Source organism: Pyrus communis, chromosome 11 (assembly GCF_041283825.1).
Source record: "Pyrus communis isolate YQ-2024b chromosome 11, ASM4128382v1, whole genome shotgun sequence".
Lineage (NCBI taxonomy): Eukaryota > Viridiplantae > Streptophyta > Magnoliopsida > Rosales > Rosaceae > Pyrus > Pyrus communis.
The window spans coordinates 12,308,440-12,380,528 of NC_142575.1; the positions used below are offsets into that span (position 1 = coordinate 12,308,440).

Genomic DNA, 72,089 nt, shown 5'->3' on the forward strand with positions numbered 1-72,089 from the left:
GGTAAGCAATTTTCGATTACATCGCCTGATCGCAGGATACGTGTATTTTGGTTTAGCACAGGAAAACTACGACGAGTTTATGATGAAACTCTCGAGGTAACATCAGTTTTTTACCTGAACATTTTTTTGTATGTATGTTAATCTCTAATGTTTTTAAGAATCTTTGTTTTTTTAACACTCCTATTGATCATCTTGCACTGATTAGGTGGCCCAAGATCTCCAGAGAAGTGATGTGCCTTTGTACCAGCTGGAAGCTATCGACTTTGGGCGAAGAATGGCTGTTGAGAGGGAAATTGAGAAAACAGAATCTGCCCCACAGCCGAATGCAGTTTTTGATGAAAGCTCAAATTTTCTCATATATGCAACTCTCCTTGGAATAAAAGTAATATAATAGAGTTGGACTGTCCTCTCCCCCTTCCCATTACTTCTCTTGAGTAAAGAAGGAAACTATTTGTTCTGTTTTAATTTTGTTTTTCTATTTCAGGTGGTAAATTTACACACTAATAAAGTTTCCCGAATTCTCGGAAAAGTGGAGAATAATGATAGGTTTTTGAGAATTGCCTTATACCAAGGTGACAGAAGCAGTAAAAAAGTTAGAAAAATTCCTGCTGCTGCAGCAAATGTTAATGAAAGCAAAGAGCCTTTGACAGATCCTACTCTCATATGTTGTGCTTTCAAAAAACACAGAATCTATCTATTCAGGTACTAAAATACTTCAGACAACCTCGAAAACACCTGTCTGTTATTGTTTTTTCTTCTTTTAAGCTTATGCTTTTGGTTCATTACTACATGGCTAATGATGATTGGATGCCCAAGTCATTGCATGCTGATATTTTTCTGGCCCAGATTTGTACTTGGAGGAGATCTTGATATTTTTCTCACCCACTAGTGTGACTACTTTATATTCTGGTGTTTTGGAACTGTGATTCTGCATTTTTAATTTGATCTGACTTCCTTGTGCTCTGTTCAGTCAGCGAGAACCAGAAGAGCCTGAAGATGCAACTAAGGGAAGAGATATATTCAACGAAAAGCCTCCTGCTGATGAACTCTTGGCTGCATCAGAGATTGGTAAATCAGCTACAACATCTCTACCTGACAATGTGGTAAGTTTGTTTTTCCTTGTATCTTGGATGTGATGGTCTTCTCCTCCATTTTACTTGTACTTTTCTTAAATTTTCAATAATAACCCTTGATTTTCTTGTATCTTGGTATGCTATCATTCTCAAATTACAAAAGAAAAATAAAAGAAAGAGAAAGAAAAAGGAGAAGATGATATCAGACTTGTTTGGTTTTAATTTTATTTTTAGACCTACAATAAGGAATTGACAAATACATTTTAAAAAGGGAACTGCTAGTGGAACTCCAAAAATCTAATTGTGCACTTCTCACAAGTGTATTTTTCTTTCTAAATATTGAAAGTTTGGAGTGCCAATTACAATTCCCTTTAAAATTACAATTCCCCGGCTAGCACTCAAATTAAACTCTCTTATTGACAATTGTAGTAAAGATGTAAGTAGGGATCGTTCTAGGCCGGTGATTAGGAGGGATGCTAATCTACACAATTTAAACTCTAAAACACTAAACTAGACTCAAAAACAGAAAACTAGACTCTAACAACTCAAAATAAGCTAAACTGACTCAAACACACAAACTAAGTTAAATTGACTCAAAACAGAAACTAAGGATTACTTTGGATGAATTCTAACTTAACTTTGACTCAAAACACTAAAAGAAACAAATTAAAACAGGTTCTAACTAGTAAACACGAAATATTAAAGGGGGGATTGGTTTTGACGAAATTAAAGTAAAAGCAAACAGATTTAAAGACTCTAAACAACTTTGGACGAAATTGGGTGTTTTAATGGATGAATGGCTAGCTAGAGGGATTTATGTGTCGGTGGTGTGAATTATGGTGTAAATATATGGGATGTGGTGTTTTAGTGGTGCGGCTTTGTGGGCCATGCCTACCATTCATTCATGTTTATATATATTTTTTTATTTTTGAAATACTTTCCTCCTTCAAAAAAGGAGTTTTTGATTGTCTTCATGAGAAAAGGCGTTTATTTTCAAGGTGAAATTCTTGTTATCCATTCCAACATACGTTTTTCTTTTAGCTAATAGTTATGGTTTAATTTCTTATATTTTCTCATCTGGAAATTATTTGATAATTGGATGAATCAATACCCAAATTATTAATGTATGGAAATTTTTATGTCGTGTTATCTTTTCTAGATATCGTCATCTGAGCAAAAGGTATATAATTTCACCGCCTTTTGACTTAAATCCAGTGGTTCTGGTTTGTTTTCTGGTATAGATCTTTGGATGTGTAACTTCACTGTCTTTTGACTTAAATCCACTAGTTCTGGTTTGTTTTCTGGTTTGTTTTCTGGTTTAGATCTTTGGATGTGCATCTTCTTAATTGTGCGGCCTGTTTCTCATGAAGATGTATGGGTTCAGCATTGCTTTGTTTTCATACATCATGTTCTCTTTAGCTGTATTCTTCGGGATATGTTACAGCATTAGGTGTCTAATATTCTATTTTCTTCTTCCTCAGATTTTGCGTACTACAATGGGTGACATACACATGAAATTGTATCCAGAGGAATGCCCAAAAACTGTGGAGAACTTCACAACACACTGCCGAAATGGCTATTATGATAACCTCATATTTCATAGAGTCATCAAAGGCTTCATGATACAAACAGGAGATCCTTTAGGAGATGGTACTGGTGGGCAGTCTATTTGGGGACGGGAGTTTGAGGATGAATTTCATAAAAGGTAAAGATTTAATTTCATGGACCGAGGTAGGTTGCAAAGAAGTCAAAGTTTCTACTTTGTCTGTTTGCTCTTGCAATTTTTTGTATTGTCATAATTCTTTGGTTTAAGCATTCAATGATGTAAATTTTCTTTCCTTGCAGTTTACGACATGACAGGCCTTTCACTGTATCAATGGCAAATGCGGGCGAAAACACAAATGGATCTCAGTTCTTTATCACCACAGTTGCTACTCCTTGGCTTGATAACAAGCACACAGTTTTTGGCAGAGTTATCAAGGGGATGGATGTCGTGCAGGTACGATTGAGCCTTGGTTTTTATGTTTATCATCTGCATGTGGTCTTTCTTTTTTCTTCTCCTTGAGATGGGGAGAGGGAGAGTCATCACCTGCCTGTGCAGTCTTCACGAAGAGTAGTGGAAGGAGGGAGAGTGGAGAGGAAGAGATTTTAAATTGCCTGAAAATTAGTCATTGATTTGGGACGAAAATGTTCTTTGCCAAAAGCCATTTTGTTTTTCTTGCAAACTTGGAAATTATCCTATGATGACGGGAATTTATGTATACCTTTTACTCGTGAATCACAGCTAGTAGTATGAGGTCCCCCAGTGTGACTGGTTAATTAACGTCTGACACCCATCTTATTGTATGCAGGCTATAGAAAAAGTGAAGACAGACAGGGGAGAAAGGCCCCAAGTAGACGTGAAAATTCTGAATGTTACTGTCCCCAAGCCTTAAGATTCTCCCTTTCGACGATGCTTTCCAAATATGGTTGGTGATCGTTTTGGTGGAACCTTGACTGCAAAAGATTGCATTCAGGTAATTTGTTTATGCCGTTTAATGTAGGGTAGATTCACTTGTTTTACTTGCGCGCTTCATGCTTGATGCAGATTACTTAGCAAGATGTTACTTGTTCAGGGTAAAAAAAGAAACGATGTTGCCATGGTAATTTGTTTATGCCGTTTAACCGTTATTTATGTAATGATTTTAACCAGTGGAGTTCCATGGCCGTATGTTGCTAATTTCCTTCAACTCAAATACCTTTGACAAACAAACTTCGTTCACTAATGTTTTTAAAGTTTAAGCTGTAACCGAGGCAAAGTATAATTCAAACCTTTAGTTACGGTTTCCGATATATAGTAATGACAGATACATTCTTTCATATGTAATTACGTTCAAATTTTAGTACATTATTTGCACATATTTTCCTAGATATCTCATAATTCGGAAGTAACAAGGAATGCAACATCCCATTATAACAGGACAAAAAATATCATCGTAGATAGTGAATTAGGAAGCTCAAGTGCTAAGGTAACAATGACTACACCAACATATTTGAGATTAGGTACTGAACGATTTGGAATATCTTTCCATAGGATTTTTACGCATGGTTAATGGTTGTAGCCGAATTGGTTTTGGGTTTGCTTGCAAACACTCATAACTAATTGAGGCGCTCGCTGTATTTGCAAATGGTGCTGCAGACGATGAGAGACATAAGACTAAAGAAGCAATGAACACTGCATAACCATTGTGGTGTCCATTGCTCATGGTGTGTATTTTCAAATTCAAGCTAAAGTGGTTACAAATGAATTTCTTGGATTAAGCAATGAATAAATGGAGTATGATATATACAAGCTACTCAAGGAGGATATAGGGCTAAATTTAGGAGCGTAAGGCCATCTCCAACCGCAGGGTCCAGAGGGCCAGAGGCCTGAAAATAGTCCAAAAACCGCTTCCAACCGAGGGTTAGGTCAGAGGGCTTTGGAATCTGAAAGGGCCCCACGGAATCGGAGAAGGCTGGAGGGTTTCTGGAAATCCAATACAACTATATAATTGGACATCATGGTTTTTGGTAGATATGTATGATAATTTAGCCTCTCCAGAACTCAACGAGTTTCACCGTTACTTCGCATTGTCGATCGTAATTTTAACTTCAAATTTGGCCGTTACAGAATCGTCATAGTTTGTCTTCATTTTCTGCTATTGAATGAAATAATGGCTGAGTCAAAAATCGAAGCAAGGAGGGGCCTCTAGGCCATATGAGAAATAAAATATAATATAAAAAATGGGAGAAAAATTTAGGGATAATTCTAGTTCTAGTATAGGAATGGAATATTGTAAACAAAGGCGAGTAGCGGAGTAACGAAAAAAAATATTTAATATTTGAGAGAATTATATTATAAGCACCAAACTTGTTTACAAGTTTTGCAAAAAGAAAATTGGAGTTGAACAAACATCAATCATCGTTCCTCAACCAAAAGCACACAAAATAAAGCTAAAGCTAACAACCACAAGCAAAAGCATACAAAATAAAGAAAATGCAAGAGAGGCCCAGGCCTATTCCTCGTTCTCATGTAATATGTATTTCATTCCAACGTATTTTTAGGTTGAGTTGTTTGTGATATGTAGTCTCGTTTTAGGAGAGTTTTGTGTTGTTGCTCTAAGCGTGTTCCAAGTGTGTGTGTGGGGGTTTTGTTTTTTGATATTTTTGTTTTTGTTGCAGTCATATTTAAAATAGGAATGTGATTATGTAAATTCTAGGAGATATGGGAAAATATCTTATATTCCTATTAGGACTAGATTACCAATTAAATGTTGTAATCCTAGAGGGAAAGATTTTTACCTATCTTACTACTATAAATAAAGGCACAATGGGGTGAATCAAACACACCTCACAATTAAGTCAATCTCTCTTCTCTCTTATAGTAGCCGGCTCCCCTCTCTCTCTCTAAACCCTAGATCGTTCAATCAAATAAGCGTACAACTCATTATCAGCACGTTCTTACCAGAAGTTGAGGAATTGACGCATCGTAGGAGGAGGCTATCATCCACCAAATTCAAAGGCTTATTCGTTTTTTTGCTAATCAGGTACGCTTAAAATAAAAGAAGATATTTGAAACGTCCACAAAGCATGAAAGCATTCCCCATGATGCATGAACCCCTCTATGTTTATATTTTCCTTTCGATATATATATATATATTGTATATGTTTATATATTTGTCAATATATATATATATATATATATATATATATATATATATTTGTTTCATGCATCGCACAATTAAATTGTTATGTGGAATTTGTGAGTCAAACTATACAAAATAAATTAGAAGCATATTTAGGGTTTTTGCTAAACCCTAAGGGATTTTGGAAAAAAAAGGGGGATTGGACATGGTGCGGCATACCATCGCACCATCACTGTGGAAGCAGCCACCAGGCCTCGGCCTGGCACTCACCTCGGTAGGACCTGAAGTCCCATGCCCATCTTGTTGCATTGGCCCGCAGACATGACACCAGCCTTTTTGAGGCTGGGCCTTCACTTGAACCCACATGCTAGCCCATGGGGTTGGGTTTTTGTCCTCCTGTGCATCACCCACAAGGCTAGTTCCTACTGGGCCTTGTCCCGTGCACCCTCCTTCACCCCAAACGAAAACCCAGCTACGGCTGGGGGATTTCTTCCACCCCGTGGCATGCAGCCATGACCCGAGGTCCTTTCTTTTTTGGGCCTTGCCTTATACTTAAGGCACCCAACTCGTGCACTTACCCACGGCACCAAGCCCAAATTATTTTGGGGCTATATTTTCGATCCAATAATATTATTTTAATATTATCTAACTTCTATAATCGACCCCGTATGGCCTGATTTATTGAATTAATTAAAAGTGACCTGCAGTCCATTAATTTGATAATGAATCCAAAATTATTGACTTGAAGATCACTTTTGGACATTAACGATTCAATAATTTATTTTTATACTTTGAACCGTCACATACTTTCGTAGTAACAAAGCTCTCACACTTGAGTTCCCGAAGAACCTCAAATCCACTATATTCAAATTAGTATATTGCATTATGTGTTTCTTGCAGGAACCTCTCATTATGAACTAATTGTTCATAAAACTAAATTGAACCTGTAATTTCAAATTTAGTGCCTTTGAAACCCGAAGTTTTCATTCAAAACATACCACATGAAACCTATAGTTTTCATGCATAAATTAAACCAATACATGTTTATAGAACCTGTATGTTCTATGATATATGTCTATGGCTTACCATATGACTACTTACGTTTTTCCCTTTGTTTTAGGGACATGTTGAACTTGAACAAGCTCGATTTCTCCGCTCTAGAAGTCTCTAGAAGAAACTATCTAAAATGGGTTCAAGACGTGAAGCTCCATTTAACTGCAAAGGGCATTAAAGCCATCATCGAGGCACCTATCGCCGACAAACTTGTTGACGAAGCTCAAAAGGCTACTGCAATGATCTTCATTCGAAGACACATCCATGATGCATTGCAAACTGAGTATCTCACTGAGGATGACCCATGCACCCTCTGGCTTGCTCTGGCTGACCGTTTCAATCACCAGAAAGACATATACTTGCCTGAAGGAAGACATGACTGGTAGCATCTTCACTTCCAGGACTTTAAGTCTGTGAATGAATACAACTCTAAAGTTTGTAGAATCTGTTCTTTGTTGAAATTCTGCAAAGTGGAACTAATCGAATTAGATCTCCTGGAGAATACCTAATCGACCTTCCATGCCACCAATATTGTCTTGCAGCAACAATATAGGGCACATAAATTCACCAAGTTTTCGGATTTGATCTCTGTTTTACTTCTTGCTGAAAAGCAGAACCAGCTTCTGATGAAGAATCATCAAGCTCGACCCACTAGCTCAAACATCGCGCCTAAAGCGCATGCAACCTATTTTAGCAGCCATCAACAACGAAAGAATCGTCATGGCCGTGGCAGTGGGCGACAAGTCCAACCATGTGCCCAAGGTCAACAAAGTGCAGTACCTAAGGGAAGAAATGTGATCCAACAACGTCCACCAGTCACCTCTAAGGTCCCAAACTTCAAGAATAAGGGCAAAGCTCTCGTTCAGCCCGCTTCTACTGAATTAGACATGTGTTATCGCTATGGATCAAGGGATCATTAGTCACGCGTATGCCGAGCTTCCGTTGAGGCTATTGCCAAGTATCATTCCCGTCGTGAGTCTAACTTTGCACATGTGGATCATCCAGAAAATGCAACTACATCAATAGAGATATCAGATTTTCAGGAGGCGTCAACACCTATGGATGAATAAATTAGACATGTTTTTAGGGTGTTTACCCCTAGTGGCCGAACCTACTAGGAGTGGCCGGCCTTACCCCCCTATTTTGGTAGGTTTATGGTTTAATTTTGAACAATTTTCCTAAGTATTTGGAATAATTTGTTTGGTTTTGGTTTGTTTTGAATTATGGATTGTTATTTGAATGGATATTATTCTCTCGAAGTGCTTAATTGAATGAATGGACTTATATCTATGCATGTGACCAATTCAATCAACTTATTTCTAGGTATGTCTAGTAGGGAAGTTAGTTGTTTGGCAAATAGTGCAACCATGCACACCATCTTGCGTGAAAAACACTATTTTACTAACTTCATACCCAAGAAAGCTTATTTGACAACTCTCTCAGGCTCATCCAACCTGATTGAAGGATATAGAAAGACACGTATCATGTTGTCCAATGGTATAATTCTGACCATTAAGGAGGCACTCTCCACGTTCCGGAAGAACGTTGTTGAGTTTCAGAGATATCAATATCATCTTGAAACCACTGAAGATCATGGTTCTGAATTTCTTTGTATCACTTCGTATGAATATGGCCAGAAGCATATTCACGAGAAGTTCGAATGCTTGCCGAATAGGTTGTACATCACAACCATTCGTGGCATAAAAGCCCACAGTGTGGCCGGCCCTATGCTTGAGTTCCAGGACACTTTTTTGCTTTGGCATGACCGTTTGGGACATCCTGGACATGACATGATGCGTCGTATCCTCAAATCTTCACACGGGCATAAGTTACATCCCTATGTTGGACTTCCACCATGCGTGTTCTTTAGGGAAGTTAAATACTTAACCCTCATATACAAAGATTATTCACAACCCCCCTAAATTTCTTCAGAGGATTCAAGAGGACATTTGTGGACCTATCCAACCAACTTGCGGACCATTTAGATACTTACGGTGTTAGTTGATGCATCGACACGATGATCACATGTTTGCTTGTTGTCCACACGCAATGCCGCATTTGCTTAACTCCTAGCTCAAATCATTAAGCTAAGGGCTCACCACCCTGATTATCCGATCAAGTCGATTCGACTGGATAATGCTGGAGAGTTTACGTCACAGATTTTTGACGATTATTGCATGTCAGTAGGGATTGATGTGGAACATCTTGTGCCTCATGTTCACACCCAAAACGGCCTGGCAGAAGCTTTCATAAAGCGCTTTGAATTGATAGCTTGAACTTTGGTTATGAGAACCAAACTGCCGGTATTTGCCTGGGGCTATGCAATATTTCATGCAGCTATGTTAGTCCGCCTGAGGCCCACCGCTACCCAACCACATTCACCGTTACAGTTGGTCACTGGATACAAGTCTGACATCTCGCATTTAAGGGTGTTTGGGTGCGCCATTTATATGCTAATAGAGCCGCTGCTACGTACCAAAACGGGTCCTCAGAGAAAAATGGGAATCTATGTCGGTTATGATTCGCCATCAATTGTTCGATACTTAGAACCCTTGACAAGAGATCTCTTTACCATACGTTTTGCAGATTGTCACTTTGATGAGACAGTTTTCCTACCGTTAGGGGGTGATAAGCATGCTAACGTTCCCGTAGAACGTCGCGAATTGTCGTGGTATGCTCCCACTATGTCTCATTTAGATCCCCGCAGTGCCCAGTCTGAAACTGAGGTGCGACAAATTATAGATCTTCAGAGCATTGCTCAAAGCATGTTGGATGCTTTTAATGATCTAGCAAAGGTGACAAGATCACATATACTTGCTGCAAATACACATGCAAGGATAAATGTACCCTGCGTACGTCAACAACCCACCCGGGAAGGCTGGACCGTCCCCGAAGGAGGGGAAGCCGCACCCTCCACGTGGCAAGGTACATTGGCGACTAACCAATCACCTGCTCTGACCCTGAAGCGTGGCAGACCCCTTGGTTTAAAGGATTCACAACCCCAGAAGAGGAAAATGGCACCAATTAGTAACCCTAGTTTGAATCTGACCATCACTCACTCATCTGTTCCAACACATGAGGTTATTTTAGATTACGATGAGGCTTCAAATGAAACATGTTGGCTACCCAAGAATCGTGAGATATCGGTCCACTACACAGTATTGGATGAGGTTTGGAATAGGAATGAGATGATCGTCAATGATGCATTCTCGCACTTAGTAGCTACTGACATCATGCTTAATGATGACATTGAACCACGTTCTGTAGATGAATGCCAACGTAAAACCAATTGGTCAAACTGGAAACAAGCAATCCAGGTTGAACTCAATTCACTCACGAAATGTAAGGTATTTGGACCTATCGTTCTTACACCACCACGCGTGAAGCCTGTTGGCTACAAGTGGGTTTTCGTGAGGAAGCGTAATGAGAAGAATGAAATAGTGCGATATAAAGCATGCCTCGTAGCACAAGGCTTATCTCAGCGCCCTGGGATTGATTACAAGGACACGTATTTCCCCGTAATAGATGTTATAACGTTCCGTTACCTAATCAGTTTAGTAGTTTCCGAAAAACTGAATATGGAGCTTATGGATGTGGTAACCGCGTATCTCTATGGGAATCTAGATACGGAAATATACATGAAAGTTCCAGAAGGACTTCCATTGACTGGCTCAAATAGTTCTAGACCACGGAACACTCTCTCAATTAGGTTGAGGAGGTCACTTTACGGATTGAAACAATTCGGCAGATGTGGTATAACCGTCTGAGTGAATATTTGACAAGTCAGGGTTATGTGAACAACAAACCATGCCCATATGTGTTCATAAAGAAGTCACATTCCATATTTGCAATCGTTGCAGTTTATGTCGATGACATGAATCTCATTGGGACTCCTGCAGAGTTTGAGGAAATTGCTGCACACTTGAAATCAGAATTTAAGATGAAGGATCTTGGGAAAACTCGATATTGCCTCGGCCTAGAGATCGAGCATTGTTCGGATGAAATCCTACTACATCAATCGAACTACACCCAAAAGGTGTTGCGTCGTTTTAATGTGGATAAAACGAAGCCTTCGAGTACACCTATGATCGTTCGGACTCTAAATACTTAACAAGATCCCTTCCGTCCAAAGGAGGATGTGGAAAAGATTTTGGAACCCAAAGTTCCTTACCTAAGTGCAATTGGGGCTTTAATGTACTTGGCTCAGTGCACTAGACCTGACATCTCCTTCGCTGTGAATTTATTGGCAAGATACAGCAATGCGCCCACACGCAGGCACTGGAATGGTGTTAAAGACATTTTCCGCTACCTCAAAGGTACAACGGATTTGGGCTTGTTCTATACCCGCGAATCTCCAAATGTTGCCGCCCCTTATGGTACTCGGATTGATTCTGGCCTTGTTGGTTACGCAGATGCTGGGTACACCGAGTTATGTCTTTACCGTTGGAGACACCGCTATATCTTGGAGGTCTACCAAGCAAACACTAGTTACAACTTCGTCTAACCGTGATGAGATTCTCGCCCTACATGAAGCATCGCTTGAGTGTTTTTGGCTGAGAGAAGTTATGGGACACATTCGAAGCACTAGTGGTCTTACATCAGTCATTGACCTTCCTACGACTATCTTTGAAGACTATGTAGCATGTATTAAGCAGTTGAAGAAAGGATACATCAAGGGAGACAACACCAAGCACATAGCGCCGAAGTTCTTTTACTCACACCAACAACAGCAGCATCAAAACATTGAAGTCAAGCAAATCTATTCCCAGGACAACCTAGCTGATCTCTTCACCAAATCGTTGGCCAAATCTACTTTTCAGAAGCTTGTCCAAGAAATCAGTATGCGTAAATTATCTAAGTTGAATCGCTTATAATTCTCTTATTTAGAAGTTATGTCTAACTCAGGGGGAGTATCTAGAAGCATACTCACATGATCTTAATGTACTATTTTTCCTACAGTTAGGAGCATTTTTCCCACTTGGTTTTTGCTACCTAACGAGGTTTTAATAAGGCTCCCATCCTGGTATGATCATACTCCGTTGAGTTCTCTACCTTCGTCCAGTTTAACATTTGTTTAAAGACATTATGCATACTTCTCACTTTTCTCCTTAGTCTATGGGTTTTCCCCATGCCTTGGGTTTTACCATAGCGAGGTTTTGTAAGTTTTACTACAAATGCATACTTCACTTAAATTTGAGACTCGCGATCACCCGTTGTGCCGATGACTTCATCAACTATTCTACCTTATCTGCTGAAGATCTGATGCGATGGTTTGTTGAATATTTACACACTCAAGGGGGAGTGTTGTAGTCATATTTAGAATAGGAATGTGATTGTGTAAATCCTAGGAGATATGGGAAAATATCTTATATTCTTATTAGGACTAGATTACCTATTAAATGTTGTAAAGGGAAAGGTTTTTACCTATCCTACTACTATAAATAAAGACACAATGAGGTGAATCAAACACACCTCACAATTAAATCAATCCTTCTTCTCTCTTATTGTAGCCGGCTCCCCTCTCTCTCTCTCTAAACCCTAGATCGTTTGATCAAATAGGCCTACAACAGTTCTTTTTTTTTTTTTTTTTTTTTTTTTTTTTTTTTTTAAATATATGGGATGTTATGCCGATTTGTAATTGATCTATATTAATGATCGTTGTCCTTTTGGTGGCTGAATTGGGGTTTTTATTATGGTAGGGTGTGCGTTATTTTCTCTTGATCATGTCAGCTCTTGGTCACTAAAGATTCTTTACCCGTATTTAGAGTCATGCATGTGAGTCTTGTAATCTTCTCTTTTCAATAACATTATATATTGTCTTCTAAAAATAAAGAACAGCTGCGTGTAAAATTCCGTATTAGTCATTCATGGCCTATTTCTACATGTTTAAAAATATTTGGGGTTCAAGTGTTGACTATTATATTTTCAATTATGTTTGGTAGAAAGCTGAACCAGAAGCTCATACAAATTGAATAGGCTCCAAGGAAAATGAAAAACGATGCTTAAAATTACACCGGTTATTTATCTTTTTTTTTTATTTAAATTTTTATGAAACAGAAACATTCCATTCATCAACTATACAAAGAACATCATCAACATAAAAATACAATTCATGAATACAACCACAACAGGAAGACAACACAAAATTTCAATCACATCCAACCACATAGAAGGATAACGCTCATCATGACAAATCTTGCTTCACATTCTAATGAACTTGCTCATGAGGACGCTCATTTGCAAAGAAACCCTGCTATCAGACACAGAAAAAGGTCTTCATTATCCTTTGTCAGATGAACAGACCACAAAACCAGAAACTTAAAAAAAAAACACAACACAACCTAACGGTGTGAGTCCCCTCAAGCCACCACAATGGTACCACCAGTGAGAGAGATTGCACCACGCTTCGATGATCCTGCAATCTAGCTATTTGAGTCAAATTTGAAATTTATTCCCATCAAGTGGACAAAACTTCACTACACAAGAAGCTAATTAACTGGTGCTTCATACCAAATTAAATTTTGAACCAAAACGAGATATATATATATATATGTGTGTGTGTGTGTGTGTGTGTGTGTGTGTGTGTGTGTGTGTGTGTGTGTGTTTTATATATATATTTGAAACAGATTTCGTATCTGATATATTCCTAAAGATATATTCCTAAAAAACAAAAAAACAAAAAAATTCCGAGACTTTTATACCATTCAATTTTCTGGATAATATTTCAAGGAATTTTATTAAAGGAAACCTATATTAGTCTTGCCAGAATTAGTTTCTTCTCCCCCCCCCCCCCCCCCCCTAATACAAACTCCATTATTAAAGAAACAGAAAATGACATGCAGTGGAATATATGATCGTAAAACCGAAGGAACCAAAAGGGAAAGCATTAGAAGTACTCGAGCAAAAACACAAACTGAGCTCCATTATTTATAAGTGGTCACACAAACCATTTGCAGCGGTCATACGGCTGCCCATTTGATGACAATATATTCTGAAAGTTCTGAAATAAACTGCACGTCTATAAAAACACCACAATTGCAATTTTAATTGTAAAAGATATATCGATGGCTCAAATTGCCAAGATTTACGCCCAAGCAGAGATAAAATCCTCGCCAGATAAGTTTCATGGCTTCTTCAAGAACAACACCACCTCTTTCCCGCAGATGTTCCCTCAAATCTTCAAGAGCGTTGAAGTAGTAGGAGGAGGTGCGCTCAGAGCCGGTGCCGTCTTTTCTTGCAAATACGACCTTGGTAAGAGACTTATTATGTTTAACCAACAATTTAAATCATTTCTTTTTGGGTTCTTTAGTATATATATGTATGTATGTACGTATGTATATGTATGTACATTGTAAATATATACACACACACATATACATACATACTATACGAGTGAACCTAGAGATCGAGGAGAGAACTGAACACATGACCTTGAGTAGAGAGGGAACCTATCTATCATATTATAGTTTGTTTTAAATTTTTTAGCTTATATTAACGTGTGTCATGTTCTTGCTCAAAATGACATGGCAGACATGCACCTCTCTCATATTGGTTCGAGTTTCGTCTATGAGATTTGAATCTCAACCAAGTAGACAGTAATACCAGCATCACTATACAAAATGATCATTTTCGATGATAAACATTTATAATCAAATTTACATCGTGCAGGAGAGGGTCCAGTTACAGCAAAAATTAAGATTCCAGCGGTAGATGATGAGAATACATCAATCAACTTTGTTTTCCTTGAAGGAGATGTTTTGAAGCTGTATAAGACTTTCAAGGCAAAACTTGAGATTAGCAAAGCAGGAAATGGTGGCAGCACAGTAAAATGGACTTTGGAAGTTGAGAAGGCAAATGCAAATGCACCCGAGCCGAAGCTCTATGCGGATTATGCAATTAAAGTGTCCAAGGGCATTGATGCTTACCTCGGCAGGGCTTAATTCAATGCCTTTTCTGTAATACATGCAAACTCTAATATGTGCGACACGAAGTTATTGAGTGCTACAGAGACATTATATTGTCAACTAAATTACAATAATAAGAAACAATTTTTCTCAATCAACATGTTTGTAGTTTCATTGGTTAGGGTTTTGTTCAACAATGGAGGGTGAGAGGGTTTTGATAGTTGAGAAGATAAATAATACGCTAAAAGTGATTTGAGGTGTATTTAGAATTTTTATTTTATTTTTAAAAAACCTAATAAGGTCAAAATTGTCATTGCATAGTGGAGTAAATAAGTCATTTAATATTAAATTTTAATGTGGGGTGCATTCAATATTTTGTGGGGTGCTAATATAAAAAGTCTTTATTATAAACATGAGTGTATAAAAGGAAAAAATTGGTTGTCCACTACTTTTTTTTGTAATAATGTTGAAGAGGTTTTAAGTTCAAATCTCATCACTCTATTTGATATAGGAAGACAATTTAGAGAAATCGAATGGTGCAATGAAACATTTTAGAGCTTGTATCAGAAATGATGTCAAGTTTTAATTAAAGCACGTATAACATACTTTCATCTTAAAGTCAATGCATGGTAAAGTGAATGTATTATAAAAAATTCAAATTAAAAAGGAACATACATCGGTCGATATTTATTATTCATACTAGTAATTATATTTTCCTTTCTTATTTTCACCATTCATTCATTTTTTTTTTCGTTTTTATAAATAGTAATAACAGAGACATAATTTTGTACATAAGTACTTTCAAAATTTAATACATTATTCGAGTATATTTTTTTAGATATTTAATAATTGAAAAGTAACAAAGAATGCAACATCCATGCTTAATATGACCATAAAGTTTGTCGTAGATACTAAAATATGACGTTGAACTTTAGGCTCCCCATATCCCTATGCTGTACCAAAAATAATATTGTTTGACAGGCTCTATCAAATCCCTCTTGATTAAATGTTAATGAAGCTACGCCTATCTTTTGTATTCGTTACTGCTAATTCAAGAGTGACTCGAGCAAGCTCTTCGTAATCATACACCGACTATGATCGAGGATTTTGCATTCTTGAAAAGCATGTCATGAGTAAAAGGAGCTAGTCTTAGAAGATTATCTAATTATTTTGGAATATTGTCTAAAGAATGGTCATAAAACAAAGCGGGCTTCAAGATAGACATAGGTATATAGAAGAAAAAAAATTGGATGTTCAGGAGTACTTTACTTTCTAATGTTTGAAGACGTTTCAAATTCAAATCTCCCTACCTCTTTGATAAAGAAACACAAGTTGCATGAATCGAGTGGTGAATGAAACAACTTGGAGCATGTATTCGACTATTCGGACAGATAACGATGATGTCAACTATTAATTAAAATACTTATAGCATAATTTCATGTTGATTAAAGTCACCAAATGTATTATAAGAAATTCAAGTTAAAGAGGAACAAAAATGAGATTGTAAAAGGTCGATATTTGTTATTCATATCAGTTTTTTTTGTTTTAGAAAAACTAATGAAAATGGTTTCAAAACTTTGAATTTTAACAAAAAATCATCCTATAACTTTATTTAATGATAAGAACAAAAAAAAAAAAAAATCCTAACTACGCGCGTGCAATTGCACAGCATTTTTTGCCCAGATTTTGTTTGGTTTGGTTTGTTGGTGCTTTTTCCCAGCTTATGTATTTGCTTCTATGGAGTTTTATATCCATTTAAAATGTACGCTGCAACTTTTTTTTTTTAAAAAAAAATATTTATGTGGAGTGATTGATGGCAGGAGAAAGGGGATTCATAAAAAAAAAAACTTGCAGGATAAGGGGTTTTTTTTGGAAGAAAATAAAAAGGGTAAATTACACTTTACCACTTTAGGTTTGGGGTCAATTTCAATTCCTTACAACATCTTTAAAACATTTCACTTTCATACCTCAAGTACTATTTTATTTCAATATAATACCTCCGTTACATTTTCTATCCATTGATCCGTTAAGTGCTGATGTGGCTGCCACATTTATACCACGTGGCTGCCAAATGTCTGTCACGTGGAAATTTTTTTTTGTAAAAAAAACCTTAATCTTCTAAATTAAAAAAAAAACAAAAAACAAAAAACAAAAGCTAAACCCCCCTATCCACCCAACCTGCAACCCATAAAAAGAAGAAGAGGAAAGGAAAATAAAGAAAGAAAAAAAAACCCATCTTCATCTTCCCCGACTCCCATTCCTTGCAACCCACCCCTTTCTTCCCCCTCCCGTCTTCCCCAAACCCATCGTGCACCCATCCTCCACCTCCTCCTCCGCACCCATTATCTGCAACCCAGAAAAGAAAAGAAAAAAAAAACCCATCTTCCTTTCCCTGCAACCCATATCTCGTCTTCCCCAATAAGGAGTGGGGTGTGTAGAGGAGGGAAGAGGATGCGTGCGAGGGTAGGTGCGCAGGGTTATATTATTATTATTTTTTTCTTCTTTCTGGGTTGGGCTCGGGTTTGGAGGGGAAAGATGGGTGCGGACGGATGAAAGACGATGAGGCTCCGACCGGGGGGGGGGTTGGGGGTGGGGTGATGGGATCTAGATTTTCTAACTTTTATTTATTTTTTTAAATTTAGAAGATTAAGGTTTTTTTTTTTTAAATAAGTTAAAAAAAAAAAAATTGCCACGTGGCGCACATTTGGCAGCCACGTGGCATAAATGTGATAGCTATGTCAGCACTTAACGGATCAATGGATGGAAAATGTAACGGAGGTATTATATTGAAATAAAATAGTGCTTGAGGTATGAAAGTGAAATGTTTTAAAGATATTGTAAGGAATTGAAATTAACATCAAACCTGAGGTGGTAAAGTATAATTTATCCAAATAAAAAAGCATCTCAGAGAGAACTTGTGGAGTTCAATAACATAACATAAGGAACTCCAAAAAATACTTTGAGTTGTGAACCATATGAATTCTCAATTGCCTCTAGTTCTAATTTGTTCTTTGTTTGATTAGAAAATATAAAAAAATTGAAAGAGTTCAATATAAAACATTGGACCAAGAAAGAGACTATTTATGAAACTGGATAAAAAAAGAGACACTATTTATAAAACTATATCAACTACTACACACCATTTATAAAACGAGACCAAGAACTAGACTCTATTTATGAAACATGACCAAGAACTAGGCATTATATATGAAAGTGGACCAAGAACTAGGCACTTTTATGAAACTGGATCAAGAATGAGACACTATTTATGAAATTGTAGCAATTACTGTACACTATTTACGAATTAGGACCCAATAACTAAGCACTGTTTACAAAAGTGAACCGAAAACTAGACACTATTTATGAATCTGGACAATAAATAGTATAGTACCGTTTAATTTCATAAATAATATAATACCACAGTTTCATAAATAGTATAGTACCGTTAAATTTCATAAACAATGTACTATTGTTTCATAAATAGTATCTGTGATGGACGCGCGCATCCAAGTACGTCAAGTTTTTTATTTTTTAATATTAAAATTGTGTTATTTTCATTAAAATTTAAGTTCTTTTGTTCTCTTTATTAAAAGTTAAGGGGTTTTCATTAAAATTTAAGTCTTTTTTCATTAAATAAAGTTATAGCATGATTTTTTTTATTAAGAAATTGTTATTGGCACTCCAAATTTCTCATTCTACACTCCAAACTTTCTATATTTAGAAAGAAAAATACACTTGTGAGGAGTAGAATGAGATTTTTAGAGTGCCATTAACACTTCCCTTTTATTAAATTAAACTTAACCCAAGCCCTTTTCATGAAAACTCCTTTTTTTTTTTTATCCTCCAATTTTCTACCATTTTTATATATAGTAATCATAGATAATTCTTTGGTACGTAAGTACTTTCAAATTTTAAACATAATTCGCATACCTTTTCCTAGATATACAATGAGCAAAAGGTTCGTCATAGATACTGACAGAAGGAGCTGAACTTCAACAGAGGCCAATGCTTTTTCGCATCGAAAAAAAGTCGTCTTGGGCCTGTGTGAGGTTTTCGGAGGCTGATTGGCACACCGCTTTATAGCTCTGATGCCATTAACATTGTTGTTGGTATTGTTGCGCGCATTTTCAAAAGAAGCTTTGCTTTGTGCTGCATTTGCTACTGCTAATTTGAGAACGGCTATACCAGGATCTTTGAGACTATATGCTGATCGAATTGGAATATCTTTCCAAAGACTTTTTACGCATTGCATAAAGTTTTAGGCGAATTGGTTTCGGGTTTGGTTGCAAACAATCCTAACTAATTGAGACGCCCTTGCATTTGCAAATGGTGCTGGTGACAACAAAAGACATAAGAGCAAGGAAGCGATGAGCATTCAATAGTTGATTGACGAGGCCATTTCCGCTGCTTTATGTCTATTCCACACACGTCTGCGTAGTTGCATAATGTACATTGTTGTGTGACTAATATCGGAACCAAACACAGACGTCCGAACAGTAATGTGTTCAAAGGCATACTTTTAGCTTCGCAGGACTTAAATCAACGTCTTTCCGTAGCATCTGCAAATCCTAACGTTTTGTTCAAGGACAAGTAGAGCATCAGTTGAATTCGAAATTTCGAACTCCATCAACCTGATTTACAGCCCTAATGGAACCTGATACGTTACGTGATCAATTCAAGGTCTCCCCTTTGATGCTAAAAACCCAAAGTTACTTTCACCAATGTGAATCTAATGGTTAAATGGCTTTTCATAGATATTTCCAATCAAATATAAGTAAATGAGCATTTCAAAAAGTTGATTTTTGGTTCACGGGCATACATAATGAAGAGGGATTTAGTCCAGCTCCAAGTTGCATGAAGTAGGAAAGTTCGATGAATTTCGCTACGTAAGAATCTAACGAAGCAAAGCAACAGGATATAAGAGGCATGGTAACGCAAAATTTAAACGAACCAGACCCGCATTAAACCACGAGCAAGCAATCTTAAGTCGACTCAAATAGATGGAAATAATATATAAAGCAAATTTCTTCCATCACTTGCATATCGAAACAAAATTTTTGAGATCTGGAACCATATCCAACTACAAATAGAAACTTAAAAACACAGCATTGGTCTGAAAGTAATACTGAACATGTCATGTCTTGATACAGGAAACGCACCAAAAGTAAGTCCCTCAGTCGAAAAGGCTGAAACCCATATCCTGCAAAAATAAAATTTAAAAAAAACGATTTTAGAAGTTATTAAACAATCACAATAAAATCAGAACAGCCCAGCATACAAATAAAGCAAACTAGATATTATCAACAGCTGCATTTGACAATATATACTTACATCGTCTGATTCTTCCTTTTCTTCCACCTTCTCCTCCTTCTTCTGCTCAGCAGCGGCAGGAGCAGCAGCCCCACCACCACCGGCGGCTGCAGGTGCGGAATAAGCAACTGCACCACCACCAGATGGAACAGATGCCAACTTCTCCCTTCCAGATGCAATTAGCTCGGTGATATCTTTTCCCTTGACTTCGGACAATAGCAACTCAATCTTGTCATTGTCAGCCTCGGCTCCAACTGTAACCAAACAAATAATTAAGTTACATTTCAAAGTGCAAAACGTTGCTGCACAAATAATAATATACCACTTTTTTCAAACACCAGTACCAAGGGCAACCTAAGCATCTTCTCCGTGCAAACAGTACCTAGTCTAGGATAATTTACTACTAATGACACATCTCACATATGAAGGTTCTTTCTAACTTTCATCATCCCGGATAACATAATGACTGAATTCCAATAACAAAACCACTTCCATTTCAATACAGAAATTCAACCACGCGCATGGATATAGGTTGCAAGACTGATTATCAAAATTCCATCTCAAGTTAAAAATTAATAAGAACTAATAGACGAAATGAGCATTACGCAACCGAAATCTCCACAATTTTGTTTTTAACAGATAAACTAAATGAATAACTCTTTCGTCCAAGAGTGGTTGGGTGCAAGACTGGAACCCTTGCTAATGGTGTAGGGGTTAAGAGTTCAAAACCGTAGAGCTGGAAAGCCGCAACATCAAAATCGATAGTCAAAATTCAAGCTAAGAGGACTAACATGACTAGGAAACCTGTATATAAAAGACTACACATACTAATGATCAGCATACGTACAACAAATAGAAAAATTATCACAAATAAATTTAAATTATCTAAACCAAGCAAAACCCACAAACGGAATTCCCAATTTAACACAAACAATACAGTGAAAATAATAACAATCTTAACATGAATCGCACGCCGTTGCAGCAACAAAGAATTTTTTTTTAATATAAAAGTTACCTGATCCAAGAATGTCCTTCAAGTCAGCAGCTGAGGGGCTCGTCTTCCCTCCCAAAACAGCGAGCAAGTATGCAGCAACAACCTTCATCTCTACCCATCCAAACAACATCACAAGCTATCAGACACACATACATATATATATATACACACATGTACATACATACAGATACATAATATACATGAGAATCGGATTCAATTTGCTCTACTGATAATAAATTAATAGAAGGAGTACTGTAGAAGATGGATGGAGGTATGTCGAGGAGAAGTTACCGTATTACGTAGGTGAACAAATAGAGCTTCGTAGCAGAGCTTCAATGGCGGCCGAATAGGGTTTGCGGAGAAATAAGAGCACGCTAGATTTAGGTTAAACTCTTGTGAATCAATTTATACAATCAGAATTGTTTTTATTTGAAGGCTTCACTGATCTAGCCCACAACTGGCATAGGCCCAACTTTTAAGTGTGGAAAGACGTGGGCCGAAACGTGCTTCTTTATGCCTAATGTTTAAAGCTTTCTTGGCGGTGTTGGTTTAAGGGTATGTTTGGAAGTGGATTTAAAAAAACTGAAAACGAACATAAAGCGCTTTTGATATTATTTGGAAAAGAAAAAACAAAAACTGATTTTTGGTTAAAAAACGCTTGAATACTTTTTGATTAACAATGGGTTAACTATATTCTCATGAATCGAAACTTAAACTTCTCACTTACAAATGAAAATGAATACTGCTAGATTGTAATATTAAATGACACACTTCAAACCCGTTAAAAGTTAATGACTTTTTTAAGTACTATCATATTTTAAAGACATTTTAAAGTCACATTTAAATACCATTAGACTTCTATTAACAAACATCTCCAAAGGAGATGTCAAATACTCCAACTAGAACTAAAACACATCAAGTGTTTTCTAAGGGAGATGTCATTACACCAAGTAGAAGAGTACGGCAAGGGGTCCCTCTTTCTCCATTTCTTGGAAAGGGAACCTCTCTGGATCCCTTCCACCAAATCCACCAAATCAGGGGATTTGGGCCATTGAAATTTGATTCAACGACTACAAACAGGGGCCCCCTTTAAAAGTTATAATAACTTTAGTCGTTGGATCAAATTTCAATGGCTTGGATCCCCTGATTTGGTGGATTTGGTGGAAGGGATCCGGAGATGATCCCTTTCCCCATTTCTTTTCTTGATTTGTGTCGAGGGTTTTTCCTCACTTTTACGAAAAGAGGAGCGAGACGGAAGGCTACGGGGGCTCAAAGTAGCAGAACATGCTGAGCTCTTATCCCATGTGTTCTTTGCGGATGATTTCATACTAGTTTTTCAAGCAACGGAGGCGGAGGTAGTATGTGTTAACAACTTACTCCAATGTTATGTGGAAAGGTCGGGTTAATTTATAAACTTGGAGAAAAGTTCTGTTCATTTCAGATCAAATTGCCCATAAAACATGAAGGTCGGGTTGGCGGAGGTGTCATATATCAAACACTATGAAGGTTTTGGAAAGTACTTGAGTATCCAAGCTAACTTCGGTGCTTAATTGGAACAGACCAATTTCCAGATTTGTCTATCATCGTTGGTATAACCATAGAAAATATCATTAAAAAAGTGTGTACGTATCCCTTCAACATTCTATCCTAAAACCCTTATTTTCATTTACTGTATTGTATGGTTGATTGCATCATCTTTTGATCCACTTGCCCATGAGGGAGTATTCCGGTTACGGCTAGGAAGTTTGCCTATTCGACTATAAGAAGAGGGAGAATAAGCTTCGTAGTGGCATTCCTCCAACAAGCTACCGAACTCGAGAAGAAAAAAAAGGTATTTGAAGAGGTAAGAAATAAAGTGGACGAACGAGTGAATGGGTGGGCGGAGCAATTTCATTCGGTTGTTGGAAATGAAGTTCTAATCAAAAGTGTAGCCTCGGCCTTGCCAAATTATGCAATGTCATGTTTCCAGCTTCCAATTCAATTGGCGAAAGAGATGGAACATTGATTGCAAGATTTTGGTGGAGTGATCACAAAACAAAGAAGGGTGTATGTTGGATGGCATGGAACAAAATGTCGAAGGGAAAAACATAAGGAGGGCTCGGTTTCGAAGGAAATAATTTCTTTCAACCTTGCAATGCTTGCTAAAGTTGGGTGGAGAATTATTTGTGATCCGGAATCTATCCTAGCAAAAATTCTTAAAGCTAAATACTATCTTTTTTTCTTCGTTTTTGGAGGCACCGATGGGACGAAGAACTTCATGGGGCTGGAAAGGGATTTTACAAGGGAGAAAAATCCTAAAAGCTAGAATCCAATGTAGAATGGGTGATGGACAAAATATTCAAATTAGGGTGGACCCATGGTTGCCCACTCCTCGAACATATCTATCCCCTTTAGCTGCATAAGGAGATGGCACCAGAGAAGGTTATGGAGTTAATGGATGAGAGTGGTGGATTGTGGAACAAAGATCTTATTGAAGAAGCCCACATCATTTTGAGTATGCCACTAAGCAAATCTGGGTGCACCAATAAATTAATTTGGCATTACATAAAGAATGGGTTGTATACAGTTAAGTCGGGGTATTTAATTGCTTAAGACCTAAGTCAGAATGGAGAGCTCGGTTGTAAGGGAGTGGGAGAATCTAGTGACGGTCAAGAAAAGAATGAAGTTTAGTCAACAATTTGGCAGTTGGAAGTACCCCCGAAACTACAACATTTCATTTGGAAGGGCTACAAGAATATCATTGCGATGCGAGCTAATCTTTATCAACGTGGTGTTCATTTAGAGACGGTTTGTCCTCATTGTGGTGAGGCTTTGGAAACACAAGTCCATATATTCTTCCACTGTCCGTTTGCACGAGTTTTTTGGTTTTGGGACACCAATACAGGTTGATTCGAGTATGGTTTTGATTGATGTAATATTGTCTTTCATGGGTTAACGAGCCTTTAATGTATCGTAGAATATGTTTAATGGCCAAGAGGTGTGGCTGACGAGGAGACACCATAAACTAGGCGACATTGTTGACAACGAACGATATGTCAGGCCGAGTCAAGGTCAAGTACTGGAGACAGCTAACAAGAGCGCGAAACTCAGTGGGTGTGGAGAGTGGAACATGGCTTGCATTCAAGCATGTTTGTGCGCTTCAAGAGGTCATATGCATATTTGGTTTGGGAAAGATGAATTCCAGTAGTGGTTGTTTGTACCTGAATATCCAAAAAAATAATGTAAAGGACCTAAGTCCTTCAAGTCAAAAGCAGAACCCAACGCCTGGATAAATGCTTGTAAAAGAGTGGGATCATTGCCTGTCAAAACTACATCATCATTGCCCGTCAAAACTATGTCATCAACGTAGAGGATGAGGACTATAGTATGAGTACCACAGTAGAGAATAAAAAGAGAATTATCTGCTCAACTTTTAACGAATCTGTAGGAAGATTGAACTAAACCTTGTAAACCAGGCCGAGGGGCCTGTTTGAGGCCATAGAAGGCTTTCACAAGTCAGCAAACACGGTAAGGATACTAAGGATGGATAAAGGCAGGTGGCTGAGACATGTAAACCTCCTCCTAAAGGTGGCCATGTAAGAATGCATTTTTGACGTCGAGTTGATGAAGTTGCCAGCCCTTGGACACCGCAAAGTTCAAGACAATTCAGATTGTTGCAGGTTTTACCACTAGATTAAATGTTTCGTCAAAATCAATCATGGGTTGTTGATGAAAACCCTTAGCCACCAAACGGGCTTTATAGTGTTCAATGGTGTCATCGGCATTGCGCTTGATGCAATAGACCCATTTGTAACCGATCTTGTGTTGAGCAGGAGAATGAGGAACAATGACCCATGTGTTATTTTTGAGTAGGGTATTGATCTCCTCTGCCATGGCTGCATGCCATTCCAGGTGACGATTTACCTAAGAAAAACAAGTTGGTTCATTAGTAGATAAGGACATAGTCAAGGCGTGGGAAAAGAGGATAACGAATGGACCCATCAGCCCATGTTTTGGGTTTCTGTGTTCCATCTCTAGAGCGAGTGACCATAGGGTGCGATGGGGTAGGCTAATGTGGTAGGGCTGCAGCTGGAAGCAGTGGAAGAAATGATAAGGATGTATGAGGTAGACACGGAGAATCTGGTGCTGGGGAAGATTCGACACGTGGGCTGACAGGCTGAAGAGATGAAGCTGGGTCGTGGGCAAGTAGTGCTAGGCTTGGAGCAATAGGACATATAGAAAGCTCCACATAGGATGATGGCATTGGACCCGTGGGTTTATGAAAAGGAAACTCAACTTCATTGAAGACGACATGGTGGGAAATGTAAACCCAGCCCATGGTGGGATCGAGGCACCTGTAACCCTTATGTGAAGAACTATAGCCCGCAAAAACACACTCAATGAAGTGCGAGGTTAGTTTGTTTTTAACATAATTACCCAAATAAGGAAAACAAGGGCATCCAAAGGTACGTAGGTGAGTGTAAGACGAAGATAAGCCAAGTAACAGAGTGTGTGGGGTTGACCAAGAGAGGGTAGGAGCGCGAAGTAAATTAATAAGGTGAATAGAAGTGAGGGTAGCATCAACCCATAACATGAGTGGAGTTTTGGCTACGGTGAGTATGGTGCGGGTCATGTAAGCGATGTGACGGTGTTTGCACTCAGTAAGCCCATTTTGTTGGGGCGTGTGAAGACACGAAAGGAGTTGCTGAATTCCAGAGAGACAACAAAACTCAGACATGAAGTGATTTATGTACTCAGTGCCACCATCACTTTGTAAATATTTAATAGATGCATGAAATAAATTTTGAGTCACAGCCATAAAAGTTTGAAAATGGGAAAAAACTTCAGATTTCTTTTTCATAGTCATAAGTAAAAAAGACATAGTAATGATAACCAGAGACAGAATCGATAACGTACATCCATACATTAGAGTGAATAAGAAGAAAAAAAAAAAGGAAAAAGGGCACATTTATTATTTGATTGAAAAGGGAGTTGGGTGGATTTCCCTAAGGCACAGCTCTTACAAAAAAAAAATGAGAAAGAGTAAAATGAAGACCTAAACTAGAACCTAAACGCGACAGCACAAATGGAGACGGGTGACCAAGACATTGATGCCAATCAACGAACGACGTAGCTAAAGCTTTAGGAGGAGAAACTGACAACGGATATAGTCTATTCTTACATGGGCCCTGAAATAGTAATGCACTAGTACACAAATCATAAATGTGATAAAAGAAAAGGAAGAAACAAATGGTGACATTATTATCATATGTAAAACGGGCAACAGAAATGAGATTTTTATGTAACGAATAGATAAGGAAGACATTATAAAAAATGGACGAAAAAGAATTGAGATCAAGGGGAATTGTACCAGTGGATGCAATATTGAGTGTGTAACCATTACCTAATTCGATGAAGTTAGGCCCATGATAGTGTTGGGGATGCGCAATAGCAGTGGCATTGTCGGTCATGTGGTGGGTGACACTTGTGTCGGGGAACCAGGTGGAGGGATCCTGATAATGAACAACTTGAGAGCCAGCAAATGGGGGAAACATTTCAGGGCCACCATAACAATGAGGACAAGTGGTGGCAGAATGGTGATTGGTGGAACAGGTAGGACACCAGGTATTGGTGTTCGATGGATGAGGGCCCAGCAGACCTGAGTTGGCCCAATGTGCTCTTAGGAAACCATGGGGACCATTCCAAGGTAGTGAAAGCCCCAAGCCAATTAGATGAAGACCCATTCCAGTGTTGAACAGATGGACGATAACTATGCAGAGGACACCCACCACAATAAGAAGCCTAGTTGTAACCGTGTCCACCGTGGTTAAGATTAGAATGCATATGATGCCAGGAGCTACCGCTACCATAAGTGGTAAAGGATTGAAAGCCACGTGACGGAGCTTGAGTGGTGAGAAGTGCAGTCTGAGAGGCGGTAGGGCTCGAGGAAGAACATAGGTTCTGCAAGTCAAAGACGAGAATTTTATAATGCAGTTCCTCAAAGGTGGGGAGGGGCGTGATGTTGATGATAACAGTGCGAAGAATTAAGTATTCAGGGCCAAGATTGCAAATGACAGTGGTAATGAAATCATCAGGATCTACTGATCGACCAATACTGGCAAGTTTATCAGCCAATGTTTTGGCTTGCTGCAGGTATTCAAGTACAAGGGTGGAACCCTTGGTTAAATCAAGAAGTTGGTAACAAAGAGTGGTAGAGTTGGTGATAGACGGATGAGCAAAGCGGCGTTGGAGACACTCCCAAAGAGCTTGAGCCAATTTATGACCTATGGTGAGGGCAATGATGGGTTCAGTGAGGGTGGAAGTGATGTAGCTAACCACCAATTGGTCTTGTTGGAACCATTTGAGATAATCAGGATTTAGGGTTGTGGATGAGGTGATTGTAGCAGTAGTAGAGGAACCATCTGAGTCAGAAGCAGGGGTAAGAGGTATGGTTATGGTGGTGGTGATGGTGATGGTGGGAGAAGGTTGGGGAAATGAGCCATGGACAAACTTCCAGAGGTCGTGACCAATCAAGAATGGCTTAATTTGACGAAGCCATTTGAGGTAATTAGAGTCAGTGAGTTTAAGAAATTGTGCCGCGTTGGGTCCAGGAATGGAGGAATAAGCATAGGTTGACATGGCGATGAAAAGGGTCAGGATCGAAAAGGGATGATACTAGGTAGAAAACTAATTTAAGGTGAGAAAATATTTCTAAAAAGCATTAATTTTCATTGCTCTACTCCTCTATATAAATAGTTACATAAGATTGATGTATAAAAGTCCTATTGGGATTTCAAGTTTCCATCTATATCATATACAAGAGATAAGAGTATTATCATCAAAAGTCAGAATATAATAGTAAGTTTAACATATGTTGGACCCTTGTTTAACATAAGGAAAACACAATACAACTTATTGTTACCAGATTTTTGAATTATTACGAGATTACAGATCTCAATGGCAAAGCCATTGCCAACACTCCATGAAATTATACGATGGATTGTGTGTGGACTTAGGAGAATTTGGAAATGTAGAAATAACTTTATTTTTGACAAACAAGTCGTGGAATCCATGGTGGCTTTGAGTTTTTTGCATCAATAATGTCTTGAGATTGAAAAGTTGCATGGGGATCAAATAATGTAGCAATCAAGCATGTCGGAGTGGGAAGGTGTGAAGTGGCTTGTTCGATGGATGCGTCCGTTTCGAATGATCAAAGTCAATTGCAATGGAGCTTGGAGCAAAGAATTTGGACGGGGTAGGCTTTGGATGGGTAGCTTGGGATTTTGCGGGTAAAAAGGCAGGGAGTGCAGGAAACATTCTTTGCGAATCCAGTTTGATGGCGGAGGTATAAGCGATACAAGCGGCTTTGGGGGCTTGTGTAGAGAAAGGTTTTGAGGTAATGCAGTTGGAAACAGATTCAAAAAACTTGGTGGATATGATAAATGGGATTATGCAAGCGAACGTCATCATTGAAGGAATTCTCTTGGATATTCTATGTCTAAAACAAACTGAGGTCAGTAGAGTTTCTAATAAGGCAGCGTATCTAGTGGTATTTTTTGTTTCTCATATTGGGGGGGGGGGGGGCTTTGTACTTGGGATAGCTTTGAACTGGAGTGGTTGCTCAATACTCCAGCTTTTGATGTAAACGTTCCTATTCGAATTTAATAATATTTCACTTTCAACAATAAAAAAGGGAGATGTCATATATGACGTGGCAATTAAGTCATTTGACTTGTCTTTTCTTTTCTTTTTTTTTCCTTTTTTTTTTAGAGGAAACAAATTAAAGATTGAGTCAAATGCCTTTAATTTTTTTTTTTTAATGCATGGGTCCAACTGACACAAATAGGACGAATACTAAAATTATTTTAATTATTTGTTAATAGTTAATGTAACTATGTAGCCCATTAGATTAATACAATAAATATTTGACACATATGTTGGAAATTAAGAGGATTTAACTATATTCAATTGGCCAAATCAGCAATCAAATAAAACTTTGACATATTATATTGATTGTATAAGCCTAGAGCCTTTTTAATTCTACAAAGTCTTTTAAAAAGCCCCCTAAGTTTAACTTATGTGCTTTGCACTTTTTGTAAATCTACTAATTTCAATTTTTTAACACTAGAACCAAAGTTTCATTATATTACTAAACCTAGGTCCATAACGAAGTGAAACACTGAAAAAAATTTCCCTTCGGATATAATGAATATAGTATTAACTAAATCCATGCTAAATATAATGTGAAGTAATCAACTAATGCGAATAATAATATAATGGCCCTATTTTGGTTTAAAATTTTGTATATGAACATTACCATATTGCATACCGCATACCGCATACAACACCATTCACAAAAAAAAATAAGACCCTACATGTATTATGTATATCTCACACATGCTGACTATTTGTGTAAGTGTTGGCACGTACGTATGCGTGATTCGTATGCAAACTTTTCTCCTACTTTGTAGAATAAGGTTTAATTGTTGGTCCTTTTAGAGATTGAAACCATCAAACCCTTTCTTGTTTATATTCAATGAATTTCTGGTGTTCATGGGCATTAAATGAACATGCATTAACCCTAATTTCATGTATACAAGGTCATCAAACCTAACCTGAATTCGCAGCCATGTTCGGCAGTGAATGAATTGATTCTTAGGGCAATGGTTAACCTTCTCTTCTCTTGTGCTCGCTTTAGTGTTCTCTGGTTTTCAACAGGACAAACCAAAACTACATGGAACAAAGATAGATCACCGAAAAGAGGGACCAAGCATATCTATATATGTATTGCAACTGCTTCCTCCTATTAAGCAAACAGTTGCAATCAGTTATCAAGGAAACCCTAAGTGCATCATTTTAATTTCAAATTGGTTCCTTATATTTCCCTCCAAATGGTTGTTATCCGGTTACAACCCTAAATAAGTCTTACTTTATGCATAGCTTATATTACTTGTGTTATTGCACGACTTGGTGTTTGATCTTACTCACCAAGTAAACCTTACATTCTCCCACATGAACAAGATTAAACACTCTAACATTACTGCATTAAACAAGTAATATGTGATCACTGAGCTATTAAAAAAAATGACTTACCACTACTTATCATTCAATACATCAGTCAAACTTTAGAGAAGCTGATATCAAAGTTTGCTTAAGTTCTTCTAAAATCACAACTAATCATATCAACTATAAGCATTGTTAATGAGGAAACTTTAGTTGGGATCATTATAGTATACTAATCGTGCTCCCACATTTCTTTGGTCCTAAGATATTAAATGAACATCTCAAACATGTGAAACTTGCAAGAATTAACACATGCAATTGACATAATTTGATGTGTACCAATTCATTAAAATCATTAATTCAATTAAATACATTCATAATACATCACAAAATAGCAAGACATCAACCATAATTGTCTTACTCCCTCATTCAAACTCAATCAAATGAGTTATGCAAACCCATACTTGTAACATGCTTATTGAAACTTGTAACATGTATGGCTTTTGTTAGAGGATCGGCTATCATATCTCGAGTTATGACGTGCTCGATGTCTATAACACCTTCCTTAACTTTATCCTGTACTTTTAGATACTTAATATCCATCAACCTCGATGCTTCTGACATCTTCTTATTCTTGGCGAAGAACACTGCAGATGTATTATCACAGAAGATTTTCATTGGCTTCTCAATGCTTCTACCTACCTTCATATGATGAATCAAATTCTTCAACCAGTTTGCTTGTCTCATTGCCTCAAAACACCCAATGTACTCAGACTCCATTGTTGACACTGGCCTTGTTGCTTCTTACTTTTCTGAGAAACCGCACCTCCAGCTAACATGAAAATATAACCACTAGTTAACATTCTATCATCAACACATCTTCCAAGATCAGCATCAGTATAACATGTTAATTCTAGATCTTCAACATATTGGTAACACAATACATAAGACAGTGTCTTCTTTAAGTACATGAGTACTTTCTTTCCAGCATTCCAATGAGAAAACCCTGGATTCAATTAAAATCTTCCCAAAATACTTAATGCAAATGCAAGATCTGGTATGGTACAAACTTGAGCATACATTACACTGCCAACTTGGTCAAATTTCTTGTACCATTGTCTTGAAGCCTCTTTGAGTCCATAAATAGACTTATTGAGCTTGCAAACCTTATTCTCTTTCCCCCGTTCGACGAATCCAAGTGGCTGTTTCATGTAAATGTTTTCATCTAATCCACCATTTAAGAATGTTGTTTTAACATCCATTTGATGAAGTTCTAAGTCGAATTGTGCAGTCAATGCCACAATGACACGAAATGAGTCTTTGGTGGACACGGGAGAAAAAGTTTCATTGAAATCCACACCTTCCTTATGAATAAAACCTTTAGCCATAAGCCGTGCCTTATGTATTTCTACATTTCCTTTTGAATCTCTTTTAGTTTTGAACACCGATTTGCAGCCTATAGCCTTAATTCGTGGTGTTGGTTCCACTAGACTCCACGCATTGTTACTTGACATAGAAGTCAATTCATCAACCATTGCTGCATGCCAAAATAAAGCATGAGGACTTACCATTGCCTCCTGATAAGTGAGTGGATCATCTGAGTCACTAATATCATATTCAATTTCTTGCAAATACACCATGTAATCATTTGATATAGCTGGCTTTCTTTGTCTAGTAGACTATCTTGTGGGTTACAAAGTTTGACCACTAGTTGCTGACTGAGAAGGCTACAATGAAACCAATGTAGTACTAGTACTAGGTCCTTCAATGTTGGTATCATAAGTATCAAGAAATGGTTGTAATAAGGGTGCAGAGGTTTGAATATTACTCACTGATACAACATGTGAAGGAGAAGGATTATGAGCAGTCAAAGTGTCAACATATGGAGTTAACATAGGAACCGGCAATGTTAAAGCTAAACCACGATTGTCAGAAGACTGATTAGTACATGAAGATTCATTTTCTTCTTCAAAGTCAATCAAATACTTGGAGTTAACCTTATTACAATTGTCATCTTCAATAAACTTTGTATGAGTTTCTGCAAGTCTAGTGTGAGATTGTGGGTAATAAAACCGATATCCCTTGGATCTTTCTGCATAACCAGCAAAATAACAAGTTGTTGTTTTCATATCCAATTTTCTGCCATTTAGATTGTAAAGCCTGGCTTCACACTTGCATCCCTACGTATGAAAATGTGAAAAACTAGGTTTCCTCCTTGTCCAAGCTTCAAAATGTGTAATATTGACAGCTTTAGTTGGCACTCTATTAAGTATCTAATTGGATGTCTTAATGGCTTCACCCCATAGAAATTATGGAAGATGTGCATATGAAAACATGCTCCTCACCATGTCTTTAATAGTTCTATTTCTTCTCTCAGCTACTCCATTCTGTGATGGTGTACCTGATGTTGTATATTGAGGCACTATACCCTCTTGTTGCAGATACAATGCAAATGGTCCCTTGATTTGCCCTTGTTTTATGTACCTCCCAAAGAATTTACCTCCACATCAGATCTCACTATTTTGATTTGCTTATTCAATTGTTTTTCAACCTCAACTTTGAAAAATTTAAAACAATTTAAATTTTGAGATTTTTCAGAAATCAAATACAAGTAAGTATATCTTGAAAAGTCATCATTAAAAAGAAGGAAGTAAGAGTGTCCACATATTGTTTTTGTTGGAAATGGACCACACACATATGTGTGAATGATCTCCAAGAGATCATTGCTTCTTTTAGCTTTATTCTTGTTGATTAAATTAGTGGTTTAGCCCTTAAAGCAATATATGCAATCTGAGAAGTCATCAAGGTTGACATTTGACAACATACCATCCTTTTAAGTCTCAACATTTTGTCCTTGGTGATATGCCCCAATCTTCGATGCCAAAGCATGGAAGATGTATCATTAGTGAGCATTCGCTTTGGTGCAGAATGCACTATATTGAAACAATCATGATAATATGAACATTCAATTTGCCAAAGGCTACCATTTGGGAAAGCATAGCCAATAACATTGTCAAACTGGTTCTTAAGATAAAACTTTATTTGATTGGCATCTTCAATATAAGAGAAACCATTTTTAACAAACTGAGTTACTGAAAACAAATTCCTTTTTAGTGAAGGTACATAAAGTACATTGTTCAACGTTAAAATATAACCATATGACAGTTTCAACATGACAGTACCAACTGCTTCAACCAAGACTTTATTTCCATTCCCAACATAAACATTATAGGACTCTCTACTTGTCTCCTTATGGCTTTGAAATCCCTGCAAAGAATTTGTTACATGGATGGAACATCCAGTTGAAAGGAAAATATGAGATTTATGTGGGATTTCTATTGACTAGCATGCATATACAATTCAAAATTTATATACGAAAACAACGGAAGCATGTCATCAATTAATATCAAAGCTCTAGTCATGAAAATCCCCTTCAAGATTCATAGGTTTATTTATGATGCATCAAAAACAATTTATTGAAGAACAAAGTTTAGGAGTAGTTTTATACCTCTTGATCTAGATCTTAGACCAAGGATGGACCACCTCCAAGCTCTTTGCTCCTTGAACTCCTTGAGCCTAGCCTCCCTTCTTGCCTCCTCCACTTTGTTGAGAATGAGTGCTCCTAGGTCCTCTTCAAGTTTCCAAATTTGAAAACCTCTAAAGATCCTCACCCACTAGTGTAGTAAGAAGGATGAAGGAATAACCAAAGGGGTGATAAGATGATTAGCTAAAAATCCCCCTATGGTGGCCGGCCCTTTGAGTGTTAGAGAGAGTTATTTTCTTTTTCTCTTTTGTTGTTTTGAACACACAAAAACCCCCTTATGAAACTTTCACTATAAAGTTCCTTTTATTACATAAAGAAACAAGTCAACAATTGACATTCTCTCTCCCTCTCTTTGGCCGGCCTTCTTTGTGTTGTTTGGGCTTTGGGCTTTTATTATTTCAAGTCATCCAATGCTTGAATAAAAGCCCAATGGGTTTAGGCCCAATGGGCCCAATTAAACCCGAACATTTCTTTAAGCCCAAAACGATCTTTTATCGCTTTTATGATTTCTTTAGACTTTCTAAATTAATCACAACACTTAATTAATCCAATTAATTATTTCCATCATCCATTAGTTACTCACTACAAGAGTGTATTGGTGAACAATCTTTTAGGTTCTAATTAGCAAGGCAGTGAGGTGATTGGCACCAATCCAATTGATTATATTTAATCCAACCACTTAGTGAATTAAAACTTACTTTTAATTCACCTTCTTCTTTGATGACTACATTTAATCATCTAGAATGTAGTCATCTAGAAGAACTTACAAGCCATGAGTGACATCTAAACATATATCATGGCTACCCAAGCTAATGTAGAAGTTTATTCAGAGAACCTATTCAGTTGGAATTATAATGTAATTCGATCCTTCTCTAAAACAATACTCTCAATCACATCACTAGGGTATGGATATACTATGTCAAACCCCTAATGTGATTATGCATTCTTATATGATTCAATTGAGTCGCATAGGAAAGCTTTCCTTTATTACGCTCGAGACTTCGGCCGAAGATTCCCGAATCATATCTCAGAGTATTCTTCCTCTCATAACGAGGATCAGAGATCCTTTGTTGATCATTCACATGCCTACATGTTTAGATAACTTGACCCCAACAATGCCGTGGACACTCCAATGGAATGTCGTTTGACATGATCAAAGATCAAGGACCTAACCATTAGACATCTATGATGTCTCAGGTCAAAGGATTACTTACATTATTCCAAACTTCAGAGTTACTTGCTTGACATGTGAGTAGACCTCCATGCAAGTACTCTCGTTCGATTGTGTTCAGTGAACTCATTCCCTTAATGAGCACCTACATACTTGTCTTAGTGTCACTACACGAATGGGATGAGACTTTCCATCCTTCCATTTGAAGCAGACATAGTATGTACCAGTCTATGCATTGTCAGTATCCCTCCGACAATCCTATGACCAGGAACCTTTTTGGACATGATGGTTATGAGAAGAAGGTCTCTGTAGTCTAACATTATTAGATTACTTCTTTCATCAATCCATTGTCCATGGATTCATTATTTAGGACATATTTTGTTCATTGAGATAGTCCTAATTAGTATCTTTGCCTTCCGATGTATAAGAGTCATATATACATCAATTCATTGTCCTGAAAGGTTTCTTCCAAAGATTGACTTTCAGGGCATATTGCCAACACCAGTGTCAACCCACCAAGTACAAAAACCATGTTCGATTCCATAGTAACAAAAACATCAAAAACAGTTATACCTTTCCTGATTAACCATGCCTTAAAGGCTGGGGAATTCTTCCTTAAGTGTTCAGTGGATTGACAATGATAACTCTTTTTAAAATGAGGTTTCTGAACCTATAAACCATGTGAGATAGAGGCTCCAATACTTTTGAGAGATACACCAGAACCTTTGCTTTGTTTTTTGGGACCGATTACAGCATTTGGAGTAATTCAAGATGCAGAAGGTTTGCAGCTTTTATAATTTTCATTTTTCTGTCCCATAACCATTTTCCCCTTGTCTTTGCCAGTATTGACAAGATTAGCCAATTCCATTCTCTCAGCTTTGGACTTCTTCAACCTCTCTTCCTCTTGACAACAAATGGCAATGAGTTCATTGATACTCTATGTCTCATTTTGAGTGTTGTAGTTAACCTTTATCTGATCATACTCTCCTGATAAAAAGTACAGGCTATATGCACCAGGAATTGATCAGTGATACCAATTTCCAATGCATTCAGTTTGTTAGAAATACTCACTATCTTCAACAAATGTTCACAAACACTACTCGACCTTTCATGTTTGTTGTTGATGAATGCAGAAAGTGATGCACCCACTTCTGCCTTGTCAGATCTCTTAAACTTTTCCTCGATCCTAGCTATATAGTCTTTGGCTAAGTCACAACTGGATATACCTCCTCTAATGTGTTCTTCCATTGCATTCTACATAATGAGAAGAGACATTTGATTGGTTCTTTCCCATTTAGCAAAATGTTCCCTTTCTTGAGTAGTGCTCCAATCAACTAAGGCCTATAGCTGAGGAGTCTTGAAGGTAATGTTGAACTCGAGCATTCCCAAGTTTATTTCAATCTGTTACTTCCAAGTGTTGAAATTGTTAGCATTCAACTTCTCAATGTTAACAAGGTTAAGCATATTAAACCCTGCATCATAAGACATTTAGATTGAAAATTCATTAGTAATGTGATCAAGAACTAGTCTTAATTGTCTTGTCACACTTAAACTATGAAACCAGTTATACCTTTGGGCAAGAAACTGTCCATAAAGCATATGAATTTCCACTTCATTGCATAGCTAAGAATAAAGAACATAATCTTATGTAATACTACACCTTTAGGCAAGAAGTATCACATAAGCAATTAATTTCATCATTCACTATACATCAATTCATAACAATCCCAGTTAATAAATTTCTTTGGAAATTTCTTAGCTTGTTAATATTATGAATTGCTATTTTAAGTACCTTTTATGAATGCATGTAACCTTTATACTTGTTCGAACACTTTGGTGTAAGAATTAAGTGTATTACATGATATCAGTACTCAAAATTCAACACATACATTTGTGATATTGGTATATCATTCTCTGTAATGCACGTTAGTGCATACTTGAATAGAAACGGAAAGTTCATCATTATCATACATTTATATAAACATACAGTTATATATATATAACATATTTAGGTTTGAATGGACTAGGCTCTGATACCACATGTTGGTCTTTTTAGAGATCGAAACCATCAAACCCTTTCTTGTTTATATTTAGTAAATTTTTTCTATGTATGGGCATTAAGTGAACATGCATTAACCCTAATCTCATGTATTCAAGGTCATCAAATCTAACCTGAATTCGTAGCCATGTTCGGTAGTGAATGAATTGATTCTTAAGGGAATGGTTAGCCTTCTCTTCTCTTGTGATCACTTTAGTGTTCTCTGGTTTTCAATGGGACAAACCAAACTGCATGGAACAAAGATAGATCATCGAAAAGAGGGACCAAGCATGTCTATATATGTATTGCAACTGCTTCCTCCCATTAAGTGAGCAGTTACAATCAATTATCAAGGAAACCCTAACTGCATCATTTTAATTTCAAATTGGTTCCTTATATTTCCCTCCAAATGGTTGTTATCCAGTTACAACCCTAAATATGTCTTACTTTATACATAGCTCATATTACTTGTGTTATTGCATGACTTGGTGTTTGATCTTGCTCACCAAGTAAACCTTACATTAATAGCCAAGTTTTATATTGATCTTTGAATATGAAATTAAAATGAATAAAATAGCCATGAAAAATACTGAAAACACATATTATAGTACCAAATTTCATAATAAGATATATAGAATATATTTGTTCACTTAATGAACTTATTCAAAATTAGTTGAAATTGTAAAGTTGTGAATGACAATGAATGATGTATTGGATTACTTATGTTGTAGGCCACTTGTCTATCGAGTTGTTAACAACTTAAGTAATCTGATAGTCCTAATGAAATAAGGATTATGAAGTCTTATCCTTTGCAATTGACCTTAAAGAAATCTTATAGGTTTCACTACAAAGATATAGAATCATGGTGGGACTTAAACACTTAAGTGATAGGGTTTGGTTTTCACAACCAATAATAGGCCGTCTGTGATGAAAACCTTAATGGTATAAATATTATGGTTATGTCCCTGCTTCCATACGCTCAATCTCTCAAAATACGCTAAACCCTATACACATCAAAGAGATATTTGGAAGTACTGGAAGTAGAAAACAACCTAGTTCTGCAATGGCTTCTTTTTCTTTAAGTAAGTTTCACATAAAACTTATATTGCATGCATGCATGTTGTACTTCTTTGCTACACAAAAACATGGTCTGCGTAATCCTATTTCCTTATTGTTTTGTCATCGTATGCATGCTTGTGTATGCGTATTATTTTTGTAATCCTTACATGTGGTATCAAAGCCTTCCAATAAGGCTAGGGTTCTCATTAGACCATATAATCAGACTCACAACACTTATACTAATCACTTTAATGCTTCCGCTGATAATTGGGATATGAAAACCATATTATATATTGTATTTGTACTACTGTGGTTTGTTCAATGTCTCAGGGAAGGATATCCTACAAGAAAGCTAAAGAATAACAAGAAGAAATCATGGATTTATATGTTATAACACTAAATCAAAGAGTATAGTGTGAATTTTAAACAAAATTACAATGACTAATCTGCTCAAAAGTGTTTAGATCATTGTTTTGATTTATTATTCAAAGAATTTAAAGGTGATTTGCTTGAAACTAGTGGATAATAATCTGCTCAAAAGTGTTTATTATTCAAGTCATTCAAGCAACTCAATGTATAGTGATACATGAAATTGACAAGATTGCATTATTCATCTGCTTAAATGTGTTGAAGACATGTCAATTGACCTTGTATTTTATGTATTGGCTATGCAACCTTAATATAAGCAACATCTGTCCAAAGATGATACCATGTTTATATGAAACTGTTGATGGAAAACATTTTGTGAGAGTTTTCCCAATTTTGTTAAGTACTCTAAATTGAAGAAATCTATTGATTGATAAATTTGTGTGCATATGTTTCAGCCCCTCCCACAACTTCTCTAAATTTTCAAAATATTGAAACCTTGGCTAGTTCCAGCTTTAAGATATTGAAAGAGGATGTGTAAATTGTTCTTGGAATGATGGATATAAATTTGGCGATCAAAGAAGACAAGTCTGCAAATCTTACTAACACTAGCACAGCAGACCAAAGGATCAAGTTTGAGGAGTGGGATAGGGTGACCAGGATGTCCTTAATGATCATGAAGAAAGCCATGACTCAATCAATCAAGGGAGGGATTATGAAACTAGACAATGCTAAAGAGTTCTTGGCTGAAGTGAGAGAAATTTTCAAAGAGTTAGGGAAAGCTGAAACAGGCACCTTGCTTACACAGCTTACCTCCATGAATTTTGATAGGGTTGGTAGTGTAAAAGAACATATTCTCAAGATGGTTGATCTGTTTAAAAAATTGAAGGATCTCGAAGTCCCTATGACTGATTAGTTTCTAGTTCACATGGCTTTCAATTCCTTGCCATCCAAGTATGGACAGTTGAAAGTTTCTTACAATACACAGAAGGAAAATGGGGAATTGATGAGTTGATTTCAATGTGTGCACAAGAAGAAGATAGACTCAAGGGTGACAAGTCAACTAAAGTAAATCTCCTTCAGGCTGCCAAAGTCACAAATGATGGTTCATCATTCAGTGCTGGTAAGCTGAAGAATAAAGCATTTTCTTCTTCATTTAAAAGTGCTAACACCTCTAAAGGATCTCACAAACTCAAACCTATGAACACTGAAATAAAAAAAGCAAAAGAATGTTATTTTTGTAAGGACACAGGTCACTTGAGAAAGAACTGTGTTGGTTTCAAAAACTGTCTTTCCAGAAAAGGTAAAACTTTTAATGTTTTTGTGTGTGTTGAGTCTAACTTGGTTTATATTCCACCTGAGAGTTGGTGGTTTGACATTGGATATACCGTTCACATCTTTAATTCCTTGCAGGGCTTCTAAAAAACAAATTAGAAAAACAATGAAGTCTACAATGTCTATGTTATGACTGAAAGTAAGGTTAATGTTGAGTTAATAAGGAGTGTTCAACTAGTTTTATCTTCTGATTTTATTTTAAAATTGTGTCCAGTACTTTATGTGCCTTCCATGAGAAGGAGTTTGATTTCAACTTCAAAGTTCGTAGAGTTTGGTTTATCCTTTGTTGGTGACCAAGAAAGTGTACATTTTTATGATTCAAATAAGTTAAACACCTTGCTGGGATATGCAGTTCTTAATATTGATATATGGCAAATGAAATGTTCATATATAGATGAGTGTTTTAATGTTCATCATGTTGGTTCCAAGAGAATGCCCACTTCTGAAAAATCTTCCAAGTTATGAAACAAAAGGTTAGGGCACATCTCTAGGGAAAGAATTGTCAAGTTAACCAACCAAAACCTGTTGCCACCACTGGATTTGAATGATTTTAAAGAGTGCACATACTGTTATAAAGGAAAACTAACCAACACAAGAAAGAGTGGATCAAATCGAAGTTAGAACCTGCTTGAAATAATACACACTGACATTTGTGGACCATTTCCAACCAAAACTATACATGAAAAGTCATATTTCATAACCTTTAATGATGACTTTCATGATATAGTTATGTCTTTTTTATGTCAGAAAAGTCTAAAGCATTGGAATGTTTTAAGCTTTACAAACTAGAAATTGAAAAACAACTAGAGAAACACATTAAAATTGTAAGATCCGATAGAGGTGGTGAATACTTTGGCAGGTATTTTGAAATTGGACAGCACAAAGGTCCATTTGCAACCTTCCTTTAAGAGAATGGCATAGTGGAACAGTACACAACCCTAGGTACCCCCAACAAAATGGGGTTGCAGAACAAAAAAATAGGACCTTCAAAAGCATGATAAGATCGATGTTTCTCTGGGGTGAAGCACTGAAAACTGGAAATTACATCTTGAATAGGGTACCAAGTAAGTCAGTGGACATAGTGCCCTTTGAAGCATAGACTGGAAGAAGACCAAGTTTCAACCATTTCCATATATGGGGCTGCCAAGCTAAGGCAAGGTTATATAATCTAGCTGAGAAGAAACTAGATCCCAGAACCACGAGTTAAAGATTCATTGGATATTCTAAGAAGTCCAAAGGGTACAAATTTTATTGTTCTCATGGTCACTCCAAAGTAATAGATACACACAATGCTAAATTTGTTGAAGAATTGGATAAAGTTCAGTTAATTGAAGGTGCGTCAACATGTCCAGAATTTGAAGAATTAGCTATTGATAGCAACTTCAATGGTTTCCTTCCTCAACAAGGAACCATGCTATCTATACCTACACATATACAACTTGTGATTCCCACTGCAGTCTTCAATCTTTTAGGCACTGAAACACAAGTGCCTGTTGCTAATGATATTGCATAAATGTGATCATACACTTTCACTGGATGATCCAATTTCAGATGTTGGCACTACAATGGAAACTGAAACTCAAAGTCAAATTCACGAAAAGACAGTAAGTGTGAGGATATCTCAAAGAGCAAGAAAAGCAGTCATTCTTCCTGATTTTGTATACCTGAATGAAGCTAAGTACAATTTAGGAGATGAAGATGATCACATCACTTACCATCAAGCTATCACTAGCATGAGATCCAAGTTATGGCAGATAGCAATGGATGAAGAATCGGAGTCCATGCAGAAGAACCAGGTATGGACTCTAGTTTCAAAACCAAGTGGAGTTACCAAGACAATAAGTTGCAAGTGGGAAAACTAACAAAGATTCACTTGGTAACATTGATAAACACAAATCCAAATTAGTTGCAAAGGGGTTCACACAAAGGGAATGGATCGATTATAATGAGACTTTCTCTCCTGTCTCAACCAAAGACTCTATGAGAGTTATTTTAGCATTCACTGCTTACTTAGACCTGGAACTACACCAAATGGATGTCAAGACTACGTTTCTAAATGAAGAACTTGAAGAAGACATTTGCGTAACTCAGCCACTAGGATTTGTTGAAATGGGGAATGAGTCAATAGTCTGCAAATTGAACAAGTCTATTTACGGTTTAAAGCAGGCTTCCAAACAATGGAACAAGAAGTTTGATGCTGTAATGTCCAAGTTTGGTTTCCAAGAAAACAAGATGGATGAATGTGTCCATTTTAAGATAAGTGGTTCGAAAATCATCTTTTTAGTTTTATTTGTAGATGATATTCTACTTGCTAGTTCTGATCTCACCTTGCTGCAAACTACCAAAGACATGTTGGCTACAAGTTTTGACACGAAGGATCTGGGGGAAGCAAAGTTTGTATTGGGCATAGAATCATTCAAGATAGAAACAAAAGAGTTATTGGTCTCTCACAGAGGGTAATATGTTGACAGGATCATTAAAAGATTCAATATGGAGAAATGCGCTGGTGGTGAATTACCAATTGGGAAAGGGGACAAAATGAGCATTGAACAAAGCCCTAAAAATGAGTTAGAGAAGGAGAACATGAAAGACAAGCCTTGTGCATCGCTGATGGGAAGTTTGATGCATGCTCAAATGTGTACAATACCAGACTTGGCATTTGCAGTTAGTGTACAAGGCGTTTCAAGAAAATCCTAGACCACCTCACTAGATTGTAGCCAAGAAAGTCTTGAGATATCTCGAGAGAACCAGAGATTTCATTCTCACTTATAAACAAGTTGATGTACTTGAGCTGTTGGCTTACACTGACTCGAATTTGGCAGGATGTGTTGATGATTGAAGATCAACTAATGGATACATCTTTATACTAGCTGGTGGTGTTGTGTCATGGAAAAGTGCTAAACAAAAATCAATTGCTTCATCAACTATGAAGGCTGAGTTTATTGGATGTTATACTGCAACCAAACAGGAAATCTGGCTTAGAAATATGGTAAGGGGATTAAATGTGGTGGACAACATTGAGAAGCCACTTAAGTTGTACTGTGACAACAAGGCAGCAGTGTTTTTCTTGAAGAATAACAAGAGATCACTTACAAACAGACTTATGGATATGAAATACTTGAAGGTAAATGATGAAGTGAAGAAGGAAACTATTGATATTCAACACATAAGCACAGAACTTATGGATGGTGACCCTCTTACAAAGGTCTTACCAGTGGGAGTATTCAAGAAACACATTGATATGGGAATGAGAGACTCTTTTGATTCTGTCAATGAATGAGAGTAAGCACTCGATTGATTCTTATGTGATACATTTAATTGTTGGTTATTGTTCTTAGTCAGTTTATTTCATATTTGAACTATATTTGAGATTATCAGTATGGAAATTTTACAATTGATATATTATTCTTAACAGATTTTTGTACTGAAGCTTGCTTCAATTTATATTGTGAGCTAATGTTCTGATTATTAGTTCTTGACACCATGACTTTGTTAGCGGCAAAGTACTTTAAGTTGAATGTGTATGTGATCTTGGAGTACAAAGAACAGACCAAGTTGTTCTTTGTTTTCTTTTGTTCTGCATTCGATTCAAAGTGACAAGTTGCTAGGAAAGGTTGCATACTTATGAAGACTAAGTGATCACCATGAGTTCTTATTTGTTAGGATGAATCATTGACATTCAAGTGGGAGAAAGTAAGGCTGTGAATGACAATGAATGATGTACCGAATTACACATGTTGTAGGCCACTGTTTATCAAGTTGTTAACAACTTAAGTAATCTAATAGTCCTAATGAAATAAGAATTATGAAGTCTTATCCTTTGCACTACAAGGATATAGAATCATGGTGGGACTTAAACACTTAAGTGATAGGGTTTGGTTTTCATAACCAATAATAGGCCAACTGTGATGAAAACCCTAATGGTATAAATATTATGGTTATGTCCCTGCTTCCATACGCTTAATCTCTCAAAATACGCTAAACCCTATTCACAATAGAGAGATTCTTTGAAGTACTGGAAGTAGAAGATGACCTAGTTTTGCAATGGCTTCTTCTTCTTCAAGTAAGTTTCACGTAAAACTTATATTGCATGCATGCATGTTTTGTTAGACTATATATTTCATAAACAACTAAAAACACTAACCTTATAGAATCCATAAATTATGCTTATTTGATAAAGTACTCGAAGTCAACATGGCATGCAGGAAAGATGAACCATCTTTGATAGAACCGTGCAGAATAGGGTCAACCATGGACTTCTCCTTCGGTGGAAATCGTATTGGAATCCTACGGAATAATGTGTTAGTTGACCAAAATCTTCTGCACACTCAACACTCCTTTATACTCAAACTAATGGTGCATTCATATGAGTTTTCTATGTGTTGTGCGCCCTTAGCCTTGTATTTATATGGACTTAACCCTAATGAATCTTTCCATAATAATGTCATTAGGATTCCTTGCAATCCAAGGATAATTGATACACCAAATCTCATTCCAAATAAGATAGAATTAGGAGCCCTTATTCCCCAAGGAAATCTGGAATATATTAACTTTACTTGGGGTACAGGCTATAGCTATTAACTAAATCCTAATCTTATTTATATTCCAAGCATTCCTTAAATTAACTATGTAGACTTATTAACCGTTGGATTGTGGTCCAATGTCCAACATTCTCCCACTAGGTCAAACAGTTAATTCAAAAAAGATCTTTAATGGATTTATAAGCAAGATTACTTTATTGGCCAATGAATTTAGTCAACTAATAAGCTTCCTAAATGTTTTGTCAAATGGAGTTTACGTATCTAGAACTATCGAAGACTATGAACTTGTAGTATCCATGAGCTCTTATAATCACTGAAATAAGCTATCCATTCACATGAAACATACATCATAGATTTGGAAGTTAAGTGAATCAAAACCTGAATTAAAAGCATCAATTCATTCACTTATTGGTTCTCCTTATCAATCTTTATAAGATTGCCTTATGCTTCCTATGAAGCTCATAAACTGTAGAACCAGCTTACTTTTGTGTCTAACAAAACTGAGGACACAACTCTTTTGCAGTTTAAGACGTTCATTGCTACTTTATGTGTTCTAAATTACAAAACCTAAGTACAAAACTCGATCCTCCTAGTACTTAGAATGCAACTAAAAAATACACATTCGCTACTTTATGGAATTCACAACATAAACTAAAGATTAAATCCATACCTTAATGCAGCTTGTGAAGTTTGTTGCTGCCTTATTGTCATGAATCACAAACTAAACTAACTAACAGCTACATAAAACCTTCACAGCTTAGTAAATCATGACAACCTTATATGAATGTGTAATGCCAACTTGGATCCTCATTCGACTAGTCATAACCGGCCACAATTTCAACTATATATATAAGAACTGAAATTTAAACCCACATTCATAAATCAAACAAGTGAGGCACATATCAACATAATTAGCAAAACATCCCTTATGACATAAGCCACACATTTAAATTGTTCCTCCCACTAATCAATTATATCTTATATTGAATGTGAGAAACAAATACCATAACCAAATGCATATAATCATCAAAAAACATGTTATTGCACCTTACACTTAATCATATTATACAACAATGAATATGTTAAGGATAATTCGTTTAGCAAGTATAACTTCATGTCAATTCTTTTAGTCATTACTTCCAAATAGTATGTACCAAACAACTTAAAATGCAATTGTCTTTACAAGAACTTAACCAAATAGTATTATGTATGGTACGAGTGTTAAAACTAGAGAATACTGTCATACATGCATACAAATTCAAAAACAAATAGTGGAACAATTATAGGATTGAAAATTGGACAATCCTAATAAAATCTAGAAAATTTCAATTATAGCATGCATGTTTTTTCCACAAACTAGACTTTAAAATTCTAGGGAGAAACATGCAAATATAAAACTAAGTTTCATACTCAAAACTTTACAAACATATATTAGCATAAGAACAACTCATACGGATCTTTAGAACTTAGCATTTGTGACTTAGATTTGTTACTCTGAAAAGCATATAGGTATTTATTTGTACTAGTATAGTATTTCCCAAAATATATTTGTAAAGTAGTATACTATACCAAAAAACCAAGATTCCAGCTTGCGGAATTACATAATTGACATATAATTGATTTGTCCCAAAACCACATAGACTATACGAGAGACATTAAATAGAATATGAAATTGTTCTAGAGCTAAAAGATAGCTCAAATTTTTTGAAATATAAGAAAACAATGAAAACTCCAATCTAGACTTTCAACTGTGCACAGGTTACTAATAAAATCACCATATAGAGTACACCACCAATAGGCACAAAATTTTCCAGTCTATAAGTAGACATATATATGAACAACATATCCAAATTTCAAGTCATTCTGAGGCCATTCAATCATTCATTTGTTAAACTCAATTGAAACAATGAAAGTAATTTACATTAGTAGTACCCAGAATCTCCAAAAAGTAATTTATCAAAAACTTGAACAAGGAAACCAAGTCAAAACCATATGTTAAAGCAAATTGTGGGTTGCCACATATTCTTAATGCTTATTAACATCCTTAAATTCTCCAAGTTGCCAAAAATTATGCAATAACCTTGAATGCTTTTTTTAGAAATACAAGCATGATAAAATAAATGTTAGTCCATCATATTATGTAGTGTTTATGCGATTATGCCATATGTCATTCCCAAGAATTTTATCAACATTCAAACTAAGAATTGAAAGTCAAAATCGAAACACACACACACACATATATATATATATATATATTTTCCATTTTACATTCCCAAAATTCTATGTGTTGACAAAAATAAAAAAAGAAACTAATAGGTTTATAACTTTATAGAACCATGTTACCTTTTGCCGAAATATGTAAAAAATGTTTGTCATCATGGCATTGAATACATACATATGCCAACTCCAAAAACTTCCAGATCATGACGAATATTCTTAATGCCTTTTTCATAACTTTTTAATTTTAACATCCTAAATTATATGTCCATAACCATGTTAGGAGACTCAATTAAGGTAGTTGTGATAAAGCTAATAAACATGTATAAACCCAATGGGATAATGAAATCGAAATAGGATGCAATATTCCTTCAAGTCAAAAGGACAAGTTTTAATATATAGCTATCTCAAATTTCAATATAAAATTTAGGTTAAAACGCAATTCATATTGAAAACCAATTTCTTTTGCCATGAAACATGAATACAGAAATTGAGCAAAATTTAAAACATGTCATGGATTCAAGACATCAACTCTAAGGGTTTACCGAGTAGGTCTTTAGTTGTATTATGACCTGCTCTGATACCAACTGTTAGACTTTATATATTTCATAAACAACTAAAAACACTAACCTTAAAGAATCCATAAATTATGCTCATTTGATAAAGTACTCAAAGTCAACATGGCATGTAGGAAAGATGAACCATCTTTGATAGAACCGTGTGCAATAGGCTCAACCATGGACTTCTCCTTCGGTGGAAATCGTATTGGAATCCTACAGAATAATGTGTTAGTTGACCAAAATCTTCTGCAAACTCAACACTCCTTTATACTCGAACTAATGGGGCGTTCATATGAGTTTTATGTGTGTTGTGAGCAGGGACCTTAGCCTTCTATTTATATGGACTTAACCCTAATGAACTTTTTTCATAATAATGTCATTAGGATTCCTTGCAGTCCAAGGATAATTGATACACCAAATCTCATTCCAAATAGGATAGAATTAGGAGCCCTTATTCCCCAAGGAAATCCGGAATATATTAACTTTACTTGGGGTACAAGCTATAGCTATTAACTAAATCCTAATCTTATTTATATTCCAAGCATTCCTTAAATTAACTGTGTAGACCTATTAACCGTTGGATTATGGCCCAACGTCCAACATGTTGTACTTCTTTGCTAGACAAAAACATGGTCTGTGTAATCCTATTTCCTCATTGTTTTGTCATTGTATGCATGCTTGTGTATGCATATTATTTTTGTAATCCTTACAGAAATACCAAACACAACATAAATCGAGAAAGTCATAAATCAGTCTATAACAGAGTAAGTTATATATGATGATAGTAACTTATTCCATAGCTAATTAAAATCAAGAAACCATCACGTCTTCTGGAGACAATCGAACAAAGTGATTGAGAACTCTCTAGCTACTTTCCAGCTTGCTGATTTTCATAAATTGCATGCTCCAGCTGTGAGTGAAAGAAAAGCAGAATATCAGAAGATTGTACTTATTTTCGATCATATGGCAGCATGTTTCTCTAAGTATCATTGTAAAAATCACACACACACACACACACACACACACATGCACACACAAACGTTCTCTATATATCTGTTTATGCGATAGATACAAGCCGAGAAAAGATCAAATAAGTTATTATATGACTAGTACCTCAGCAATGCGATTCAGATGCGGCTTCACGACATAATATTCACTCTTGAGATTATCAAGAAGCATCAAGCACCTACAAACACAACACTTAGACAAGATTTGTATAAAAGAAGGTCTTTCGATATGCTAGATTTTTTTTTTTTGGTCGAAATCTTCGATATGCTAGATTAAGCACGTGTACATATACACACATACATAATTTGAATTTACCATGGTTTTGAAAGGAAAAGAGAGAGAGAGAGAGAGAGAGAGAGAGAGAGAGAGAGAGAGAGAGAGAGCGCTTAATCGCCTAAGAGACGAAGGTGCTATATTTCATTCAAAATAATTAAAAAAGAATTTAAAATTTTTGTTGGTTATGGAAATTACAAACATGCTTTAGTTTCTTCAAAAACTTTGATATATATGTAGCAATACATGATTAATTAAGAAGTGATTAATTTGAGTGGGTTTGATTCTGTGGATGCATGTTAATTAAGTTGTTTATGTTAATTAGCGGCTTAATTGATGACCTGTGTATAAATATTGTGAGGCAACAAATTAAGGAACTTACTCTTCTTTGTTTTGTGCAGCACTTGCATCCGAGAGCTCTTGTGCGACATTGGCCAACCGAGCACAACCCAAACTATAATATCCCACATTTAACCCATCAATTTTAGTTCTTTGAGTGTGATCAAAGCAATAGATAATTATATGATGTACAACAGAAAAATACAAAGATGACCAAAATTGAAGTTTTAAAATCATGATAAATAAATTATCTGCAGATGCATGGCAAAATATTTTTAGAAGAAATTAGGTTTTCATCCTTCTTTTTGCTATTCCATTGATTAAAATCCTATTCATTTTCAATTTTTGATCAAGTTCCTTGGGTATTAATAACATCATTAATTATTTCAATAATAAAATATTTTTTATTTCTAAATATATTCATTTAATGTTAAAAATGTTACGATTAGTATATTTATATTTATGACTAAATTTTTTATCATATATTTTTAGTTTTAGTTTGTACCCATTTTTAATTTGCAACCCCTTTTTAATTTGTACCAATTTTCTTTTCAGTTTTAATTTGTAACCATATATTAATTTCTTTTTGTGCCCATATTTTTTAAAGTTTTATTTGTATTTGTACCCATATTTTTTTTAATTTATTTGTACCCATTTTTTATTTTGCCAAATGTACCCATGCTAATTATATGTACCCATTCATGTAATTTTTTCAAATTTTTAATCTTAAAACGTACTCATTCTTAAATATACCAATTTGTTATATGTAAAATGGACCCTTTTTTTTATATATAAAATCTATTCAATTTTTTTCTAATCCATTTTTAAACTTATATGGATACATTCTTTTTTCTTTGATTCTAAAATGTATCCATGTCAAGTTTAAACGAAGAAATTTATTAATGTTATTAAGCCTAATATCTTTTTCTTTTTTTTTTTTGTGATTTTGAAGAATGTACCCATGTTTTGATACAATAATTTTTTGGTTAATTTTGATGAATGTACCCATGTTTATACACACACACACACACACACACACAATAGTATATTTATATTTTAATCCCACAAATTATAGTTTTTTATTTAAAATCTCATTTATATAAACAACTAAAAATTTTAATTTTTAATTTAAAAAATATAGTAACGTACATAGAAACAAATTTTCACATTAATTTCAGAGACTTCGATCAAAAATTAAAAAATAACAAGGTTTCAATCAAAGAATATTCATAGTTAGGGACCACATCCTAAGTCTCCCATATTTTTATTTAGTTTACTCGTGCTGAAAACTTTGCTATGAGCTTCTAAGCACAAAAAAATAAAAACTAAAAAGCCTTCAGTGGAGACTATCACTTGAATAAATAATTTTTTTTTAAATTAATGCTTTGTGATTCAGTTTAGATCTTAGACACTAAATATCATTTTCACAAGCATATTACTTAAGAACGCGCACACACGCGTAGCACAAAAAATAGCTTCATGTTTATGAAATTATTAGTAATCAATTACGTACCTCGCGGCACTTCCCTTGTTCCTGTAGGAGAGATGACCCACTCGGGAATAGTTGACATCAGCCTCACTCCTAAAATTGAAGCTTCTCCAATCAATAATAGTATATATAGACATATTTTAAATTTATAGTATTAAGGGAAGGGGTTCGAACTATTAAAATAATTTAGAAGATTGAGAGTTTTAAACCCAAAACACATGTGTTAAAAACGAATATTCTATCCACTAGGATATTGGAACACATACATATATATATACATGTATATATAAATGAAGAAAATAGTGAAGGAAATACAGATTTGTTGTGAGCTCCGCTATGATTTCTTCAATTCTAGTAAAGAACGGAGTGATGAGATTTTTCAAAAGGTGAGGATTATTTTCGTCTTGTAACGATTTCACTTCGTCAATATAGTCGTCCAAAATGCCCTGCAGAAAAAATTAATCAATACTAGCAACCTCTATTATGCATGTGTTTAGGTAGAAGAATTTTTTTTTGCAGTATAGAATAAGTGCGACAAAAATAAGAAGTAACAGAGAAAGTGAGTATAAAATTTAAAATTAAATTACTATAATGTGCATTTAATCCTCTTTGATTTCAGGATATAATGTAACTTCTTTCGTATTATATATGACGAATTTGATACCAAATTAGGTTGCCCATTATGTGACTTAGCCGAACTCCCCCTTCCTTTAGTGTAAAATATATCCTTGTATTTAAATTTAAAAGAATAACTTAAATAAAAATAAATAAATAAAAAACTCTATATTATATGACTGAAATAAGCTACTATGACCAACTGAAATGAGCTACGATGACCAAATCACCATTTTCAGTCAATTAAGAGAAAACCCTTCAAATTAATGATTCGAGAAGAGAAATTATTCAATATAAAATAAGCAAAACAAATTAACTGAACAAAAAAAGGGTGTGAAGTGAATAAACTTACTTGGTCTTTCAAGGAGCTGATTAGTTCTTTGAGCTGTTGCTCAGCCATTTTCCAAGGTGATAGAGAAACAGTAAGACGAAAGGGAAGGCAATTTCTGCAATTAAGGAGATTAATGCTCTACTCTCAAATAATAAAGAGAATACATGCTGTGAGTGTTGTTTTCATGCTAGTTTCTTCATACGAATTCTAAGAGTGGTCAATTAGGATAGTAGAGTGAGTTTTGCATGTCTTTGGTTTTTTTTTCATGAGCCTCACGCTGGTCTTCCTATTTTCGCCTGGCTACTTTCTTCATGTTTTGACCAACTAAAATTATCAAGTAGGATGTTAATGGACCGGTTCCAATGAAAACCCGATGGAGGGACGGATCCTTGACATCATTTTTTTTATACTATTTTTTACACACATGTTTGTGGGGCTACATCATAATGTCTTCAACGCTCCAAACCGTCTATCTTTTAGATTTTTCCTAAAAATTTATGTCTACAAAAAAATAACCCAAATCTGAAATTATATGACATTTGGATTAAGAGTTTCTTTGTAGAACCATATTCGTCCAATTTCTTCACTACAAATGGATGTCTTATAATAGTTTTGGATTTGTTTAATTCGTCTATTTTTCCACCACAAATGAATGTTTTAATGGTTGTAATGTATTTCAATGACCTGAATTGTTTATATAATGATTTTAAATAAATGGTGTAGAATCACCCTGCAGAGCTTAGAATATTAGGTTTTAATCTCGAATTGGTTAAATACTTGGACGCTCAATTCTGTAGCTACCCGCCCATGAGTTTTAGACACCGTCCAAAATTTTAACATGAAAACACTTGTTTTTCATAACATAAAATGACCATTGATGCCAAATAATTTCATGGTTTTTTCATAACCATTTGACTATTGATGCCAAATAATTTATTGTTTTTCATAACACAATCTCATATGATAGTCATTTCATATCATGGTATATAAATTATTTAATACTATATTTTTATGCGAGGAGCATTCAAGAGTGGGTAATGTTAGGGAGACTAAATTTATTAGTAGATCAAATTTTGTAAACTAAATGACATGAAAATTGATAATTAGATTATTATTTAAGTGTTAATTGACATGTTTATTTTTTATTGATGCCACATAATTTAGTTTACAAATTTAGGCTACAAATTTGGTCTACCTAATAGTGTTCAAGAATATATGCTTGATGGTTTATGTATAAAAACCGTTAAATACTAGATCATATAGGTTGTTTTAGGCATATTGGTCCTATTTGTCATTTTTAGAATGTTATTTTCCTTGGATGGTTTGGACTAATGTATCATGTTGGTATTTATTTTATAGACTGCATCCTAGCCAATTGGGGAGGACTTGCTCCTTCAACCGATTAGAGGTTTTAACCATTTGGTGGCAAATTCGGATTAAACCACTGCAAAAAAAAAAAAAAAAAAAAAAAAAATATGCTTACCAGACGAAAGGATTTTGTCTGGCACAAGAAGATTTCGTCGCCTAATATTTTGTATAACGGAAATCCTCAAAGATATGTAGAGTTTCTGATGATGTTGCATCTAAGCATGGACAACCCCGCATTCGTGGCCGCTCCAAGTCAAGAACTAATCGTCGTCGCCCAAGTACCAGGGGAGCTTTTATCCGTAAGAGCGCTTTAGTTGATAAGGTTGACATTGAAAAAGACGTAATAATTTCTACTTCTCCGGTATATAACTCTCGGGATGTGGACCCTTCGCCTCAAACGACTGGTGCGGATGCGTCATTTATCGAACAAGCTCTCATGGTGAAACCTACAATGGTGCCACTGCAAGCTATCCATCCGACTAAGAATATGATTTTCGCTGATTAGGGTAGCGGGTGAATTAAATGATTTAGTTTATTCTGAAGCTCCTCCAAGTTTTAATCTTAAGACAATTTCGAAAGCTTGCAAGGACTCTCAAGTTGTGATAGATATGGTTGACTTAGAGATCCTTTCAAAACCAACAGATGCAGGTTCTGTCTCTTCTGCGTTCACTCTGGTGGTTTCATCATATGTGGGTGATGATGGTTTCACTTTGGGTGTTAAAATAGTTGCTTCGGGTTCACGCTCCAGTGAGGGTGCGTATTTCTGATGATGCCACTCGTCGGGTGTTAAAAAGTTGGCTTCAATTCATGACGGTTCAAATCTTTTGGATGATCTGGTGCTATTCAAGATCACATTGTGTCTCATTACAAAAGTTTGTTTTTTTCAAGTGATGATACAGTAAATTCTGGGATTGTTGAAAGAGTAATTTCTCCTTGGTGATGGCGGAGAAGAATATTTCTTTGCTTAGGGTGCCCATCTTAATGAGATATTTTCAATGGTACAAAGTATGGATCATTCTAGCTCTCCTCTAGGCCAGATGGGTTTAATTGTTGCTTCTTTGTTTCTTATTGGAGTATTGTTGGTGCAAATGTGGTTTTGGCTATTCAGAGTTCCTCTTCATTTTAATTCTAATTTGGTGGTTCTTAATCCTAATATTCCAAGTGCAGATTCAGTTTCACAACTCCGTCCTAATACTTTAGCCAACTTTGTTTTCAAAATAATCACTCAAATCCTCACTTATAGACTGAGGCCAATTGCACCCAATTCTTACTTTTGAATGCATGAATATTTTACATAAAAGATGTGTGGAGGGTAATGTTGTCCTAAAGTTAGACATTAGGAAAGTTTTTGACCTTTTAGACTGGTCTTTTTTGTTATGGGTTCTGTTAATTGGGTTGAGGAGTTTCTTCATTCTACACACACACCTTTCTTTTTATATCAATGTGCAAGTTTCAGGCTTTTTCTATTACTCTAGATGAAATTGGTACCAGGTGAAATATCTTGTATATAAAAAATTATAATCCGCTGGATTGACTAGTCAAGCCCGCTAGTTAACTAAAATAGATTTGTTAGTCAATAAATCGAGGATTCAATTACCAATTTCAATGCCCAAAAACTATCCTAGTTATTAAGGTTGTAGTTCGTTGCAAGTTGTTAATGTGTCAAATGGGCAAGATTGTGAGCACATACCAATTTAATGATCAATAGATATATGTAGCATGTATGTGTATGTGAGATGTGTGACACAATAACAATAACTTGAATACAAGATATTTTTGGCCAGAAAAACCCACCTCTGGGTTAAAAAACCAGGGACTCTCCACTGAGTCCAATCCACTAGTGCAAACAAAGGTTCATACAAAGATCACACAAGCTCAACTCCTAGATCCATATCCATGGAGCAGCTTTACCTTTGTGCAACCTCGTCTTACATAAGATGAACTCCTTCAGTCTTCATGAGATAGGGCAACTCCTTCTGAGCTATTCACCTTGTGGTACCGAGATCAACACGATCAATGATGTGATATGATTTTATGATATGCACATGAAATCTGAATTCAAGTGACCAATCAGATTCTCTAGGCAAACTGTTGAAGGAATAATCTAACTTGAAACCAAAAGCTTGGTCTAAAAACGAATTTAAAGCTTAAAACCAAACTAAGACATAAATGCAAAACCTTAAAACAATGCAACCCTAATATACAATGATTGGGTGTTTAATGCATGAGGAAGGTTTAGCAGCTAAAGTTTCATAAATAGAGAAGATGCAAGCTCAAAGCCTTAAAGAAACCCTCTCTAAAAATAAGTTCTAGATCCCCAAAGAACAATCTGCAACCCTAGAAGCAAATGTACCCAAGGAAAACTAATTTTCCATTAGCCAACTTGTCCCAAGGACACTTGTCGGTTGTAGATGAGATCTAGGCAGATCAATGGCCATAAATTGACTACCAACAAAAAGGTGTCAGTCAACCCATGTGGACTGTCTTAATTTGTGTAACAAGACAACTGGAAGTCAGTGCGCAAAATTGACTAGACAATTAAACTCGACAAAATGCAACACAAATAGAGATATGAAATGCACATGCATGACAAACCCTTGAGTTGAAATGTGTCATTTCATGAACATTTCCTCCAGCAGCAACAACCCATAATCAGAGTATATCCTAAAGCTAGATTGAGCATGTGTGATGGTTCAATTACAATATTTGACAAGGAAGGCTAAACACTTAAGACTAGACTTTACACAAGAAGGGTCTGCTAGGGAGATCCGTTTTCCCTCTTTAATCATGTATCATCGATGAGGTTCTTAGTCGTGGTTTAACTTTGTTAGGCTCTTCTAGGCATTTGGTGCTTATGCATGCCCATCGTGGTCTGTTTATCGCTTCACACGTTTTTTTTTTTTTTGCAAATGATATTATGATTTTCTTACTAGGAACTCGTTGCAATCTTTGTCGTCTCATGTGCTTTATTGTTGAATATGGACTCAACTCAAGTCAACTAATTAATGAATCTAAATCTTTAGTGTTTGTGGGTAAATATGCTCGTCAAACATATAGGTTTATTACGAAACTACTTGGAATTGGCTTAGGTTCTTTTCCTTTTAAATTTAGGGTTTCTAATCTTTTAGGTTTGTTCCCTACGTAGTTACTTTCAAGACATTACAAATATGCTTTCTCAAGTAGGGCATCTTCACCTTATCACTTCTGTCATTCAAAGCGTTCTCATTTATAGCTTCTAGGTTTACGCTTAGTTGTGTGTTCTCCTAATTACAACTTTAGGTGGAGAATTTTTTCTGGTTAGCAAATCCTAATTCTCATGGTGTTCCTCTTGTGAGTTGAAATATTTGTCAGTTATGAATCGCTCTCTTTTTGTGAAACATTGCTTGGATATGCTTAAATCGCCTTTTTTTATGGCAGTTTTTATGCACGCCCATTTCATGCATAGAGGTTTGATTCCTTTATTCACGTAGAAAAATTCTTTCATTTGGCTTGGTCTTAAGAAGGTTATTCTCATTATCTCGCCGAATTTGACATGGGTCCTTGAAGAGGGTTTACAAATTTCTTTTTGGTCAAATAATTAGTTAGGTAGGCTTTTAGTATCACATCTTGAGATTCCTAATGCTCCAGCTCATACTATTAATGCTCATATATGTAACTTACTTCCTAATGTGGTGGCTTCAATTGATGTTACTCATCTTCCTTTACAAGCATCCACAAATTCGTTGTGTTAGTCAAGCTCTTTATCTTGCCTTCTTTCAATTAAAGAGGCTTATTCTCATTTGCTTAGTTTTGACAACCAGGTACCTTGGGGGAAGATAATTTGGTCTCATCGAATTAAGCCTCACAAAAGTCTTCTTGTTTAGAAGGTGTTGCAGGGACGCCTTCTCATAGACAAGTCTGGCCCAGGCCCAGTGCCACTAGGGCAACTGTCTAGGTCCCAAAAATGAAGGGGGCACCAAAAAAAAAACCGAGTAACTAGGTATAAAATAAATAAATAAATAAATAATATGACCAAAGCCCCAAATAGGGGCTGGAGTGCAAAGCCCAATTTGACAAAAGATGAAAAAATAAAAAAGGCCCAGGTTTTGGGCATTACAAAAAGAAAAAAATCAAAGAATTCTTGATTAATTAAATTATTTGATTTCATTTCAAACCCAATTTTTAGGTTCAATTTTATCAATTTTTATATGTTAGACTATGTGTTAGTGTTTTTATAATATATAATATGTGTTGGAATGATAATTTTGATAGGAAATTTTTGTTATATCATGTGTAGGTAATTTTTGCAAACAAATTATCGAAGCCATGTCTTTTAGGAAACAACTCGCTGGCAATATGAAAAGGAAAAAAAAAAGGCAAAGGATAATAAAATTGCCAAAAGTTTAAGAAGATTTCTTAATAAATTTTTCTCTACTAAGAATGAGTTGGTTGAAAATTTGAGAGAAAATGATGTTGGTGAAGAGTCACAAAATATTGTTGGGGAGTCTCATAATCATGAAATTGGTGGTTATGTGGAGAAAGATGTTAATGAAGAGTCTCAGACCATGAAAATGGTGGTAATTTAGAAGAAAATGTTGGTGATGAGTCTCAATACCATGAAAATGGTAGTGATTTAGAGAAAAATGTTGGTGATGAGTCTCAAGACCATGAAAATGGTGGTAATATAGATTTAAATGTTGATGATGATCATATTGGTGTAGAGGAAAATATTGTTGATGATGATGATCATGTCTTAAAGTAAAATCTTTTTTTGGAGCATGTCAATGCATATATACAGTGTTTTCCAACTCTACAAAGCTTTAGAATATTTTGCTTGAACATATTGATGGGTTAACTTTGAAGTCATTGTTTCTGAAGACATGCGTTTCAATGTTGCTATAAAGGCATTGGAAGCACTTGTTACCTTTTTTGAAAACTACAGAGAAACTGGTTTTGCTTCTACCATGTGTGATGCTAAAGAAATTGCACTTGATTTGGAAATTGACCCGTTTTTCAAACTAAACGTCATAGACCTAGAAACAGACATCATGATGAAGTTGATGGTAATGAGAGGGAACAACAGTCTGCTGAAGAATCATTTAGAACATATTTTTTTTCTTGTTATAATGGATATTGCTCTTTCTTAACTGAAACACAGGTTTGAACAGTTAAAGGCTTTTGAATCTATTTTTGGCTTCTTGTTTGATGCACCGAAGTTAATTTCATGGGATGATCAAGAGCTAAAAGAAAATTGTATAAATCTTGAAGCACATTTGAAACATGGAAATATCATGGATGTAGATGGAGTCAACTTATGTTCCGAATTACAGGTTTTGCAACTGATGTTACCTGAAGAAGCATTTCTCTCTAATAACCCTTGGACATCCATAGAAATAGCAAACTTTATCAAAGAAACTGACATGTGTCCTAATTTCTTGATTGCTTATCATGTAATGTTGACTGTACATGTGACCGTGGCATCTACAGAAAGAAGTTTTTTCAAAATTGAAATTATTAAAATCTTACTTGCGGACCACTATGACTCAAAATAGGCTAAATAAATTAGCAATCTTATGCATTGAAAATGATGAGATTAAAGGCTTGGAGTATGATGATATAATTGATGATTTTGATCCAAAAAATTCCAAAAGAAAATTTTTTAAAGGTTGAAATTTCAAGGAGCTTTGCTAGGAGTGGTTGTATATGATTGTATTTTTTATTGTCGGGGTTTAGGTACTATGTCCCCCCCCCCCAGGGCCTAGCCCTCCAACTTTGATTGGGTTCCAGCCCTCGTTAAATATATTTTTTTAAACATATGTTTCCGTATTAAAAAAGGGCACATTTTGAGTTTTCGCACTAGGCACCCAAAAACTCAGGACCGACCCTGCTCATAGATTCGATTCTTTAATGTATGGGAATTATAAGTTTTGCATAGTTCTCTATGTAAATTCGGTTTCAAAGTCTATTTCGCATATCTTTTTGGAATTCCTTGGACAGTAGCTTTATGGCAATGGTTATTGGCTCTCTTCTGAAGACCTCCAAACATGGTGGAGTCTCTTACAAGGTTTTTTTCTAAAACTTTTATTGTTGGTTTTTCAAGCTCTTTTAGAAAGCTTTAGGTCTTGGTAGTGTGTACTTTTAACTCAGTTTTGTGAAGCAGCATTTGCGTGTTTCATTCATAGTAGTTCTTACTCAACTGTTCTACCTATTTACTCAGCTTTAGGTATCTCCCTAGCTTCCATCGCTGCCCTCTCATTCATTCCGAGGATTTGGCATATGTCGTAATTCGGTGGGCTTAAGGTTAATACTTGTGGTTTTTACGCAAATGGATATGACGATTTCAGTGGGATTATTTTCGTAATTTGGATGAGCATGTGCTTGGTGCTTTCGCTTCAAGTATGGAGTTTGTTAGTTTAGTGGATGTGGAAATTTTAGCTTTCATTGAGGCAGTTCGTGATGCTTGGGTTCAAGATTGGAAGCATATTTGGATTGAATACTAATTCCACATTGGTTAGTCATTATCTTTATAGATATCCTAATTCAGTTCCTTGGTTTCTCTTGGTCGATTAGAATAATTTTTTTTGGCACGTTCATCTATGAGTATTGTTGGAGCAAATTTTGACCCACCTTTAAGTGAAACCTGCACAGGTCAAAGACAAGGAAACACGGTGAGTCCAAGCGTCAAAGAGGGTGGTTCCCGCCATGGAGGCTTCGATGCACCTAAGTTAGTCGTGGTAGTAAAAAGGGTGTAAGGTGTATTTCTTAGGTGTTATGGGCTTGCCTGTGGTGAGGGGTTATGAGTCATATTTATAGGCCCTTTGCGGAGTTGGTCCACATGACCCGACATTCTCTTTCGTGGCTTGGAATAAAGGGTCCAACTAGGAGACCATTCTAACATACGGACGCCACGACAGAGAAGAACACTTGTCTTTTCTCCATCGTGGGCGAGAGGAGTGGTGCGCTAAATTGTGCCGCCTAACACATCTCATGGCCCATAAGGTACATTATATGCTAGCATGTGCAGCCTAGTACCTGGATAGCTGGCAGAGTCCGTACTCTGGATTGGCTTGGCCCACTCTGAGGGTATGTCGGTCGTATTCGGTCGTATCGAGAACCACCTGATCAGATGAGTCCCCTCCAAGGGTAGGCTTAGCCTTCTGTTCATTCTAGGTTGCATCTAATGGTGTGAGCTTATGTTATGTCCACACCGGAGAGGTGATAGGTCTTACAAGTATTATTTTATAGATGGATTTATCAGGAGAGTAATCAAGTTGTTGATGTCTTGGCTTCTTTTGGTGCAGCTAGTAGTGCCTATTATTGGTGGACCACTATTCCAGATTTTGTAGCTACCCCCCATGCTCGTGACCTTGATTTTTGTCCAATTTTTTGTTTTCCATTTCGTTGATGTTTCTTTGTTCTTCTCTTTGCAGGTTTAGGCCTCATGCCCCCACTTGTATTGTTTTATTGTCGCTTTTTATTATTTAATTAATAAATTTCACGAGAGAGGTGACGAAGGGATCATTCTATTGGGGAGTTAGCCTTTTTAATTGCTCTGAGCGGGAAGTAGCCTACTTTGTAGTTGATGACTAATCCCGGGGTCCTAGTTCTTTCTATCCACCTTGTGCGAGTTTGGAGAGTAAGTCTACGATTATAGTCAACAATCAAGCCTTATATGTAGTTCAATTTGCCTGATCCATTATTCTCCTTTCATTAAAAAAAAGTGGGACCATACTGTGTGCCATGTAAGTCTTGGCAGGTCAAAATTTAATTTGTTGATGAACATTTATTCACCAAAATTTACATATCTACAACGTGTTCGTGTATTGTGAAAATCTGAACCTTCAAATCAAACGATCACAACTGAGGAAGAAGCCTCCAGTCCTTGGGTTCTGTGACATTTAAGTTAAGGTTGTGCTAATCACTTCACAAATGTGGATCTTCAGCGACAGGTTCAATCTCCACCACATTGTTGTGAAATAAGAATGTACGCGGAACTGGGATCAAATTGAAAGACCAAATATACTCGACCATTATTTTGACCATCACAAAAAATCTGGTTTGGCCGTGCTCGTGAGGAACTCTAAAAGTGACATGGGATTACCAATCATGAACACCAAATTTTCCAACAAAGAAAATTACAAAGCACCAGGAACGAAACTTTTTCAAAAGGTCGTCTTTCATCAGTCGCCAAAGACACACTTCCTCTATCCTAAAACAAGGTGTGTCAACCACCGAATGATTGTGATTAAACAATAGAGACACACTCATCCATGAAACGAGATGTGTGCCACAACGGAATAATCCTTCAGTTACATTTCCTCAATCCTTAAACAGGCTTTACTAGTTGCCAACTCGAACTTCTCAATTCTGAAACAAGTTGTCTCTGGCTAGACGTGAGAGATTTTGATAGCTATCAAAGTCATGTAGGCTCTAAGTAGAACGATATTGGAAGCGGTCCTAAGTTCTATTCAAATTCCAGTTTCTTGTTGATGAAGAAGAAGAAAAAAAAACCACAACAATTAAAAAAGTCAAATTCGCAACAAGTTGAAAGAATGAATAGACAAAATCAGTCTCAAATAGACATCAGATTCTCTGATATAGTAACAATTTCACAAGTCAAATACTACAAGAAGTTATAAAAAAAAAAAGTCATAAATCGGTCTAAAAACACTACGTTAAGTCGTAGTAAACTTGTCCTACAGTTGATACAAAGAAAACATGTGATCTACTGGAGAACAGATTGGAGACCCAATAAACGAGTTCTCTATTGACTGCGCCTTCTGGGCTCAATAGCCTTAATTGCATGCTCCATCTGTAGAGTAAGTTTTTGGAGTTTTGTTAGAGAAAAATGGATAAAAATCAGCTTACTAGAGCATTTCAAAATGAAGAACAGTCGCCACATAAAATATTGTAAAATCTGGCATCTTCATAAGGTCTTAAAGTACAAAGTCCCACAATTCTTTTTTTTTTCAGTGTGGCATTCCTTCATTATTAATCAACATAGCAATGACCTCTATATACCTCTGTGAATTTCTTTATATTGCATATATTAGAACAGTAGACGACAAGATGAAGAAGAAACACTTCTGCAAAAATAAGCTCAGAAAGTCAAGATTCAGAATAAGTATTACCTGAAGAATGTGATTCAGATTCTCTTGCAGTTGAAGATACTCACGCCTAACCATGTCAAAGCCTGTGAAGCACCTGTAAGCATAACATTTTCCTTACAAGATTTTACAAGAGAAAGTCACCATGGTAGATTATATAAGGTAAGTTGGAGAGTCTATCTGAAATAGCTAGAACCTTTGTTGGTTCTTTTAAAAAATCAGAAAAAGACACTGCTAAAATTCCTTGTCATACTGAAATGCGCGCACTATATCAACTAGAAAAAGAAAAAAAAAAGGTGTGGAGGTTGTTCATTGATATTCTTTCTCTTTACCTTTCGTCTTCTATTTTACTTTATGACTTTAATTATTTTGCAGCTTCATATAGGTAGGGTTATCCTTAACACTATGTTCAAATTTTTGTTCAATTATATTTTGTAATATCCTCGTCGTGTTGCACTATTTATCTAGAACACAAATAAATCAATTGGAGATGAAGATATTAATCTTTACGAGGGAAAATTGGGAGATCCTTAAACTGCCTTTAATTCCTTGCTTATGTTTCTTTTGGCATAACCTTTGACAAAGAGTTATCTAATAGATGAATTCACTACAATTCTACAAAAAGCAAAATTTAAAACTCCGTGGGCTCGTAAATTAGCATGTTTTCCTCAAAATTGTAAGATAATAGTTTGGGATGGTAAGATAAGCGTTTGTACCCGTCTTTACTGAATGCTACACTGGCATTTCGAAGCACACAACAGGCGTCGGCCATCCGGCAACCACCAATACTGCAATGCCAAAAGCACCAAGTGGGATGAATACTCTTTTATCAAAGTAAATGATGAAACACCTAAAGCCATTTGGGTTCATGATATGCAAGACACAAAAAGCAGAGGGGTTAAAACTGAAATTAAAGTTCGTAACTCAAGTAATCTGTAAATATCGTGAAAGAAACTCCACCTTTTTCCAATGTCGCAATTAAAACTTAAGTAGAAAGTAGCCTTATGTGAACTGTCTTTGAATGCACAAGTTATCGTTGTCCATGACAACCATTTAGTTAAAATATGTGCATTGGTTAGCCACAGATTGGAAAAGCATCCAGAGACTCAAACAACTGAAACTTGGTTCGAAGTACAAAAGTCTTAGCAGGCACTAAGGATTAGCTAAGGGAAGAAACTAAGACTTAGGATGGAATTATTTGTGAGGTGAAGTAATGAGAATGCTAGAATAATCGGCTTTTAATTCTTTCAACAGTTATTACGATAGATTCTCCAAATTTTAAGGCAGGCCATGCAGAGTGCTGCAGGCAGCGAGGGATTGATCAGATATTAGAACCTACTGATGGCAGGGAATGAGATGTAAGTAAACTTTCTAGATCACACAGACGCAGCAAAATCACAAAATACATTGAGTGAATTGCATGTAAATGGAAAGCAACGTAAAAATTGACAGGTGATACTACCTTGCACTACTTCCTTTGAGCTGGTAGGCAATTTCTGTCACCTTAGGGTAGTTGATAAGAGGTGCGCCCCTAAAAAATGAAATCTCCAAAATTGGTCAGAATATTATAAAAAATAAATAATAAATAAACCAACTACTTAAAATCATTGAAGACAATTACAGAAGTCTGAAGAGATCTGCTATGGCTGCATCAGCATCACGAAGGAACATGGTTAACGCTTCTATAACTAAGCAAGGAGTTTGGCTTTCTAACTCTTTCATTTCATCAAAGTGATAGTCCAATATTCCCTGCCAGAAACATGGTGATTTGTCATCTCCAATTTATATGATCATTCTTTGTTAGTTAAAAGTTAAACAACAATGAAATATTAATCTCTAAAAAATCAGACTATCCAAATATTAATCCTACGATAAAGTTTTACAACTGAATTAAACACTGAACAGAAAACATCTGAAATGTCATCAATAGAAGTAGATATCCATAAACAAACATTTTCAGTACTCAATTAAAATAAAAACAATCTGGGGTCAACTGGTGGTACAGAGACAAATTACATTTTGTTTCCCTGGAAAATAATGGTCATATTTCTTAGCAGCAGATAGCAGACGTACCCTTATCCACATGATCTTAAAAAAAAATTAACAAAACCAAGGCCGCCATCTTTTTGTTTTACTGTTTTCCCCTCTAAATTTCCTTCCTTTATCATTAACAAAACGGATTCTGAACACTCAATTTCATCAGCATTACATGCAAATCAGAAACATATATTTGTTTTGACAATTCAGAAATATGTATGTTCGTTTTGACAGGCACGCAAATCAGAAACTTATATTCTTTTTGTGCTAACAGTACTGAAAGAAGTCTATACAGACAAATATGCTAAACTAATTAAAACCCAATTCTTATTCACATATATTTCTGACAATTAAACACACAGAATCCTCAATACAAAAACTAAAAAAAGAAAAACACAATTCAAGGTTATCCATAAACAAAAAAGGAATTGAGGAAAAGAAACAAATAATGGGGGCTCACCTGCTCTCGCAAGGAGCGGACGAAGTTCTTGAGTTGTTCGGTGAGCGGAGTAGTCCCAGCCATCTTTCTCCTCTATCTCCGACCCTGAGAACCCAAAAGCCTCTCTCTATCTCTCTCTTTCTCTATCTCTGTAGGGTTTGTAGCAGCTGTGACTGAGACTGTGACTGCGACAGTGATGAGGTTTCAAAGGGGGTGAGGCTGGCATGGTTATCGTGGTGCCAACTGCGTCACTATCACTACAATCCAAACTGGCGGTTTCGTCCAAGTTTGGAAGTAGTATTTTCTGCACTTTTGGGTGTTTTTGCTTCATTTGGAATCCCCATTACTCCCCACTCATAGGAGAGATTTTTTAATAGGGCCGGAACATGGGTTACTATGTCATTATACAAATAGTAAGATATGTGTGCTAAAATTTAATAACTTAGAAAATACAATTCTTCACCATTTATATAAAAATATATGATATACCATCCGTATTCGATCACAATGAAAATTTTCTTTACTACTAACTATTACTCTGACACTGCATTTGCCCGCGCACGCGCGTCCCGAACCATTTCAGCCCCACCAAAATCCACAAAGGTTATTCTCATGTTTCTGTTCGGGGTGGGGCCCTACCCAACCTGAATGAAAAACCAAAACGGTAATATTATAGAAACCAAATTTTTTAATTAAATTTATAAATCAAATGATATGATGGATGATGATTGAATTATTATTTAATTATTAATTAACTTGTTTATTTATATTGATGACACATTATTTAGTTTATAAATTTAGTTTAAAAAGTTGGTTTCCCTAGCATTATCCAAACTAATATGCGGAAAAGGTTTTGTTTAGACCTGGTAATTTCCTACACGACCCGTTAACACTACACGAAAATAACGGATTTTGGATCAACACGATAACTAATCAGATCGTTATCAAGTCACTCATTAAGAATCCATTACTAACGAGTCCTTAACGGGTTTACACGCAGGTTATATGTGAGTAACCTTTTTCAACCCGTTAAGAAAAAATATATATTTGATGCTTTTGAAGTTAAACTACCAATTGACATGACTGTTGATGATTGAATTACTACTTAAGTATTGATTAACTGCTTATTTTCCATGTGGTGACACATCATTTGGTTTGTAAATTTGGTTTTAAAGTTTGGTCTCTCTAGCATTATCCTATTGTATTAGTTCTATATAAGTTAAAATTTTAAGTTTTATTTATTTATTGTTATTATGAGAGATTCTTATTATCATTATTGGGATAAATTTTACTTAACCTGTTGTCCAAAATTCAAATCAAATAGCATAATACTAGTATAGGCAAAAATACAAATTTCAATTTTAGAGTAATTTAAAAACACCAAACACATTAAAAAACTTATAATAATTAATTTACAAGTGCGGAAAATGTGAAAAAAAAATATGCAAACGCTCATGATCGCATCATTTACGCTTTGAGATGAGTAGATCGTCGTTTGAGTGTTTAAAACCCTACAAACCCTGGTGAATAGTATTTTTGGGGAGTTCAAAATAAATAAAATTTCATAATAATTAATGTACAAGTGTGAAAATGTGAAGAAAATATAAACACCAGTGATTGCATCCACCACACATAGATGATGGTTTCATCATCGTTTAGATTTTTAAAACCCTCCAAACCCTCATGAATAGTGTGTTTTACTTGAGCTAAAAATTAATAAAGTTCATAATAATTATTGTAGAGGTCTGAAAAATGTAAAAAAGATATACAATCACTCATAATGACAAGCATTCCAACTTTCATGAAAGGGCCAACTCCGAAATCCGACACCATAATCTGTAAACCTCATATTTATATTTAATCATCGGTTGTCGTTTACGCTTTATTCTTCTCACTGAATTTTGTTTTTTAGAATTTTCGAAGTTGAGCCCTTCATGAAAGTTGTAAAACTTGTCATACAAGCGTTTATATATATAGAAAACCTTTAAAGGAAGGGATTCCCATTTTTTTATAAAAACAGGGATTAGTTGTAGGGTCCACACCAGATCGAACTTTGACGATCCAAATCGTATATTTTTCAAGTTGTACCTCATAGATCATCCTTGCAAAATATTAGCCAAATCGGAAATGTTTAAGACATCTAATTGAGTTCAAAGAAATCAACGAATACTTTGTTATATAAAAAACAATGAAATTTTATCTTGATAATTAAATAGGCAAATGGGTTCAGATTGAGTTGAATTTTTGAAAGGATGATCTGTGAATCGAGACTTACAAAATAAATAGTTCGGATCATTAAAGTTCAATGTGGTGTGGGCTGCACACCTAATCCCCCTTTTTTTAAAAAGATGGGGATCCCTTTGCGTCAGGGGCCTATATATATATTATTTTTCACGCTTCTACATTAATTAATATTTATGTGATACTTGAAGGACAAATATGTTTTTATTATGTTTTGAAGTAATATTTATGTGATAATGTGGTATGTATAGTAATCTATTTTTCATTTAATTATTTATTGGTTTAAAATATATTTTCTTTAACGGGTAATGGGTCGGGTCATATTATATGTTAATATTAACAGGTCGAGTTCGAATTGACTCGTATTGCCCGTTCATTTTAATAGGGAATTCCACAACATGACCCTTTAAGATATTAGATATGACACGAAAACAACACGAGCATGTACACGAAACACGACACGAGTGTTAAGTCTAGTTTTGTTGATCTTCCAATGCTCATATGTCATACTTGGGTTATAAAATTACATTCATATTGGTAATAGTGGTTTTTTAAATTTAAACTAATAAGTGCAGGGGGGAGATTTAACTTCAAGTGCATGTACCTGAAGTACTATTCAAACGAACCGATATGAATATTATAATATGCCCATTTCTGCATCCAAATGATTTAGGATAATGTTAGGGACCAAAATTTTTAAACTAAATCTGCAAAACAAATGATGTGGTTGTTGATGATTGGATTATCACTTAAGCATTGGTTAACATGCTTATTTTCTATTGATGACACATCATTTGGTCTGCAAATTTTGTTTAAAATTTTGGTCTCCCTAGCATACCCAATAATTTATATTCAAACAAAAATAAAGTAATATTCAAATCAAGTTAGATCGACATATGAGTTTAGGATTTAGGACAAAAGTCAAGGGTTTTCTACTGCATTGGAGAAGCCTACCAGTTCAGTCACATTTTATGACACACCCCGACCGAGATCAGGGCGTGCTGGCCGTCACACGAAGGTGACGTAGCCATGTGCACGTGCGGAAGCTAGTAGAGTAGTAATATGAAAGTACGAATAATTAAAAACTAGCATACAAAGTACTAAGACAAGTGCTAGCGTAAGTGAAATACAAATTCAGAGCAAGACTACAGTAGTCCAAAGGAAAAGTTGCGATAAAAGTACACCCGAAGGCGACCCTACGCTGGTGAGTATCTGTCAGAAAAGCCGGGAGAATCCTCTGGGAATACCACCGAAACTGCTAATCAACTAGAACCTGGAGGGGCGCAAAACAAAAGCGTGAGTGGGCAAAAACAAAGCTCTTTGAAAATCATTTAGCAAAATACATTCTAACCCCTTGCCGTAAAACCTGTATACTTCCCAGAAAATAAACATATATACGTATGTATAAATATGCCAAACATGCTCAAGGGTATATCAATCATGCTCAAGGTATGCCATGTCAAAGCCTCATAATGAATGCAAGTGCCCAGGTATAAATCACATCAATAGCATAACATCTGGCAGCCGAAGTCACCTAACGTGACCTGTACGGCTGCATATAGAGCTCAAATCTCAAACTCAATAACTGAACCTGCCCACGAGTCGGAACCACCTAAAGTGGTCTGTACGACAGGCCTGGGTGTAATATATATGTACGCTCTAGTGCTACGATCACGTGAAGGCTGTGCGAATAATCGCGGGTCACCTACGAGTCGGAACCACCTAAAGTGGTCTGTACGACAAGACTGTGCACCTAACTTGGATCCAAGCTGAGCGTGTGGTGCGGGAGGTGAACATCACGTGAAGGACTGTGCCCTACTCTGGGCGGGAGCACTAACACCGGGGGTGCAGGTTATGAGCTCTCTAAGCATCTCAAACCACTACTGAATATAAACATGCATACCACTTACCTGGCACTTACCTGTGCGTCCACGGCACCCAATACGCATATATAAATGTATGCCACTACTAATGCATGTGATGATGCATAAACAATAATAATATGGTGCATGGCATAACATAAATAACCCTTTTTAATCAATTTCTGGGAATATAAATGTATATAGGTATATACGGAAAACAAAAGCCCACTCACTGGTAAGTGGAAAGGTCGTAGCCCCCCTGCCTCGAGTGCGAACGCTCGTCCTCGGGATACGTGTCACCTATATGCGAATTAACTATAAAAACGTTAAATTAAAAGCACATAACCAACTTCTCGTAATAACTTCTCATACATTGCTCAAAATGGACAAATGAATATACCAACGTGCTCTACACAACCTCAGGATCACAACCATATTTTTAGAAAAAATTTCCTCCGCCGCACGTGCCCCCACGTGCCGGCCAAGGCACAGCCACACGCGCCGGCCACGCGCAGGCACGTGCGGTGCACACGGACGGTGTCAACTGACGCCGTGAGGAATATTCCGTTATCTCTAACGGATTCCGTCAACGGCGTCAGGAATATTCCGTCAGATTTGACGGAATATTCCGTCACCTTCTCCAGCGAGCCTCCGGCGCCGGAAAACTGGAAAAGCTTCAAACTTTGTTTTCTCACTCGTTTCTCAACCATTTTTCATGATTCTTGAACCAAATTAAAGCCCTAGACTAGTAGAATCACGTTATACAACTTTTAAAAGCTAAAAATCACGCGATCATACCTGTCTCAAAACTCAAAACTTGGCCAACTTCGAACCAAGCTTCTCCGACGTCAAAACACTTCCAACGAAACACTCCTAGGCTCCTCATGACACCACCAAGCTACCTACGAGCTTAGAAATCCCAGAAACATGATGAATAATTTTTGCATGAACAGTACACAAATCGGAGTTTGTGAAATCGACATGAAAACGTCGGAGTTCTCACCTGAAAATGGTATGGCTGTGTTCCCCTCGACCTCACGAGCTCAACTGTGTCCTTGGTTTCCTCGATCTGTGATGGTTTGAGGGAGTTTGGTGTTTGTCCGTACGTTAATGGTGAATGGGAAGGGAGAGAGAGACACGGGACAGAGACAGGAGCAGGGATAGAGAGACAGAGAAAGAGACAGTGTGTGAGTGTGTGTGTGTGGCCCAACACATGCCACACCACACCAAACAACCAATAATGTCAAAGAAACGAACTAGGGGTAAAATTGTAATTTCACACGTGCGTTTCGATATTTCCGGGACGGGATGTCACATTTTAATAACTTACTGATTTTATTTCAAACCAATTAAAATTTATAATATTAAGAATATTTATTGTAAGTAACAACAAATTGTTACTTTGCAATACGGTCTAGTGATATTCTTTTTTATTTGTAAATGGATTTTTCTTGTATAGTAATTAATGGACCCAAACCAAACAAAACTGCCCCTTCCTCAAACTTCTAATATTTCCAAATATGTCAACCCAATGGATTCAGATTATCCATTGCAGTTAGGGGTGTAAATAGGCCAAGCCAAGCAAAATACCAAGGCGCTTAAGCTCGGCTCATAGAATATTATTCGTGCTCAAGCTCGAAAAAAGTCGTAACCGCAAGCTCAAGTTTATCTTTAGATAATTTTTCCTGCTTGAGCTCAGATCATCTAGGCTCGTTTTAAGCTAAATATAATGAGAAACCGTTAATTTTAATATTGCAATAGTATGTGCATAAAATAATAATTTAACATTTCAAAATGGCTTCATATCCAACATAAAAAGATACGAGCTGCTCACTAACTTTGTAAACTGAACATACCAAAGCTCAATATCGACCTATCAATGAGCCTGATATTTTGTGCAAGCTCAGCTCTTTTAACTTATGACCCAAGCTTAAACAAGCACTACAACAAAAATGATCACTGCGCACAATAAATTATCAGTGCCCTTTGAGGTCAAAAAGCACCAACAATTGTGCCCATAAACCAATAGCAACAATGCAGCAACTATATTTGTATATGTGCCCTCTACAGGCGTTACCTTTGATTAGAGGGCACGATACGCCCATGTGTGCTCAAAAAGTTGAGCACAAATAAGGTTTATATTGTGCCTTATTCTGACACATGCGTCAGATACCATTTCAGATTCACGTTAGCACAATTTTTGTAATTGTGCCCAATCAATTAAATATAAAAAAAAATAAAAATAACAAATCTGAAATACCCTACAATCTGAAACAAACATTTGAAAACGTATAATCATCCTTTAAAACTTGTATTCATCCTTTCATGCAGTCATCCTTCCGAGGGAGGCGCCTGTGCTCCACGTGCCATCCACAATAGTGCCACATGCAGCGACAATGCGACCTGCAGCCACGCCAGGGGTTTCAGAGTTCGTTTTGGTCCAAATCACAACCATTTTCAACAATTCAAAAGCTAAAACAAAGCTACAAAGGTAAGTGTTCGAATTTTACCTTCTTCAGGGTCATTGGGTGCCCGGTAATATCTTAATATCAACCTGAAAATCATAGCCCTCGCTGGAAATTTGGGGAATTTGTCCCCTGAGTTGAAACTGCATCCAAACTTAACCAAATCAAGCATGCAGTGCAAAACGTCTCTAAACAACTTAAAGAACCTAACCAAGGTGTTTTCGAGACTCACGCTACTAGATTCGACGGAAAATCTCGTCAGGGAGTCAAGCCACGACGGAGCTTGTCATTTCATCGCATCGGTTTCGACTTCCAGAAAACAAAAGGTAATGGGGAGTCTGCAGTGAGGAGAGGAAGGTGACGCTGGTGGTTGCCTCGCCGGAGATCGCCAGCTCCGCCACCGTCATTGCTTATGTGCTTCTCTGTGTCAAGGAAGAAGCTGAGAGGGAAAGACAGAAAGATTGTGAGAGAGCGAGGGTGGCAGTGTAGTGTTTGGGTGGTGGCAAGGTTCGCCGGAGTGGCTAGTTAGATGGAGATGGATGCTGCAGTTTTCTGTGCAGTGAGCACAAAAATGGTGATGCAGATGATAGAGAAAAATGTGAAGAAGTAGAGTGAGAGAGAGAGAGGATTGCGTGAAGAAGGGAGACGGAAGAGTGATGGCGTGTAAAGAGGAATATAAGCACGGGGAAGGGTGAAGACCCACGTGGGTGGGTCCCACGGTACACAAAAACCCATCAGAAAATTTATAAAATAATTATATACATAACTATGTCTATACAACAAATAATTATATATACATGACCAGGTGGGAAGGGTGAAGACCCACGTGGGTGGGTCCCTGCTACATCAGCATGCTGGGAAAGTAAAATGGGAGAAGCCTTTGGCTTCTAAAATACTCTCTCCCAAAATTACCATTTTGCCTTCTAACTTTAAAAATTCGTAACTTACTCGTTCTAATTCCGAATTCACATCCGTTTACGATCACCCGTTCATTAAGATAAATATTATTTAAATAAAATATAATATTTATCACCAAGTGTCTTGAACTCGAAGGTCCCACAAAAGATGAAATTACCCACTATTTGTTTTCCAACAAGCCCCACATAATCATACAAAAATGAATAACCTAATCATACATCTAAAAATATGTAAGGTATTACAAATAAATTGCATACATTTGTTTTATAGGTACTATGGGTACATTTTCATAATTTTGTTGACATTTGTACATTGATTTATATGGTAGGATGTGAGAATAAAATTGAAAAAAAAAAAGAGAGAAAATTGCATGAACAATATGTGACAACTATTAACATGTATGTACAAAACCAAACACGACGTTCGAAAATATCGATGACTTAAACAGTTAATTTCCAGAAATATAGAAATATTAATCACTGTTTTTCAAGAATTGTGGTCCATTTATTTAAATGCAATGGCACCTAACGTAATTTTATAAAAAAAAAAAAGAAAGGGCTTATGATAATCTAAATGGTGCCACATTTTAAGGAGTTAGTTTGATCAAAGGTCTAAAACACACAAATGTCAATCCAAATGCCTCACTAATAATTCAAGTTGATTGCAACTAGATATTTTCACAAATTGTGAATAGGGAAAAATAGTTGGGAATAGGAAAAAATAAATGTAAAGAACACAAAAACATATTTTTTTTATTTAAATATTTTAAAATAGAGGGCACAAAAGCCTTTATTGTGTCTATGTAAA

At 36.1% G+C, this 72,089-nt stretch overlaps 6 protein-coding genes and 2 pseudogenes across 9 annotated transcripts in view; 4 read left to right on the forward strand and 4 right to left on the reverse strand.

Annotated features, from left to right (window-relative positions):
* The window catches only part of LOC137742535 (peptidyl-prolyl cis-trans isomerase CYP71), an 8,018-nt gene extending 4,193 nt beyond the window's left edge, over positions 1-3,825 (forward strand). For 2 of the 4 annotated variants that reach the window (XR_015953513.1, XR_015953514.1), the window contains exons 7-14: positions 1-96; positions 206-382; positions 485-702; positions 971-1,103; positions 2,555-2,778; positions 2,919-3,072; positions 3,425-3,589; positions 3,689-3,825. The exon at positions 1-96 is cut by the window's left edge and continues 12 nt beyond it. Coding sequence is in view for 2 of the 4 variants with exons in the window: in XM_088680130.1 (XP_088536256.1) it covers positions 1-96; positions 206-382; positions 485-702; positions 971-1,103; positions 2,555-2,778; positions 2,919-3,072; positions 3,425-3,508 (1,086 nt within the window). In the remaining 2 variants the exon portion in view is untranslated. Of the gene's footprint in view, positions 97-205; positions 383-484; positions 703-970; positions 1,104-2,554; positions 2,779-2,918; positions 3,073-3,424 lie in introns of all 4 variants that reach the window. The other 2 variants (XM_088680130.1, XM_088680131.1) reach the window with 1 other exon arrangement.
* Positions 3,826-13,854: 10,029 nt separating this feature from the next.
* On the forward strand, positions 13,855-14,730 carry LOC148692907 (MLP-like protein 423). Its single transcript, XM_088679096.1, has 2 exons — positions 13,855-14,041; positions 14,459-14,730. The coding sequence occupies exons 1-2, from the start codon at positions 13,855-13,857 to the stop codon at positions 14,728-14,730; spliced, it is 459 nt and encodes a 152-aa protein (XP_088535222.1).
* A 4,961-nt stretch (positions 14,731-19,691) lies between these two features.
* On the reverse strand, positions 19,692-21,427 carry LOC137743854 (uncharacterized). The gene is made up of 4 exons (XM_068483790.2): positions 21,290-21,427; positions 21,020-21,109; positions 20,026-20,258; positions 19,692-19,894 (listed from the first exon to the last, which is right to left on the reverse strand). Exons 2-4 carry the CDS (start codon positions 21,105-21,107, stop codon positions 19,868-19,870), a joined length of 348 nt encoding a protein of 115 aa, XP_068339891.1. The 5' UTR covers positions 21,108-21,109; positions 21,290-21,427; the 3' UTR covers positions 19,692-19,867.
* A 10,280-nt stretch (positions 21,428-31,707) lies between these two features.
* Positions 31,708-36,159, reverse strand: LOC148692908 (uncharacterized; annotated as a pseudogene).
* Positions 36,160-38,714: 2,555 nt separating this feature from the next.
* LOC148692909 (uncharacterized) lies at positions 38,715-39,074 on the forward strand. The gene has a single exon (XM_088680264.1). The coding sequence runs from the start codon at positions 38,715-38,717 to the stop codon at positions 39,072-39,074; it is 360 nt and encodes a 119-aa protein (XP_088536390.1).
* Positions 39,075-47,466: 8,392 nt separating this feature from the next.
* On the reverse strand, positions 47,467-50,996 carry LOC148692910 (histidine-containing phosphotransfer protein 1-like). The gene is made up of 6 exons (XM_088679313.1): positions 50,888-50,996; positions 50,236-50,366; positions 49,945-50,013; positions 48,475-48,546; positions 47,925-47,997; positions 47,467-47,721 (listed from the first exon to the last, which is right to left on the reverse strand). The coding sequence occupies exons 1-6, from the start codon at positions 50,933-50,935 to the stop codon at positions 47,680-47,682; spliced, it is 435 nt and encodes a 144-aa protein (XP_088535439.1). The 5' UTR covers positions 50,936-50,996; the 3' UTR covers positions 47,467-47,679.
* A 6,097-nt stretch (positions 50,997-57,093) lies between these two features.
* On the forward strand, positions 57,094-58,713 carry LOC148692911 (uncharacterized; annotated as a pseudogene).
* Positions 58,714-60,790: 2,077 nt separating this feature from the next.
* On the reverse strand, positions 60,791-64,088 carry LOC137741709 (histidine-containing phosphotransfer protein 2-like). Its single transcript, XM_068481417.2, has 6 exons — positions 63,818-64,088; positions 62,942-63,069; positions 62,783-62,851; positions 62,037-62,108; positions 61,345-61,417; positions 60,791-61,025 (listed from the first exon to the last, which is right to left on the reverse strand). The coding sequence occupies exons 1-6, from the start codon at positions 63,878-63,880 to the stop codon at positions 60,978-60,980; spliced, it is 453 nt and encodes a 150-aa protein (XP_068337518.2). The 5' UTR covers positions 63,881-64,088; the 3' UTR covers positions 60,791-60,977.
* Between the last annotated feature and the right edge of the window lie 8,001 nt (positions 64,089-72,089).

What these genes read in the sequence shown, in the direction of transcription:
- LOC148692907 (XM_088679096.1), top strand. Translation starts at nt 13,855, where the DNA reads ATGGCTCAAATTGCCAAGATTTACGCCCAAGCAGAGATAAAATCCTCG. An exon ending in TTCTTGCAAATACGACCTTG is followed by an intron (nt 14,042 to 14,458) that starts GTAAGAGACTTA and finishes TACATCGTGCAG; the next exon opens with GAGAGGGTCCAGTTACAGCA.
- LOC137743854 (XM_068483790.2), bottom strand. Translation starts at nt 21,107, where the DNA reads ATGAAGGTTGTTGCTGCATACTTGCTCGCTGTTTTGGGAGGGAAGACG. An exon ending in GAAGGACATTCTTGGATCAG is followed by an intron (nt 20,259 to 21,019) that starts GTAACTTTTATA and finishes GTTTGGTTACAG; the next exon opens with TTGGAGCCGAGGCTGACAAT. An exon ending in AAAAGGAAGAATCAGACGAT is followed by an intron (nt 19,895 to 20,025) that starts GTAAGTATATAT and finishes TTATTTTTGCAG; the next exon opens with GATATGGGTTTCAGCCTTTT.
- LOC148692909 (XM_088680264.1), top strand. Translation starts at nt 38,715, where the DNA reads ATGGATATAAATTTGGCGATCAAAGAAGACAAGTCTGCAAATCTTACT.
- LOC148692910 (XM_088679313.1), bottom strand. Translation starts at nt 50,935, where the DNA reads ATGGCTGAGCAACAGCTCAAAGAACTAATCAGCTCCTTGAAAGACCAA. An exon ending in GCGGAGCTCACAACAAATCT is followed by an intron (nt 50,014 to 50,235) that starts GTATTTCCTTCA and finishes CTTCAATTTTAG; the next exon opens with GAGTGAGGCTGATGTCAACT. An exon ending in GCTGCACAAAACAAAGAAGA is followed by an intron (nt 47,998 to 48,474) that starts GTAAGTTCCTTA and finishes TTGTGTTTGTAG; the next exon opens with GTGCTTGATGCTTCTTGATA.
- LOC137741709 (XM_068481417.2), bottom strand. Translation starts at nt 63,880, where the DNA reads ATGGCTGGGACTACTCCGCTCACCGAACAACTCAAGAACTTCGTCCGC. An exon ending in TCCGCTCCTTGCGAGAGCAG is followed by an intron (nt 63,070 to 63,817) that starts GTGAGCCCCCAT and finishes TGTTTCTGGCAG; the next exon opens with GGAATATTGGACTATCACTT. An exon ending in GTAGCATTCAGTAAAGACGG is followed by an intron (nt 61,418 to 62,036) that starts GTACAAACGCTT and finishes TTATGCTTACAG; the next exon opens with GTGCTTCACAGGCTTTGACA.